At 43.5% G+C, this 60,948-nt stretch overlaps 2 protein-coding genes across 4 annotated transcripts in view; one reads left to right on the forward strand and one right to left on the reverse strand.

The window, feature by feature from the left end:
* LOC139394182 (regulator of G-protein signaling 11-like) overlaps positions 1-13,017 on the reverse strand; it is a 77,217-nt gene extending 64,200 nt beyond the window's left edge. For 2 of the 3 annotated variants that reach the window (XM_071142224.1, XM_071142226.1), the window contains exons 1-2: positions 12,628-13,017; positions 4,652-4,748 (exon numbers count right to left, since the gene is read on the reverse strand). In XM_071142224.1, coding sequence (XP_070998325.1) covers positions 4,652-4,748; positions 12,628-12,690 — 160 coding nt within the window. In that variant the 5' untranslated portion in view covers positions 12,691-13,017. Of the gene's footprint in view, positions 1-1,840; positions 1,866-4,651; positions 4,749-12,627 lie in introns of those variants that run through there. The other variant, XM_071142225.1, reaches the window with a different exon arrangement.
* An 8,942-nt stretch (positions 13,018-21,959) lies between these two features.
* On the forward strand, positions 21,960-41,436 carry LOC139394183 (integrator complex subunit 15-like). The gene is made up of 10 exons (XM_071142228.1): positions 21,960-22,039; positions 23,585-23,651; positions 23,804-23,911; positions 24,233-24,347; positions 25,343-25,449; positions 29,622-29,790; positions 31,802-32,079; positions 35,031-35,256; positions 35,339-35,378; positions 40,576-41,436. The coding sequence occupies exons 2-10, from the start codon at positions 23,592-23,594 to the stop codon at positions 40,766-40,768; spliced, it is 1,296 nt and encodes a 431-aa protein (XP_070998329.1). The 5' UTR covers positions 21,960-22,039; positions 23,585-23,591; the 3' UTR covers positions 40,769-41,436.
* The last annotated feature ends 19,512 nt before the right edge of the window (positions 41,437-60,948 follow it).

Here is a 60,948-nt window from a genome sequence, read left to right on the forward strand (position 1 = left end):
GAGTAGATGCACTGGACTGTGTTTACAGCATGAGCGGTCGTGAGTAGATGCACTGGACTGTGTTTACAGCATGAGCGGTCGTGAGTAGATGCACTGGACTGTGTTTACAGCATGAGCGGTCGTGAGTAGATGCACTGGACTGTGTTTACAGCATGAGCGGTCGTGAGTAGATGCACTGGACTGTGTTTACAGCATGAGCGGTCGTGAGTAGATGAACTGGACTGTGTTTAAAGCATGAGCGGTCGTGAGTAGATGCACTGGACTGTGTTTACAGCATGAGTGGTCGTGAGTAGATGCACTTGTTTTGAGATCAAAGCGAGAGCTGCATGTAGCCATGTGTGTACATTGTTCATATCCTGAACTAGTTAGTGAGTTATTAGCCCAGTTATAGATCATTTGTAGTCAGCAATGGGGGATTGATTGCTTCCTACAAGAGCACAAAACATTTACATTTCTAGACCTCTAGTGAGTCAGGTAAAGAGCTTGTTTAAGTCTTAAAGGGGCAGTGTTGTATTTTGTGACAGGCTTGAAAAAGCTAAGTAGCCAATAGGCAGAGGGTAGTATAATTTGTCTGATTCTCCGTAATAATGGTATGACAATAATAATGCATTTTATTTTGTAAAGTGGTTTCTTGCTACTAACTGAAGGACAAGTGGATAAACAGGTATAACAGTGATGAGGACCTAGAGGTCATGGTGGGGTGGTATAACAGTGATGAGGACCTAGAGGTCATGGTGGGGTGGTGTAACAGTGATGAGGACCTAGAGGTCATGGTGGGGTGGAATAACAGTGATGAGGACCTAGAGGTCATGGTGGGGTGGTATAACAGTGATGGGGACCTAGAGGTCATGGTGGGGTGGTATAACAGTGATGAGGACCTAGAGGTCATGGTGGGGTGGTATAACAGTGATGAGGACCTAGAGGTCATGGTAGGGTGGTATAACAGTGATGAGGACCTAGAGGTCATGGTGGGGTGGAATAACAGTGATGAGGACCTAGAGGTCATGGTGGGGTGGTATAACAGTGATGAGGACCTAGAGGTCATGGTGGGGTGGTATAACAGTGATGAGGACCTAGAGGTCATGGTGGTGTGGAATAACAGTGATGAGGACCTAGAGGTCATGGTGGGGTGGAATAACAGTGATGAGGACCTAGAGGTCATGGTGGGGTGGAATAACAGTGATGAGGACCTAGAGGTCATGGTGGGGTGGTATAACAGTGATGAGGACCTAGAGGTCATGGCGTGTTTTATGACGGTGATGAGGACCTAGAGGTCATGGTGTGGTAACCTAGGTAATATACCAGTCATGGCGTGTATTATATCGGTGGGGTATAACAGTGATGAGGACCTAGAGGTCATGGTGGGGTGGTATAACAGTGATGAGGACCTAGAGGTCATGGTAGGTGGTATAACAGTGATGAGGACCTAGAGGTCATTGTGGGGTGGTATAACAGTGATGAGGACCTAGAGGTCATGGTGGGGTGGTATAACAGTGATGAGGACCTAGAGGTCATGGTGGGGTGGTATAACAGTGATGAGGACCTAGAGGTCATGGTAGGGTGGTATAACAGTGATGAGGACCAAGAGGTCATGGTGAGGTAACCTAGGTAATATACCAGTCATGGCATGTATTACAACAGTGATGAGGACCTAGAGGTCATGGTGGGGTGGTATAAAAGTGATGAGGACCTAGAGGTCATGGTGGGTGGTATAACAGTGATGAGGACCTAGAGGTCATGGTGGGTGGTATAACGGTGATGAGGACCTAGAGGTCATGGTGGGGTGGTATAACGGTGATGAGGTCCTAGAGGTCATGGTATTGCAACCTTGGTAACCTACCGGTCATGGCGTGTGGTATAACGGTGATGAGGTCCTAGAGGTCATGGTTTTGTAACCTTGGTAACCTACCGGTCATGGCATGTGGTATAACGGTGATGAGGTCCTAGAGGTCATGGTGGGGTGGTATAACGGTGATGAGGTCCTAGAGGTCATGGTATTGCAACCTTGGTAACCTACCGGTCATGGCCTGTGGTATAACAGTGATGAGGACATAGAGGTCATGGTGGGGTGGTATAACGTTGATGAGGTCCTAGAGGTCATGGTATTGCAACCTTGGTAACCTACTGGTCATGGCTTGTGGTATAACGGTGATGAGGTCCTAGAGGTCATGGTATTGCAACCTTGGTAACCTACCGGACATGGCCTGTGGTATAACAGTGATGAGGACCTAGAGGTCATGGTGGGGTGGTATAACGGTGATGAGGTCCTAGAGGTCATGGTATTGCAACCTTGGTAACCTACCGGTCATGGCGTGTGGTATAACGGTGATGAGGTCCTAGAGGTCATGGTTTTGTAACCTTGGTAACCTACCGGTCATGGCATGTGGTATAACGGTGATGAGGTCCTAGAGGTCATGGTGGGGTGGTATAACGGTGATGAGGTCCTAGAGGTCATGGTATTGCAACCTTGGTAACCTACCGGTCATGGCCTGTGGTATAACAGTGATGAGGACATAGAGGTCATGGTGGGGTGGTATAACGGTGATGAGGTCCTAGAGGTCATGGTATTGCAACCTTGGTAACCTACTGGTCATGGCTTGTGGTATAACGGTGATGAGGTCCTAGAGGTCATGGTATTGCAACCTTGGTAACCTACCGGACATGGCCTGTGGTATAACAGTGATGAGGACCTAGAGGTCATGGTGGGGTGGTATAACGGTGATGAGGTCCTAGAGGTCATGGTATTGCAACCTTGGTAACCTACCGGTCAGGGCACGTGGTATAACGGTGATGAGGTCCTAGAGGTCATGTTATTGCAACCTTGGTAACCTACCGGTCATGGTGGGGTGGTGTAACAGTGATGAGGACCTAGAGGTCATGGTGGGGTGGTATAACGGTGATGAGGTCCTAGAGGTCATGGTGGGGTGGTATAACGGTGATGAGGTCCTAGAGGTCATGGTGGGGTGGTATAATGGTGATGAGGTCCCAGAGGTCAGGGTTTTGCAACCTTGGTAACCTACCGGTCATGGTGGGGTGGTATAACGGTGATGAGGTCCTAGAGGTCATGGTGGGTGGTATAACGGTGATGAGGTCCTAGAGGTCATGGTGGGGTGGTATAATGGTGATGAGGTCCCAGAGGTCAGTGTTTTGCAACCTTGGTAACCTACCGGTCATGGTGGGGTGGTATAACAGTGATGAGGTCCTAGAGTTCATGGTATTGCAACCTTGGTAACCTACCGGTCATGGCGTGTGGTATAACGGTGATGAGGTCCTAGAGGTCATGGTGGGTGGTATAACGGTGATGGGGTCCTAGAGGTCATGGTGAGTGGTATAACGGTGATGAGGACCTAGAGGTCATGGTGGGGTGGTATAACATTTATGAGGACCTAGAGGTCATGGTGGGGTGGTATAACGGTGATGAGGACCTAGAGGTCATGGTGGGGTGGTATAACGGTGATGAGGTCCCAGAGGTCATGGCATGTGGTATAACGGTGATGAGGTCCCAGAGGTCATGGTATTGCAACCTTGCTAACCTACCGGTCATGGTGGGGTGGTATAACGGTGATGAGGACCTAGAGGTCATGGTAGGGTGGTATAACAGTGATGAGGACCTAGAGGTCATGGTGGGGTGGAATAACAGTGATAAGGACCTAGAGGTCATGGTAGGGTGGTATAACAGTGATGAGGACCTAGAGGTCATGGTGGGGTGGAATAACAGTGATGAGGACCTAGAGGTCATGGTGGGGTGGTATAACAGTGATGAGGACCTAGAGGTCATGGTGGGGTGGTATAACAGTGATGAGGACCTAGAGGTCATGGTGGTGTGGAATAACAGTGATGAGGACCTAGAGGTCATGGTGGGTGGAATAACAGTGATGAGGACCTAGAGGTCATGGTGGGGTGGAATAACAGTGATGAGGACCTAGAGGTCATGGTGGGGTGGAATAACATTGAAGAGGACCTAGAGGTCATGGTGGGGTGGTATAACAGTGATGAGGACCTAGAGGTCATGGCGTGTTTTATGACGGTGATGAGGACCTAGAGGTCATGGAGTGGTAACCTAGGTAATATACCAGTCATGGCGTGTATTATATCGGTGGGGTATAACAGTGATGAGGACCTAGAGGTCATGGTGGGGTGGTATAACAGTGATGAGGACCTAGAGGTCATGGTAGGTGGTATAACAGTGATGAGGACCTAGAGGTCATTGTGGGGTGGTATAACAGTGATGAGGACCTAGAGGTCATGGTGGGGTGGTATAACAGTGATGAGGACCTAGAGGTCATGGTGGGGTGGTATAACAGTGATGAGGACCTAGAGGTCATGGTAGGGTGGTATAACAGTGATGAGGACCAAGAGGTCATGGTGAGGTAACCTAGGTAATATACCAGTCATGGCATGTATTATAACAGTGATGAGGACCTAGAGGTCATGGTGGGGTGGTATAAAAGTGATGAGGACCTAGAGGTCATGGTGGGTGGTATAACAGTGATGAGGACCTAGAGGTCATGGTGGGGTGGTATAATGGTGATGAGGTCCTAGAGGTCATGGTGGGGTGGTATAATGGTGATGAGGTCCTAGAGGTCATGGTGGGGTGGTATAACGGTGATGAGGTCCTAGAGGTCATGGTATTGCAACCTTGGTAACCTACCGGTCATGGCGTGTGGTATAACGGTGATGAGGAGTCTCTGGTTTCTCATCTTCACCCCCATGTCAGGATCTTGCATTGCTACGATCACTCTCTCCATCTACACACACACACACACACACACACACACACACACACACACACACACACACACACACACACACACACACACACACACACACACACACACACACACACATAGGGGTTAGGGAGACACACACTCAGAAACTTTGAGCTCTAGGGAGTAGGGAGTAGGGGATAGGGAGTGGGGGTTAGGGAGTAGGGGTTAGGGGTTAGGGGATAGGGGTTAAGGGTTAGGGAGTAGGGGTTAGGGGATAGGGGTTAGAGAGTAGGGAGTAGGGTTTAGGGTTAGGGAGTAGGGGTTGGGGAGAAGGGGTTAGGGTTTAGGGGTTAGGGTTACAGAGTAGGGAGTAGGGGTTAGGAAGTAGGGGTTAGGGAGTAGGGTTTATGGTTTAGGGGATAGTGAGTAGGGGTTAGGGTTACAGAGTAGGGAGTAGGGGTTAGGGAGTAGGGTTTAGGGGTTAGGGTTTAGGGGATAGTGAGTAGGGGTTAGGGTTACAGAGTAGGGAGTAGGGGTTAGGGTTACAGAGTAGGGAGTAGGGGTTAGGGAGTAGGGGTTAGGGGTTAGGGAGTAGGGGTTAGGGTTACATAGTAGGGAGTAGGGGTTAGGGAGTAGGGGTTAGGAATAGGGTTTAGGGATATGGATTAGGGGTTAGGGTTTAGGGGTTAGGGAGTAGGGGTTATGGAGTAGGGGTTAGGGTTTAGGGATTGGATTTATGGGATAGGGTTAGGGAGTAGGGGTTAGGAATAGGGTTTAGGGATAGGGATTAGGGGTTAGGGAGTAGGGTTACATAGTAGGGAGTAGGGGTTAGGGAGTAGGGGTTAGGAATAGGGTTTAGGGATAGGGATTAGGGGTTAGGGTTTAGGGGTTAGGGAGTAGGGGTTATGGAGTAGGGGTTAGGGTTTAGGGATTGGATTTATGGGATAGGGTTAGGGAGTAGGGGTTAGGGTTATTGAGTAGGGGTTAGGGGTTAGGGTTTAGGGGTTAGGGTTATGGAGTAGGGGTTAGGGTGTAGGGAGCAGGGTTAGTAGGAGTTAGGGTTTACGCCCCTGTCCCGAAGCTAGCACCATTTAGCCGCGAGCCAGGCGCATCTCCTGGTTAGCAAACGAAATTACTACAACTACAATACCTCTGCTGTACAACATTAAAACCTATTCAGTCTGTCTACAAACAGGCTCTCAAAGTGCTTGATAGGAAGCCCAATAGCCATCATTATTGTCACATCCTTAGAAAGCATGAGCTCCTGAGTTGGGAAAATCTTGTGCAATACACCGACGCATGTCTTGTATTCAAGATCCTTAATGGCCTGGCTCCCCCTCCACTCAATATTTTTGTTAAACAGAAAACCCAGACATATGGCAGCAGATCCACAAGGTCTGCCATGAGAGGTGACTGTATAGTTCCCCTAAGGAAAAGCACCTTTAGTAAATCTGCATTCTCTGTGAGAGCTTCCCATGTCTGGAATACACTGCCATAAGACACACATAACTGCACCACATATCACACTTTCACAAAATGCTTGAAGACATGGCTAAAGGTCAATCAGATTTGTGAACATGGTCCCTAGCTGTGTGTTGCCGCTTTCCGTGTTGTCTGTTGTCTGTAGCTTGTGAGGTGTGGAAACACTTTGTTGCTTTTATGAATTTTGTCTTGCTGCTTTTTGTTTTATGTTGCTCTGTCTGTATGCTACGTCTTGCTTGTCCTATACTGCTCTGTCTGTATGCTATGTCTTGCTTGTCCTATGTTGCTATGTCTTGCTTGTTCTATGCTGCTATTGTCTATATTGTAATTGTTTTTAATAACCTGCCCAGGGACTGCGGTTGAAAATTAGCCGGCTGGCTAAAACCGGCACTTTTACTGAAACGTTGATTAATGTGCACTGTCCCTGTAAAAATAAAAAAATAAACTCAAACTCATACTCTTCCGCCAAGTAGGGGTTAGGGTTATGGAGTAGGGGTTAGGGTGTAGGGAGTAGGGTTAGTAGGAGTTAGGGTTTACGCCCCTGTCCCGAAGCTAGCACCACTTAGCCGCGAGCCAGGCGCATCTCCTGGTTAGCAAACGAAATTACTACAACTACAATACCTCTTCCGCCAACTGGCCTGGTCCCTTTGTCGACACGATGCCCCGCCGTACCACCACGACTGGTCCGCCAACGTAACTCCATCCGCTGTGCCCTCAACCGGCCGTCGGAGCAGACGCTTCTACTAGCCCCGGCCTGCTAACTTTAAACGGTGTGTCTCCCGCTTGCTAGCGTAGTAACGACTACCCCGGCTTCCCTGTTTCATCTATTGCTGTTCACTGGACCCAATGTTCACTTGGCTACATAGCTGATGCCTGATGTTCATTCATCCCGGTACTCCATTTAGTTTATTTAGTGTATTTTCTTTGTCTATCTGTCGGCCACTTTGTTTACCTTTGTCTATCTGTCGGCCACTTTGTTTACCTTTGTTTATCTGTCGGCCACTTTGTTTACCTTTGTCTATCTGTCGGCCACTTTGTTTACCTTTGTTTATCTGTCGGCCACTTTGTTTACCTTTGTTTATCTGTCGGCCACTTTGTTTACCTTTGTTTATCTGTCGGCCACTTTGTTTACCTTTGTCTATCTGTCGGCCACTTTGTTTACCTTTGTTTATCTGTCGGCCACTTTGTTTACCTTTGTTTATCTGTCGGCCACTTTGTTTACCTTTGTCTATCTGTCGGCCACTTTGTTTACCTTTGTTTATCTGTCGGCCACTTTGTTTACCTTTGTTTATCTGTCGGCCACTTTGTTTACCTTTGTTTATCTGTCGGCCACTTTGTTTACCTTTGTCTATCTGTCGGCCACAATGTTTACCTTTGTTTATCTGTCGGCCACTTTGTTTACCTTTGTTTATCTGTCGGCCACTTTGTTTACCTTTGTTTATCTGTCGGCCACTTTGTTTACCTTTGTCTATCTGTCGGCCACTTTGTTTACCTTTGTTTATCTGTCGGCCACTTTGTTTACCTTTGTTTATCTGTCGGCCACTTTGTTTACCTTTGTTTATCTGTCGGCCACTTTGTTTACCTTTGTCTATCTGTCGGCCACTTTGTTTACCTTTGTTTATCTGTCGGCCACTTTGTTTACCTTTGTTTATCTGTCGGCCACTTTGTTTACCTTTGTTTATCTGTCGGCCACTTTGTTTACCTTTGTCTATCTGTCGGCCACTTTGTTTACCTTTGTTTATCTGTCGGCCACTTTGTTTACCTTTGTTTATCTGTCGGCCACTTTGTTTACCTTTGTTTATCTGTCGGCCACTTTGTTTACCTTTGTTTATCTGTCGGCCTCAGCCACGAACTCAGGCCCTGTGTGTAGTTAACCGACACTCTCTGCCCATTCATCGCCATTTTACCTGTTGTTGTTGTCTTAGATGATTAGCTGTTGTTGTCTTACCTGTTGTTGTCTTAGCTATCTCTCCCAATCTACACATGTGAAGCATCGCTTTATGTCTCTCTCAAATGTCAATATGCCATAGCTACTGTTGTTTAGGATAGTTGTCATTGTTTTAGTTCACTGCGTAGCCCCTAGTCCCACTCAACATGCCTCATATGCCTCTTTTGTCCCACCTCCCACACATGCGGTGACCTCACCCAGCATAACTAGCGTGTCCAAAGATGCAACCTCACTTATCATCACTCAATGCCTAAGTTTACCTCCATTGTACCCGCAGCCCACCATACCCCTGTCTGTACATTACGTCCTAAATCTATTGTACCAGGCCCAGAAATCTGCTTCTTTTATTCTCTGTCCCCAACGCACTAGACGACCAGTTTTGATAGCCTTTAGCCGTAACCTCATCCTACTCCTCCTCTGTTCCTCGGGTGATGTGAGGGTTAACCCCGGCCCTGTGTGTCCCCAGGCACTCTCATGTGTTGACTTCTGTAACCGAAAAAGCCTTGGTTTCTTGCATGTTAACATCAGAAGCCTCCTCCCTAAGTTTGTTTTACTCACTGCTTTAGCACACTCCGCCAACCCTGATGTTCTTGCAGTGCCCGAATCCTGGCTTAGGAAGGCCACCAAAGAGTTCTGAGATTTCCATCCCCAACTACAACATTTTCCGTCAAGATAGAACTGCCAAAAGAGGAGGAGTTGCAATCTACTGCAGAGATAGCCTACAAAGTTCTGTCATACTTTCCAGGTCTATGCCCAGACAGTTCTAGCTTCTAATTTAAAAAATGAATCTCTCCAGAAATAAGTCTGTCACTGTTGACACCTGTTTTTTATTTTTATTTTTTTTATTTTATTTCACCTTTATAAGATAAAGCATAGCAGTGTGAACAGACAACACAGAGTTACACATGGAGTAAACAATTAACAAGTCAATAACACAGTAGAAAAAAAAGAGAGTCTATATACATTGTGTGCAAAAGGCATGAGGAGGTAAGCGAATAATTACAATTTTGCAGATTAACACTGGAGTGATAAATGATCAGATGGTCATGTACAGGTAGAGATATTGGTGTGCAAAAGAGCAGAAAATAAAATAAATAAAAACAGTATGGGGATGAGCAGAACATTAAATAAAAACAATAGGGGGATGAGGTAGGTAGATTGGATGGGCTATTTACAGATGCGCTATGTACAGCTGCAGCGATCGGTTAGCTGCTCAGATATATGATGTTTAAAGTTAGTGAGGGAAATAGAAGTCTCCAGCTTCAGATTTTTGCAATTTGTTCCAGTCACAGGTAGCAGAGAACTGAAACGAAAGACGGCCAAATGAGGTGTTGGCTTTAGGGATGATCAGTGAGATACACCTGCTGGAGCGCGTGCTACGGGTTGGTGTTGCCATCGTGACCAGTGAACTGAGATAAGGCAGAGCTTTACCTAGCATGGACTTGTAGATGACCTGGAGCCAGTGGGTCTGGCGACGAATATGTAGCGAGGGCCAGCCGACTAGAGCATACAGGTCGCAGTGGTGGGTGGTATAAGGTGCTTTAGTGACAAAACGGATGGCACTGTGATAAACTGCATCCAGTTTGCTGAGTAGAGTGTTGGAAGCAATTTTGTAGATGACATCGCCGAAGTCGAGGATCGGTAGGATAGTCAGTTTTACTAGGGTAAGTTTGGCGGCGTGAGTGAGGGAGGCTTTGTTGAGGAATAGAAAGCCGACTCTAGATTTGATTTTCGATTGGAGATGTTTGATATGAGTCTGGAAGGAGAGTTTACAGTCTAGCCAGACACCTAGGTACTTATAGATGTCCACATATTCAAGGTCGGAACCATCCAGGGTGGTGATGCTAGTCAGGCGTGTGGGTGCAGGCAGCGAACGGTTGAAAAGCATGCATTTGGTTTTATTAGCATTTAAGAGCAGTTGGAGGCCACGGAAGGAGTGTTGTATGGCATTGAAGCTCGTTTGGAGGTTAGATAGCACAGTGTCCAAGGACGGGCCGGAAGTATATAGAATGGTGTCGTCTGCGTAGATTTGGATCAGGGAATCGCCCGCAGCAAGAGCAACATCATTGATATATACAGAGAAAAGAGTCGGCCCGAGAATTGAACCCTGTGGTACCCCCATAGAGGCTGCCAGAGGACCGGACAGCATGCCCTCCGATTTGGCACACTGAACTCTGTCTGCAAAGTAGTTGGTGAACCAGGCAAGGCAGTCATCAGAAAAACCATAATAGACCCCCCTCAGCTCCCAGCTGTGTCCTGGACACCATATGTGAATTGATTGCACCCCATCTATCTTCAGAGTTTGTTCTGTTAGGTGATTTAAACTGGGATATGCTTAACGCCCCGGCAGTCCTAAAATCTAAGATAGATTCCCTCAATCTCACACAAATTATCAACGAACCCACCAGGTACAACCCTAAATCCTTAAACATGGGCACCCACATAGATGTTATCCTGACCAACTAGCCCTCCAAATACACATCTGCTGTTTTCAATCAGGATCTCAGATCAATCAGGATCTCAGATAAATACCCCATTCAAAATAAGCATGCCCCATTCAAAAAATGTAGAACTAAGAACAGATATAGCCAGACCTGACTGCCCTTGACCAACACAAAACATCCTGTGGCGGACTGCAATAGCATCGAATAGTCCCTGAGATGTGTAACTTTTCAGGGAATTCAGGAACCAATACACGCAGTCAATCAGGAACGCAAAGGCAAGAAATTTCTGACACAAATTTGCATCCTGTAGCTCTAATTCCAAAAAATGTTGGGACACTGTAAAGTCCATGGAGAATAAGACCACCTCCTCCCAGCTGCCCACTGCACTAAGGCTAACACTGTCACCACCGATAAATCCACCATAATCGAGTATTTCAATAAACATTTCTCTACGGCTGCCCATGCTTTCCTCCTGGCTACCCAAACCCCGGCCAACAGCTCCGCACCCCCCGCAGCTACTTGCCCAAGCCTCCCCAGCTTCTCCTTCACTCAAATGCAACCACTATTACTAGTCTGTTCAACCTCTCTTTTGTATCATCTGAGATCTCCAAAGATTGGAAAGCTGCCACGGTTATCCTCCTCTTAAAAGGGGGTGACACTCTAGACCCAAACTATTATAGACCTATATCCATCATGCCCTGCCTTTCTAAAGTCTTCAAAAGCAAAGTTAATAAACAGATCACTGACCATTTCGAATCCCACCGTACGTTCTCCTCTGTGCAATCCGGTTTTCCGAGCTGGTCACGGGTGAACCTCAGCCACGCTCAAGGTACTAAATGACATCATAATAGCCATCAATAAACGACAGTACTGTGCAGCTGTCTTCATCGACCTGGCCAAGGCTTTCGAATGTGTCAATCAACGTATTCTTATCGGCAGACTCAACAGCCTTGGTTTCTCAAATGACTGCCTCGCCTGTTTCACCAACTACTTCTCAGACAGAGTTAGTCTATGCTAGCTAAAGCTCCGCCTTATCTCAGCTCACTGGTCACGATAAAAACACCCACCCGTAGCACGCACTCCAGCAGGCATATCTCACTGGTCATCCCCAAAGCCAACACCTCCTTTAGCCGCCTTTCCTTCCAGTTCTCTGCTGCCAACGACTGGAACAAATTGCAAAAATCGCTGAAGCTGGAGACTTCTATTTCCCTCACTAACTTTAAACATCATATATCTGAGCAGCTAACCGATCGCTGCAGCTGTACATAGCGCATCTGTAAATAGCCCATCCAATCTACCTACCTCATCCCCCTATTGTTTTTATTTAATTTTCTGCTCATTTGCACACCAGTATTTCTACTTGCACATCACCATCTGCTTATCTATCACTCCAGTGTTAATCTGCTAAATTGTAATTACTTCGCTACTATGGCCGATTTACTGCCTTACCACCTCACGCCATTTGCGTACGGTATATAGACTTTCTTCTTTTTCTATTGTGTTATTGACTGTACTCTTGTTTATTCCATGTATAACTCCGTGTTGTTGTTTGTGTCGCACTGCTTCGCAGTTGTAAATGAGAACTTGTTCTCAACTAGCTTACCTGGTTAAATAAAAAAATAGAGAGTAGGGGTTAGGGAGTAGGGGTTAAGGACAGGGTTTAGGGGTAAGGGAGTGGGGGTTAGGGAGCAGGGGTTAGGGGTAAGGGAGTGGGGGTTAGGGAGCAGGGGTTAGGGACAAGGTTTAGGGGTTAGGGTTAGCGAGTAGGGTTTAGGGAGTAGGGGTTAGGGACAGTGTTTAGGGGTAAGGGAGTGGGGGTTAGGGTTTAGGAAGCAGGGGTTAGGGACAGGGTTTAGGGGTTAGGATTAGCGAGTAGTGTTTAGGGAGTAGGGGTTAGGGGCAGGGTTTAGGGGATGGGGTTAGGGTTTAGGGGATGGTGTTAGGGTTTAGGGTGTAGGGGTTAGGGGCAGTGTTCAGGGTTAGTAGTAAGGTTTAGGGGTTATGGTGTAGGAGTAGTGAGTAGGGTTTAGTGTAGTTACGGTACCTTTCTGAGGCAATACATCTGCTCCCTCTGAGCTCCTCCTTTTGTCAGCGTGTTGATGGTCATCTTCTCTCTCTCCGTCTCTCTCCCTCTCTCTCTATCTCTCTATCCCCTCTCTATATATCTCTCTTTCTCTCTTTAGCTCTCTCTCTCTTTATATATACCTGTCTCTCTCCGTCTCTCTCTCTCCGTCTCTCTATATATCTCTCTCTCTCCGTCTCTCTCTCTCTATCCCTCACTCTCTATATCTCTTTTTCTCTCTTTAGCTCTCTCCTTCTCTATCTCTCTTTCAGTAGAAGTGCTGTCTAGATGTCTCTGTCTCTTTTCAGTAATCGGAGGTAGCAGGCAGCAGCAGGACAGTAAAGTGCAGAAATGAACCGAGCTGCACGAGAGCATCCAGCACCCTCCCTCCCTCTCTTTCTCCATCCACCTTTTATCTCTCTCACTCCATCCCCTCCCCCTTCTATCTCTCTCTTTCCATCCAACCTCTCACTCTCTCATCCCCTCCCCCTTCTATCTCTCAGACTGGTGATGCTGCCATTCTGCGGATTAATGAGGATTATATTATACTGCATATTTATTAATTCATTTATGTTCACCGTGGAAACATTTATGATATGGGAATGTTAAAAGACATCATCATAAGTAGTAATACTTTATTAATATATTAATATATTTAGTAGATACATTTATGTTAGTAATACTTTATTAAAATATTTAGTAGAGACATTTATGTTAGTAATACTTTATTAATATATTTAGTAGGTATATTTGTGTTAGTAATATTTTATTAATATATTTAGTAGGTATATTTATGTTAGTAATACTTTATTAATACATTTAGTAGGTATTGTTATGTTAGTAATACTTTATTAATATATTTAGTAGGTGTATTTATGTTAGTAATACTTTATTAATATATTTAGTAGGTATATTTATATTAGGAATACTTTCTTAATATATTTAGTAGATACATTTATGTTAGAAATACTTTATTAATACATTTAGTTGGTATATTTATGTTAGTAATACTTTGTTAATATATGAATATATTTAGTAGATATATTTATGTTAGTAATACTTTATTAATAATACATTTAGTAGGTATATTTATGTTAGTAATACTTTATTAATATATGAATATATTTAGTATGTATATTTATGTTAGTAATAATTCATTAATACATTTAGTAGGTATATTTATGTTAGTAATACTTTATTAATATATTTAGTAGGTATATTCATGTTAGGAATACTTTCGTAATATATTTATTAGGTATATTCATGTTAGGAATACTTTATTAATATATGAATATATTTAGTAGATACATTTATGTTAGTAATACTTTATTAATACATTTTGTGGGGGTGTATTTATGTTAGGAATACTTTATTAATGCATTTAGTAGGTATATTTATGTTAGTAATACTTTATTAATATATTTAGTAGATATATTTATGTTAGGAATACTTTATTAATACATTTAGTGGGTATGTATTTATGTTAGTAATACTTTATTAATATATTTAGTAGATATATTTATGTTAGGAATACTTTATTAATATATGAATATATTTAGTCGATACATTTATGTTAGTAATACTTTAATAATATATTTAGTAGATACATTTATGTTAGTAATACTTTATTAATATATTTAGTAGGTATATTTATGTTAGAAATACTTGTAATGTGTTTAGTAGATATATTTATGTTAGGAATACTTTATTAATACATTTAGTATTTTCTAAGGCTCATCATCCAGGCAGCAGTGTTAGGGTAACCTAGGCAGCAGCCTTACCACACCACAGAGTAGTTGCAAACAAGAAAGTAGTCCCAGGGCGCTAGGAGAGAGAGAGTAATCCCCGAGCAGCCGCCTCGCCCCCATGTCTTCTTCCACTGATACTTCTAACCCTGTTCCTAGGATACAAGTTCCACTGCTGTCAGACCTAAGAAACTAGTTTCACACACATCAGGTGCATCTATATGGGCTCCCTAGTGGCACAGTGGTCTAAGGCACTGCATCTCAGTGCAAGAGGTGTCACTACAGTCCCTGGTTCAAATCCAGGCTGTATCACATCCATTTTGATTGGGAGTCCCATAGGGCGGTGCACAATTGGCCCAGCGTTGCTGGGGTAGGCCGTCATTGTAAATACGAATTTTTCTTACCTGACTTGCCTAGTTAAAAAATATATTTTAAACCTTTTTAAAGACATGCTTGGGAACAACTACTATGTATTATCTAATCCTCTTTAGTCATACATGCTGAATCTATTAGCAGAATTACTGTCTTGGGTTAGCTATGAAATCACTATCTTGAAAGCGACTGTTTTTCTGGAAGCTGTGCTGTGCCATTTCCCCCTACATTTTCCCCCACGTGGGCCAGCACCCCTAGCAATTTGAGTTCTAGCCAATGAGCTTCAGCCCCTCGCCTTTTGCGCCTTTCGCACATGAGGCGGAGCGAGACCAATGAAGTCGTGCACATATCTGCACATATGTGATGTTGTACTCAATTTTCAGCAAACCACTTTGGGCTCGTGGGCACTACTTTAAGAACTACTGGTAAGTATAGAAAAGTACCGGAGAATCTCTTTAACATTAAAGGGTCTTCTTCTTGTCTTATTTCCTTATTCCTCTCCTTGTTACATTTACATTTTAGTAATTTAGCAGACACTCTTATCCAGAGTGACTTACAGTTAATGCATTCATCTTAAGACCTTTTTATTTAACCCTTATTTTACCAGGTAAGTTGAGTGAGAACACATTCTCATTTACAGCAATGACCTGGGGAATAGTTACAGGGGAGAGGAGGGGGGATGAATGAGCCAATTGGAAGCCTGATGGTAGCTAGGTGGGACAACCACATATAAGAGTCATAGTAAGTCCATTTTTCTTCAATAAATAACTATCAGCAAAGTCAGAGCTGGTAAGGAGGAAGAAAGTCAAGTGCAAGTGTTAGTTCACGAAATACATATGATCTTTTATTGTTATTATATATTTTGGGGGTGTTAGTTCACAAAAGGCATATTATTTGTATTGTTATTATTAATTTGTTTAAACATTGGGGGGGTCTGGATGAGGAGGAGGTGCAAGGGGGATGCTGTGAGATTATTTAAGATATTCTTTGAAGCGGTTTCACATGTTTCCGGAAGATGGGCAAGGACTCTGCTGTCCTAGCTTCAGGGAAAGGGGTGGGAGGGCCTAGAGACCAGAGGTGGGCATAGCCTGAAGGTAGGGAGGGGGACTCTGCTGTCTTAGCTTCAGGGAAAGGGGTGGGAGGGCCTAGAGACCAGAGGTGGGCATAGCCTGAAGGTAGGGAGGGGGACTCTGCTGTCTTAGCTTCAGGGAAAGGGGTGGGAGGGCCTAGAGACCAGAGATGGGCATAGCCTGAAGGCAGGGAGGGGAGTTCCTCTTGCTGCTCTGTAGGCAGTACCATGGTTTTGTAGCGAGCTTCAACAGGAAGCCAGTGGAGGCACGGAGAAGTGGTGTGACATGCGAGAACTTGGGAAGGTTGAACATGGGAGAACTTGCCTCCATTCCTTGTTCATTTGCTTGTCTCCTCTCCTCATTCCTATCCTTGTCTTCTCCGTATCACTCTCCTTGTCTAATATTAAAGAAGTCTCGAGGTATTGTTCGCCTGAGGAAGAATACCTTATGGTAAGCTGTAGAACACACTATCTACCAAGAAAGTTCTCATCTGTGTTATTCGTAGCCGTCAATTTACCACCACAGACCAATGCTGGCACAAAGACAGCACTCAAACAACTCTATAAGGCCATAAGCAAACAAGAAATTGCTCACCCAGAAGCGGTGCTCCTAGTGGCTGGGGACTTTAATGCAGGCAAACGTAAATCAGTTTAACCAAATTTTTACCAGCATGTCACATGTGCAACCAGAGGAAAAAAAACTCTAGACCACCTTTACATCACACACAGAGATGCATACAAAGCTTTCCCCCGCCCTCCATTTGGCAAAACATACCATAATTATATCCTCCTGATTCCTGCTTACAAGCAAAAACTAAAGAAGGAAGTACTAGTGACTGGTTCAATACGGAAGTGGTCAGATAACGCAGATGCTAAACTACAGGACTGTTTTGCAGCACAGACTGGAATATATTCCTGGATTCATCCAATGGCACTGAGGAGTATCCCACATCAGTCACCAGCTTAATCAATAAATGCATCGATGACGTCGTCCCCACAGTGACCGTACGTACATTTCCCAACCAGAAGCTATGGATTACAGGTAACATCCACACGAGCTAAAGGCTAGAGCTGCCGCTTTCAAGGAGCGGGATACTAATCTGGATGCCTAAGAAAGAAATCCCGCTATGCCCTCAGACGAACCATCAAACAAGCAAAGCATCAATACGGACAACAAAGGGAAATCCAGACACGAGCTGTCCAGTGATGGGAGCCTACCAGATGAGCGAAATGCCTTTTATGCTCGCTTCGAGGCTAAAAACACTGAAGCATGCACAAGAGCACCAGCTGTTCTGGTTGACTATGTGATAACGCTCTCTGTAGCCGATGTGAGCAAGACCTTTAAACAGGTCAACATTTACAAGGCCGCAGGGCCAGATGGATTACCAGGACTGGTACTCAAAGCGTGCGCTGACCAACTGGCAAGTGTCTTCCCTGACATTTTCATCCTCTCCCTGACTGAGTCTCTAATACCTACATGTTTCAAGCAGACCACCATAGTCCCTGTGCCCAAGGAAGCGAAGGTAACCTGCCTAAATGATTACCGTCCCGTGGCACTTACGTCGGTAGCCACGAAGTGCTTTGAAAGGCTGGTCATGGCTCACATCAACAGTATCCTCCGGATACCCTAGACCCACCCCAATTCGCATACAGCCACAACAGATCCACAGATGACGCAATCTCAATCGCACTCCACACTGCCCCTCAGGGGTGTGTACTTAGTCCCCTTCTGTACTCCATGTTCACACACGACTGAGTGGCCGAACACGACTCCAACACCATCATTAAGTTTGCTGACGACACAACAGTGGTAGGCCTGATCACCGACAACGATGAGACAGCCTTTAGGGAGGAGGTCAGAGAACTGGCAATGTGGTGCCAGGACAACAACCTCTCCCTCAATGTGATCAAGACAAAGAAGCTGATCGTGGACTACAGGAAAAGGAGGGCCGAACAGGCCCCCATTAACATCGATGGAGATGTAGCGGAGCGGGTCGAGAGTTTCAAGTTCCTTGGTGTCCACATCACTAACAAACTATCGTGGTCCAAACACACCAAGAAAGTCGTGAAGGGGCACTACAAAACGTTTTCCCCTTCAGGAAACTGAAAAGATTTGGCATGGGTCCCCAAATCCTCAAAAACTTCAACAGCTGCACCATCGAGAGCAGCCGCCGCCTGGAATGGCAACTGCTCGGCATCTGACTGTAAGGCACTACAGAGGGTAGAGCGCACGGCCCAGTACATCACAGGGACCAAGTTTCCTGCATTCCAGGACCTATATAATAGGCGGTGTCAGAGGAAAATCCATAAAATTGTCAGAGACTCAAGTCATCAATGTCATAGTCTGTTTTCTCTGCTACCGCACGACAAGAGGTACCGGAGCGCCAATTCTAGGACCAAAAGGCTCCTTAACAGCTTCTATCCCCAAGCCATAAGACTGCTGAACAATTAATCAAATGGCCACCGGACTATTGACATTGACCCCCCTCCATTTGTTTTGTACACCGCTGCTACTCTCTGTTTATTATTTATGCATAGTCACTTCACCCCTACCTACATGTACAAATTTCTCGACTAACCTGTCGCCCTGCACATCAACTTGGAACCAGTACCCCCTGTATATAACCTCCACACTGACAACGGTACTGGTACCCCCTGTACATTGCCTCCACACTGACTCGGTACCGGTACCCCCTGTATATAGCCTCCACATTGACTCTGTACCCCCTGTATATAGCCTCCACACTGACTCGGTACCGGTACCCCCTGTATATAGCCTCCACATTGACTAAGTACCGGTACCCCCTGTATATAGCCTCCACACTGACTCGATACCAGTACCCATGGTATATAGCCTCCACATTGACTCTGTACTGGTACCCCCTGTATATAGCCTCCACATTGACTGTACTGGTACCCCCTGTATATAGCCTCCACATTCACTCTGTACCGGTACCCCCGGTATATAGCCTCCACATTGACTCTGTACTGGTACCCCCTGTATATAGCCTCCACATTGACTCTGTACCGGTACCCCTGTATATAGCCTCCACATTGACTCTGTACCGGTACCCCTGTATATAGCCTCCACACTGACTCTGTACCAGTACCCCCTGTATATAGCCTCCACACTGACTCTGTACCGGTACACCCTGTATATAGCCTCCACACTGACTCGATACCGGTACCCCCGGTATATAGCCTCCACACTGACTCGATACCGGTACCCCCTGTATATAGCCTCCACACTGACTCGATACCGGTACCCCCTGTATATAGCCTCCACACTGACTCGGTACCCCCTATATTTAGCCTCCACATTGACTCGGTACCAGTACCCCTGTATATATCCTCCACACGGACTCGATACCAGTACCCCCTGTATATAGCCTCCACACTGACTCGATACCGGTACCCCCTGTATATAGCCTCCACACTGACTCGGTACCAGTACCCCTGTATATAGCCTCCACACTGACTCGGTACCAGTACTCCCTGTATATAGCCTCCACACTGACTCGGTACCAGTACTCCCTGTATATAGCCTCCACACGGACTCGGTACCAGTACTCCCTGTATATAGCCTCCACACTGACTCGATACCGGTACCCCCTGTATACAGCCTCCACACTGACTCGATACCGGTACCCCCTGTATATAGCCTCCACACTGACTCAATACCGGTACCCCCTGTATATAGCCTCCACACTGACTCGATACCGGTACACCCTGTATATAGCCTCCACACTGACTCGATACCGGTACCCCCTGTATATAGCCTCCACACTGACTCGATACCGGTACCCCCTGTATATAGCCTCCACACTGACTCGATACCGGTACCCCCTGTATATAGCCTCCACATTGACTCTGTACCGGTACCCCTGTATATAGCCTCCACATTGACTCGATACCGGTACCCCCTGTATATAGCCTCCACACTGACTCGATACCGGTACCCCCTGTATATAGCCTCCACACTGACTCGATACCGGTACCCCCTGTATATAGCCTCCACACTGACTCGATACCGGTACCCCCTGTATATAGCCTCCACACTGACTCGGTACCAGTACCCCCTGTATATAGCCTCCACACTGACTCGGTACCAGTACCCCCTGTATATAGCCTCCACACTGACTCGGTACCAGTACCCCCTGTATATAGCCTCCACACTGACTCTGTACCAGTACTCCCTGTATATAGCCTCCACACTGACTCGGTACCAGTACCCCTGTATATAGCCTCCACACTGACTCGGTACCAGTACTCCCTGTATATAGCCTCCACACTGACTCGGTACCAGTACTCCCTGTATATAGCCTCCACACGGACTCGGTACCAGTACTCCCTGTATACAGCCTCCACACTGACTCGATACCGGTACCCCCTGTATATAGCCTCCACACTGACTCGATACCGGTACCCCCTGTATATAGCCTCCACACTGACTCGATACCGGTACACCCTGTATATAGCCTCCACACTGACTCGATACCGGTACCCCCTGTATATAGCCTCCACACTGACTCGATACCGGTACCCCCTGTATATAGCCTCCACACTGACTCGATACCGGTACCCCCTGTATATAGCCTCCACACTGACTCGATACCGGTACACCCTGTATATAGCCTCCACACTGACTCGATACCGGTACCCCCTGTATATAGCCTCCATACTGACTCGGTACCAGTACCCCCTGTATATAGCCTCCACACTGACTCGGTACCAGTACCCCCTGTATATAGCCTCCACACTGACTCGGTACCAGTACCCCCTGTATATAGCCTCCACACTGACTCGATACCGGTACCCCCTGTATATAGCCTCCACACTGACTCGGTACCAGTACCCCCTGTATATAGCCTCCACACTGACTCGATACCGGTACCCCGTGTATATAGCCTCCACACTGACTCGGTACCAGTACCCCCTGTATATAGCCTCCACACTGACTCGGTACCAGTACTCCCTGTATATAGCCTCCACACTGACTCGGTACCAGTACTCCCTGTATATAGCCTCCATACTGACTAGGTACCAGTACCCCTGTATATAGCCTCCACACTGACTCGATACCGGTACCCCCTGTATATAGCCTCCACACTGACTCGGTACCAGTACCCCCTGTATATAGCCTCCACACTGACTCGATACCGGTACCCCCTGTATATAGCCTCCACACTGACTCGGTACCAGTACTCCCTGTATATAGCCTCCACACTGACTCGGTACCAGTACTCCCTGTATATAGTCTCCACACTGAATCGGTACCAGTACTCCCTGTATATAGCCTCCATACTGACTAGGTACCAGTACCCCTGTATATAGCCTCCACACTGACTCAGTACTGGTACCCCCTGTATATAGCCTCCACACTGACTCGGTACCAGTACCCCCTGTATAAAGCCTCCACACTGACTCGGTACCAGTACCCCCTGTATATATCCTCCACACTGACTCGGTACCAGTACCCCCTGTATAAAGCCTCGTTATTGTTAGTTTATTGTGTTACTTTTTATTATTTTTTACTTTAGTTTATTTTGTAGATATTTTCTTAACTCTTCTTGAACTGCACTGTTGGTTAAGGGCTTGTAAGTAAGCATTTCACGGTAAAGTCTACACTTGCTGTATTCGGCGCATGTGACAAATAAAGTTGAATTTGATTTATCTCCTTATTCCCCTCGTCTCCTCTCCTTATTCCTCTCAACTGAGAGATAATTCCAAGCAAACAATACTCTCACCTAGGAGAGGAGATGAACAGAGAGGTGGAGAGAAATGTTCTCAAACTATTTGTGTGTATTGTTGTGAATTGTTAGATATTACACAACATCTGCTAAATATGTGTATGGACCAATACAATTTGAATAGATTTTAGATAAACCTATATATCCATTTGGTTAAGCAGCCAGCAGCCCATTAGTTTCCACTCGAGGTACAGTCAGTTAAATGTAGAACTATCTGTCATCATACTCAGTGTGTTTTCTGGTTCAGTACCAACTAACATAATCAAACGTTGAATGCTGATGAACCCCATCAGAACAGAACTAAACGTTGGATGCTGATAAACCCCATCAGAACAGAACCAAACGCGTTGTGACGGACGGGGCAGTTGTCCTCTGTTTGTACTTCATGGGTTTCCGTAGTTGAAAGTGTAAACAGTGGCGCATGCACCCTGTCGCTTTAAAATATCTTCTCTTTCAAGGTAAGAAAACGTTTCTATATTAACTGCGTAACTCGTGTAGTTACACAAACTCGTTGTAATAGAGCAAACAACAGCAACCATAGCTAGTTAGTTTCTAGGATACAAACAAACCGACTATAACTCGCCTCTCCGTGGTTTGCTTGTTAAGCAGAGAGTATTGTAGTTTTGGGACACAACATGGGGAGTCTGTATATTGGTTGGGATGCCTTTTTGGCCGTTTTGGGATGGCAGTAATGACTAGTTGTTTAGCGTACCTCCGTTATTTGGTGGTATGAGCCTTACCAAACATCTTCACATTATTCAGCTTGAATAGCTGGTCCAAGTTGAATGGCGGCTTCCTGGGCATTAAGAAGGATCTGCATGTTCAACTTCTCCTGTACGGACAGATTCTGGTTCACTATACTGGATAGCTCCCCTGAGTGATGACTGGCAGATACACTAGCTAGCTAGATAGTTCCCCTGACTGATGGCTGGCAGATACACTAGCTAGTTCCCCTGAGTGATGGCTGGCAGATACACTAGCTAGCTAGATAGCTCCCCTGAGTGATGGCTGGCAGATAGCTCCCCTGAGTGATGGCTGGCAGATACACTAGCTAGCTAGATAGCTCCCCTGAGTGATGGCTGGCAGATAGCTCCCCTGAGTGATGGCTGGCAGATACACTAGCTAGCTAGATAGCTCCCCTGAGTGATGGCTGGCAGATAGCTCCCCTTAGTGATGGCTGGCAGATACACTAGCTAGCTAGATAGCTCCCCTGAGTGATGGCTGGCAGATAGCTCCCCTGAGTGATGGCTGGCAGATACACTAGCTAGCTAGCTAGCTCCCCTGAGTGATGGCTGGCAGATACACTAGCTAGCTAGCTAGCTCCCCTGAGTGATGGCTGGCAGATACACTAGCTAGCTAGATAGCTCCCCTGAGTGATGGCTGGCAGATAGCTCCCCTGAGTGATGGCTGGCAGATACACTAGCTAGCTAGCTAGCTCCCCTGAGTGATGGCTGGCAGATACACTAGCTAGCTAGATAGCTCCCCTGAGTGATGGCTGGCAGATAGCTCCCCTGAGTGATGGCTGGCAGATACACTAGCTAGCTAGCTAGCTCCCCTGAGTGATGGCTGGCAGATACACTAGCTAGCTAGATAGCTCCCCTGAGTGATGGCTGGCAGATAGCTCCCCTGAGTGATGGCTGGCAGATACACTAGCTAGCTAGCTAGCTCCCCTGAGTGATGGCTGGCAGATACACTAGCTAGCTAGCTAGCTCCCCTGAGTGATGGCTGGCAGATACGCTAGCTAGCTAAGTGCAGCAAGTGAAGTTTTAAAACACTGTTCCATCGAGTTTATCAATGCTTTGCTATGTAAGATCATTCTATCTTGTTTAATGGAGCTGCTGTTGAGTGTGTTACTGTGTGTTCTGATGTTTCAGGGACCTTATGATGAGTGTGTTACTGTGTGTTCTGATGTTTCAGGGACCTGATGATGAGTGTGTTACTGTGTGTTCTGATGTTTCAGGGACCTGATGATGAGTGTGTTACTGTGTGTTCTGATGTTTCAGGGACCTGATGATGAGTGATATGCGTCAGTCGTTGCTACGTCGAGATGCGCTGAGCGCCGCTAAAGAGGTTCTGACCATGTCTGGATATTTATCAGTCTGCTAATGTGTTGTAATGATTCTGGGTTAGTTGGAGGAAGCCCAGTTAGTGGTTATTAATGTGTTGTAATGATTGTAGGTTAGCTGCAGGAAGCCCCGTTAGTGGTTGTTAATGTGTTTCAGGTGCTGTACCATCTGGATATCTACCTGTCTGGCCAGGTTCAGAATAACCCCTCCCCCTCGGTGGACACGCCCACTCTGGAGCTAGTGGAAGAGTTTATCCTGCACAGGGTACCACACACCACACACACACACACACACACACACACACACACACACACACACACACACACACACACACACACACCACACACTGAAACTGGTGGAGGAGTTTATACTGCACAGGGTACCACACACACACACACACACACACACTGAAACTGGTGGAGGAGTTTATACTACACAGGGTACCACACACACACACACACACACACTCTCTCTCAATGTTGCCTCTTTAGGTTGCCTTTATGTCCTGTCTCCATGGTTTCACAAGTGTGTGTGTGTGTGTGTGTGTGTGTGTGTGTGTGTGTGTGTGTGTGTGTGTGTGTGTAGAGGATGAGTGCCTTACAGGAGCTGCAGCTGTTGGAGATCATGTGCAGCTGTTTCCAGGAACAGAGTCGAGACGCTGTGAGACAACTCATCTTCTCTGCCCTGTTCACTCTACAAGGTGATCTTTAACCCTGACCCTAACTCATCTTCTCTGTTCACTCTACAAGGTGATCTTTAACCCTGACCCTAACTCATCTTCTCTGTTCACTCTACAAGGTGATCTTTAACCCTGACCCTTACTCATCTTCTCTGTTCACTCTACAAGGTGATCTTTAACCCTGACCCTTACTCATCTTCTCTGTTCACTCTACAAGGTGATCTTTAACCCTGACCCTAACTCATCTTCTCTGTTCACTCTACAAGGTGATCTTTAACCCTGACCCTAACTCATCTTCTCTGTTCACTCTACAAGGTGATCTTTAACCCTGACCCTAACTCATCTTCACTCATCTGTGCGTAATTTGTCCCATTTTAAATTTGATTTCCTTTTACATATTTTTTATACAGAATGTTTTCAGATCTTCAACCAAAACTTCATATTAGATCAGAGGAACTTGAGTGAACATATAACACAACAATTACATACTTATTTCATTTATTATATAAACAACTTTATGCAACACCCAGTGCCCCTGTGTGAAAAGTAGGTTGTGCAATCTTTAGCTGCAATGACTCCAACCAAACACTTCCTGTAGTTGTTGATCAGGCCACCTTTAGCTGCAATGACTCCAACCAAACACTTCCTGTAGTTGTTGATCAGGCCACCTTTAGCTGCAATGACTCCAACCAAACACTTCCCGTAGTTGTTGAGACCATCTCGTCCAGTTAACCCCAGCTTGTCAAAAAGCACCTGGATGATCATCAAGAGTTAAGGGCTGGTCAGTCAGCATTTCACTGTGAGGTCTACACCTGCTGGTTAAGGGCTGGTCAGTCAGCATTTTACTGTGAGGTCTACACCTGCTGGTTAAGGGCTGGTCAGTCAGCATTTTACTGTGAGGTCCACACCTGTTGGTTAAGGGCTGGTCAGTCAGCATTTCACTGTGTGTGTGTCTTCAGTGTGTTTGTGTTCAAGTTGTATTGAATCTGTGTTTTACTTTTCCTTCTGTCGCCAAGGTAACCAGGCTGACGAGAGTCGCATGGCGTTGCTAGGCAAGCTAGTCTCCATGGCGATCGCTGTGGGCAGGGTCCCCATCCTGGAGTGTGCTGCTACCTGGTTACAGGTTAGAACACAATAACACACACCTTCACTTACCGTGGACAGGACAGGTCTATGGAGTGATTTAGGTGTAGGTTATCAATAACACACACCTTCACTTACCGTGGACAGGACAAGTCTATGGAGTGATTTAGGTATAGGTTATCAAGAACACACACCTTCACTTATCGTGGACAGGACAGGTCTATGGAGTGATTTAGGTATAGGTTATCAAGAACACACACCTTCACTTATCGTGGACAGGACAGGTCTATGGAGTGATTTAGGTATAGGTTATCAATAGCACACACCTTCACTTACCGTGGACAGGACAGGTCTATGGAGTGATTTAGGTGTAGGTTATCAATAACAGAGTTTTGGCCTGCCTGGTGATAAATTAGATAATAGACCAATAAGAAAGAGCTTTCCCAACCTTTCTGCCAATAACGACTAGTTTTCTGTTTTCCCCTCCCACTCAGACCACTCCCAGACAGTCAGTTTTCCCCTCCCACTCAGACCACTCCCAGACAGTCTGTTTTCCCCTCCCCCTCAGACCACTCCCAGACAGTCAGTTTTCCCCTCCCACTCAGACCACTCCCAGACAGTCTGTTTTCCCCTCCCCCTCAGACCACTCCCAGACAGTCAGTTTCCCCCTCCCTACTCAGACCACTCCCAGACAGTCTGTTTTCCCCTCCCACTCAGACCACTCCCAGACAGTCAGTTTTCCCCTCCCACTCAGACCACTCCCAGACAGTCAGTTTTCCCCTCCCACTCAGACCACTCCCAGACATTCAGTTTTCCCCTCCCACTCAGACCACTCCCAGACAGTCAGTTTTCCCCTCCCACTCAGACCACTCCCAGACAGTCTGTTTTCCCCTCCCCACTCAGACCACTCCCAGACAGTCAGTTTCTCCCCACTCAGACCACTCCCAGACAGTCTGTTTTCCCCTCCCACTCAGACCACTCCCAGACAGTCTGTTTTCCCCTCCCACTCAGACCCCTCCCAGACAGTCAGTTTTCCCCTGACAGTCAGTTTTCCCCTCCCACTCAGACCACTCCCAGACAGTCTGTTTTCCCCTCCCCCTCAGACCACTCCCAGACAGTCTGTTTTCCCCTCCCACTCAGACCACTCCCAGACAGTCTGTTTTCCCCTCCCACTCAGACCACTCCCAGACAGTCTGTTTTCCCCTCCCACTCAGACCACTCCCAGACAGTCAGTTTTCCCCTCCCACTCAGACCACTCCCAGACAGTCTGTTTTCCCCTCCCTACTCAGACCACTCCCAGACAGTCAGTTTTCCCCTCCCTACTCAGACCACTCCCAGACAGTCAGTTTTCCCCTCCCTACTCAGACCACTCCCAGACAGTCAGTTTTCCCCTCCCACTCAGACCACTCCCAGACAGTCTGTTTTCCCCTCCCACTCAGACCCCTCCCAGACAGTCTGTTTCCCCCTCCCCACTCAGACCCCTCCCAGACAGTCTGTTTCCCCCTCCCCACTCAGACCCCTCCCAGACAGTCTGTTTCCCCCTCCCCACTCAGACCCCTCCCAGACAGTCTGTTTCCCCCTCCCCACTCAGACCACTCCCAGACAGTCTGTTTCCCCCTCCCCACTCAGACCACTCCCAGACAGTCTGTTTCCCCCTCCCCACGCAGACCACTCCCAGACAGTCTGTTTCCCCCTCCCCACTCAGACCACTCACAGACAGTCTGTTTTCCCCTCCCACTCAGACCACTCCCAGACAGTCTGTTTCCCCCTCCCCACTCAGACCACTCCCAGACAGTCTGTTTCCCCCTCCCTACTCAGACCACTCCCAGACAGTCTGTTTTCCCCTCCCACTCAGACCACTCCCAGACAGTCTGTTTTCCCCTCCCACTCAGACCACTCCCAGACAGTCTGTTTTCCCCTCCCACTCAGACCACTCCCAGACAGTCTCAGCTAAATTCTTTCTTGAGAAGTTGCTCTTTGCTAAGAAGCTATTTTTATTTCTTTTTGACCATTTTAATGTAAAACAATCACAGTGAGGTACTGAGGTACTTAACTGTTAACCAGAAATTAATTGATATTGTGTGTGTGTTCGTGTGTTCCAGTGGTCCCATCCTGTCTACTGTAGAAGTGTTAAAGGAATTTGTTTCCTATATGTTTATTAACCAATTCAATTAGAACACTCTGCCCATTCCTAAGAATTTGTAAGATACTTATTTGCATAAAATGGACAGAGGCCAGTCTCAAAATCAATCAATAGCATTTATTCTCGAGAGTACTGATCATGGTACAATTTACAACCAGTTATAAACTAAATATGACGTCATAGGTTTTAAACTGTCCTTCCTCCACTCCGATACAATGGCTGTATAGTTCACAAGTCTTCCCACGCTGTCTACCACCTGTTAAATAATCTACTGCTAGCCCAAGGTCTCTCCTCTCCCTGTGTAGAGACAGGATGTCCTGTAAGGAACACAGCATTCCAGCCAGTCTGACGATAGCTCCGTTAGTTTCTAACAAGGAACAGACAGTCCTTCTAATTCTGGACGAAAACTACACACATTACATTCAGTATTATGATTATAATAAGATTCATACATCCATACAGTAACATAGTAGTATTCTGTTTAGTCATAGTTCTGATTGAAATGCATACATAATTTGGTCATTATTCATAAAAATCCCTTAGCCAGAGTGTGTGTGTGTTCCAGCGGTCCCATCCTGTCTACTGTAAAAGACTAGCCAGAGTGTGTGTGTGTTCCAGTGGTCCCATCCTGTCTACTATAGAAGACTAGCCAGAGTGTGTGTGTGTGTGTGTTCCAGTGGTCCCATCCTGTCTACTGTAGAAGACTAGCCAGAGTGTGTGTGTGTTCCAGTGGTCCCATCCTGTCTACTGTAGAAGACTAGCCAGAGTGTGTGTGTGTTCCAGCGGTCCCATCCTGTCTACTGTAGAAGACTAGTCAGAGTGTGTGTGTGTTCCAGTGGTCCCATCCTGTCTACTGTAGAAGACTAGCCAGAGTGTGTGTGTGTTCCAGTGGTCCCATCCTGTCTACTATAGAAGACTAGCCAGAGTGTGTGTGTGTGTGTGTGTTCTAGTGGTCCCATCCTGTCTACTGTAGAAGACTAGCCAGAGTGTGTTTGTGTGTTTCAGTGGTCCCATCCTGTCTACTATAGAAGACTAGCCAGAGTGTGTGTGTGTGTGTGTGTGTTCTAGTGGTCCCATCCTGTCTACTGTAGAAGACTAGCCAGAGTGTGTGTGTGTGTGTGTGTTCCAGTGGTCCCATCCTGTCTACTGTAGAAGACTAGCCAGAGTGTGTGTGTGTGTGTGTGTTCCAGCGGTCCCATCCTGTCTACTGTAGAAGACTAGTCAGAGTGTGTGTGTGTTCCAGCGGTCCCATCCTGTCTACTGTAGAAGACTAGCCAGAGTGTGTGTGTGTGTGTGTTCCAGCGGTCCCATCCTGTCTACTGTAGAAGACTAGCCAGAGTGTGTGTGTGTGTTCGTGTGTTCCAGCGGTCCCATCCTGTCTACTGTAGAAGACTAGCCAGAGTGTGTGTGTGTTCCAGCGGTCCCATCCTGTCTACTGTAGAAGACTAGCCAGAGTGTGTGTGTGTGTGTGTTCCAGCGGTCCCATCCTGTCTATTATAGAAGACTAGCCAGAGTTTGTGTGTGTGTGTGTTCCAGCGGTCCCATCCTGTCTACTGTAGAAGACTAGCCAGAGTGTGTGTGTGTGTTCGTGTGTTCCAGCGGTCCCATCCTGTCTACTGTAGAAGACTAGCCAGAGTGTGTGTGTGTTCCAGCGGTCCCATCCTGTCTACTGTAGAAGACTAGCCAGAGTGTGTGTGTGTGTGTGTTCCAGCGGTCCCATCCTGTCTACTGTAGAAGACTAGCCAGAGTGTGTGTGTGTGTGTGTTCCAGCGGTCCCATCCTGTCTACTGTAGAAGACTAGCCAGAGTGTGTGTGTGTGTGTGTGTTCCGGCGGTCCCATCCTGTCTACTGTAGAAGACTAGCCAGAGTGTGTGTGTGTTCGTGTGTTCCAGTGGTCCCATCCTGTCTACTGTAGAAGACTAGCCAGAATGTGTTTGTGTGTTTCAGTGGTCCCATCCTGTCTACTATAGAAGACTAGCCAGAGTGTGTGTGTGTGTGTGTGTTCCAGTGGTCCCATCCTGTCTACTGTAGAAGACTAGCCAGAGTGTGTGTGTGTTCGTGTGTTCCAGCGGTCCCATCCTGTCTACTGTAGAAGACTAGCCAGAGTGTTGGTGGATGACTATTGCTCCCTACTTCCTGGTTCCATGGTTCCAACCCTCAACAACCTCAGCTGTTCCTGTCCTCCATTCTGCTGCCAGTTCATCACTGCTGTTACCACCCTGTATGACCTCTCTACAGGTACACACACTGTTGTTACCACCCTGTATGACCTCTCTACGCACCGTTAGGAAAATGTGGTGCCAGACATTTGACCGTTTTAATTGAACAGACTCATATGCATTGGGTGCGTAACCTGATTAGTAACGCTGTGCGTCCTGACTGGAATCCCACTTTAAAGATGTTAGAAGAACTGGCCACACGTACTGTTCCTCAGCCAACAAGATGAGTAACAAACAGCTAAATCACTACCCTGTCAATCTACTATCAGCCAACAAGATGAGTAACGAACAGCTAAATCACTAGCCAACAAGATGAGTAACGAACAGCTAAATCACTACCCTGTCAATAAACTATCAGCCAACAAGATGAGTAACAAACAGCTAAATCACTAGCCAACAAGATGAGTAACTAACAGCTAAATCACTACCCTGTCAATCTACTATCAGCCAACAAGATGAGTAACAAACAGCTAAATCACTACCCTGTCAATCTACTATCAGCCAACAAGATGAGTAACAAACAGCAATATCACTAGCCAACAAGATGAGTAACGAACAGCTAAATCACTAGCCTGTCAATCTACTATCAGCCAACAAGATGAGTAACGAACAGCTAAATCACTACCCTGTCAATCTACTATCAGCCAACAAGATGAGTAACGAACAGCTAAATCACTACCCTGTCAATCTACTATCAGCCAACAAGATGAGTAACGAACAGCTAAATCACTAGCCAACAAGATGAGTAACGAACAGCTAAATCACTACCCTGTCAATAAACTATCAGCCAACAAGATGAGTAACAAACAGCTAAATCACTAGCCAACAAGATGAGTAACAAACAGCTAAATCACTACCCTGTCAATAAACTATCAGCCAACAAGATGAGTAACAAACAGCTAAATCACTAGCCTGTCAATCTACTATCAGCCAACAAGATGAGTAACAAACAGCTAAATCACTAGCCAACAAGATGAGTAACTAACAGCTAAATCACTACCCTGTCAATCTACTATCAGCCAACAAGATGAGTAACAAACAGCTAAATCACTACCCTGTCAATCTACTATCAGCCAACAAGATGAGTAACAAACAGCAATATCACTAGCCAACAAGATGAGTAACGAACAGCTAAATCACTAGCCTGTCAATCTACTATCAGCCAACAAGATGAGTAACGAACAGCTAAATCACTACCCTGTCAATCTACTATCAGCCAACAAGATGAGTAACGAACAGCTAAATCACTACCCTGTCAATCTACTATCAGCCAACAAGATGAGTAACGAACAGCTAAATCACTACCCTGTCAATCTACTATCAGCCAACAAGATGAGTAACGAACAGCTAAATCACTACCCTGTCAATCTACTATCAGCCAAAAAGATGAGTAATGAACAGCTAAATCACTAGCCAACAAGATGAGTAACGAACAGCTAAATCACTACCCTGTCAATCTACTATCAGCCAACAAGGTTAGTAACGAAAAGCTACATCACTAGCCTGTCAATATACTATCAGCCAACAAGATGAGTAACGAACAGCTAAATCACTACCCTGTCAATCTACTATCAGCCAACAAGATGAGTAACGAAAAGCTACATCACTAGCCAACAAGATGAGTAACGAAAACCCTGTACAGCTGTTACTAGGCTGTGTCATGTCAACATCTCTAAATATCTATCTCTTGGTGTGTGTTCGGTGTGTATAGAGGAGTTGACTCCCCCTGTACAGCTGTTACTAGGCTGTGTCATGTCAACAACTCTAAATACCTCTTGGTGTGTATAGAGGAGTTGACTCCCCCTGTACAGCTGTTACTAGGCTATGTCATGTCAACATCTCTAAATACCTCTTGGTGTGTATAGAGGAGTTGACTCCCCCTGTACAGCTGTTACTAGGCTGTGTCATGTCAACATCTCTAAATACCTCTTGGTGTGTATAGAGGAGTTGACTCCCCCTGTACAGCTGTTACTAGGCTATGTCATGTCAACATCTCTAAATACCTCTTGGTGTGTTTTCGGTGTGTATAGAGGAGTTGACTCCCCCTGTACAGCTGCTACAGATGGTGGTGTCCTGGATCCAAGACCAGCCTCGATTGGTCCTCATCACTCTGCTGAACACACCCCCCTCCTCCAGCCAGCCAATCGGCTCCCTGGACCTCACACCGCTGGCTGGGCTGGTGCGCTGGTGTGTCAAAGCCCCATTGGCTTACAGAAGAGACGGGAAGCAGGACTTGGCCAATGGGACGACAGAGACTGAGCTGGAGGCAGGGCCTCTCTTCTCTGAGCTACATCTCAGTGTCCTGCAGGTTTGTCCAGTATCAATGTCCAGTATCAATGTCCAGTATCAATGTCCAGTATCAATGTCCAGTCTCAATGTCCAGTCTCAATGTCCAGTATCAATGTCCAGTCTCAATGTCCAGTCTCAATGTCCAGTATCAATGTACAGTCTCAAACCTGACTTTTGGGACATTTGTGTAACTGAGGTCGTCAGGACGTACATGAGGGTCGGGTTTGGATTACAAACCTTCATACAGTGAGACAGACCATCATAGCAGAAGAACCTCCAGACAGACCATCAGAGCAGCAGAACCTCCAGACAGTGAGACAGACCTGTCCATTACTCAGCACCTCAGACTTGTTTACATGCGACAACACTTTGCCAATATTATGAGAGAACACTTGGCCCTAATGGAGTGGCTACTTTCTGTATTTGATAGAGATCACTCCAGTCTGCCACTAACCAGGTTTCCATCCAATCTTACTGTATTTGATAGAGATCACTCCAGTCTGCCACTAACCAGGTTTCCATCCAATCTTACTGTATTTGATAGAGATCACTACAGTCTGCCACTAACCAGGTTTCCATCCAATCTTACTGTATTTGACAGAGATCACTACAGTCTGCCACTAACCAGGTTTCCATCCAATCTTACTGTATTTGATAGAGATCACTACAGTCTGCCACTAACCAGGTTTCCATCCAATCTTACTGTATTTGATAGAGATCACTACAGTCTGCCACTAACCAGGTTTCCATCCAATCTTACTGTATTTGATAGAGATCACTACAGTCTGCAACTAACCAGGTTTCCATCCAATCTTACTGTATTTGATAGAGATCACTACAGTCTGCCACTAACCAGGTTTCCATCCAATCTTACTGTATTTGACAGAGATCACTACAGTCTGCCACTAACCAGGTTTCCATCCAATCTTACTGTATTTGATAGAGATCACTCCAGTCTGCCACTAACCAGGTTTCCATCCAATCTTACTGTATTTGACAGAGATCACTACAGTCTGCCACTAACCAGGTTTCCATCCAATCTTACTGTATTTGACAGAGATCACTACAGTCTGCCACTAACCAGGTTTCCATCCAATCTTACTGTATTTGATAGAGATCACTCCAGTCTGCCACTAACCAGGTTTCCATCCAATCTTACTGTATTTGACAGAGATCACTACAGTCTGCCACTAACCAGGTTTCCATCCAATCTTACTGTATTTGATAGAGATCACTACAGTCTGCCACTAACCAGGTTTCCATCCAATCTTACTGTATTTGACAGAGATCACTACAGTCTGCCACTAACCAGGTTTCCATCCAATCTTACTGTATTTGATAGAGATCACTACAGTCTGCCACTAACCAGGTTTCCATCCAATCTTACTGTATTTGATAGAGATCACTACAGTCTGCCACTAACCAGGTTTCCATCCAATCTTACTGTATTTGATAGAGATCACTCCAGTCTGTGTCAATTTGAAGGAATCACATCTCTGTTTTTATGTGGATTTTAGAATATTGGCACGAAAATCTGTCTCCAACTGGATGGAAGCTTAGCTACTGTTTTGGGCCAAATCTGTCTCCAACTAGATGGAAGCTTAGCTACTGTTTTGGGCCAAATCTGTCTCCAACTAGATGGAAGCTTAGCTACTGTTTTGGGCCAAATCTGTCTCCAACTAGATGGAAGCTTAGCTACTGTTTTGGGCCAAATCTGTCTCCAACTGGATGGAAGCTTAGCTACTGTTTTGGGCCAAATCTGTCTCCAACTAGATGGAAGCTTAGCTACTGTTTTGGGCCAATGAGAATTAAGATGATGTGCACTTGCATCCCACTTGTCAAGATTCCAGAATTCTAAACCCATTGGCGAGTGTGTCCCGCTGCCAGCTGTTTATTTTCTTTTAAACAATTTAAATGTAACCTTTATTTCACTAGGCAATGTTATTTACAATGACAGCCCACACCGGCCAAACCTGGACCACTTGTATGCCGCCCTATGGGACTCCCAATCACGGTCGGTTGTGATACAGCCTGGATTCAAACCAAGGTGTCTGTAGTGACGCCTCTAGCACTGGGATGCAGTGCCTTAGACCCCTGCACCACTCAAGAGCCCAGTAATATGATTCCCTATGAAACACTGCCAGACAGATGCACACTGGTAATCGATTGAGAGAAAGTAAAAACCAAACGTCACCACATGCCAGTGACTTGATAAGCTGATTTAGCTAACGTGACCTGCTCATGGTGCCTGCTATTTACTAGCTTCATTGACAAGCAGAGATGGAACTTAGCGAACTAGTGATTTGGGGTTCTGATATATGGCTTGTAGCAGCTTTATTTAGGATCGTTTGACAGCTGGCTGATGAAGAACTTGTAGACATGTTCTCAGAAATCAGTCCTGAGCGCAGCCAGCAGCAACGGACTCCATACTGTCTACTGATTCTTTCATGCTCATGTTTTTATTTAAGAAATACTGTATTAAACACCTTAGCTGCTTGACGTAAGCACTGGCAGAAACGTCAACATGAGTTACAGGTTAACAACAACAACTGCCAATAAAGCAAACATAAAGCACCCCCGTGGAACCGCACCCCTGTGGTACCGCACCCCTGTGGACCCGCACCCCCGTGGAACTGCACTGGCAGAAACGTCAACATGAGTTACAGGTTAACAACAACAACTGCCAATAAAGCAAACATAAAGCACCCCCGTGGAACCGCACTCCTGTGGAACCGCACCCCTGTGGACCCGCACCCCTGTGGAACCGCACCCCCGTGGAACCGCACCCCCGTGGAACCGCACCCCCGTGGTACCGCACCCCCGTGGAACCGCACCCCCGTGGTACCGCACCCCCGTGGTACCGCACCCCCGTGTTTAGAGGTCATCGACTCTTCCTCCCGGGAGTCCTGGGTCAGGGCCAGGTCATGTTTAGAGGTCAGAGGTGATGAACTCAACACTTATCTGTTCCAGGTGTTGCTGCTTCTCCCGGGCGTTCTGAGAGAGAAGGGGCTTCTGGGTCGTCTGGCGTTGCTGCAGCCCGACCAGCTGACTTCTCTGATCTCTGACCTCTCTGGTCTTCTGGAGGAGCTGAACCCTCTCCACTCCGATACACAAACACACATCCAGCTCACTCTGGATAGGCTGGCCCAGGCCCTGCAGGTGTCCATGGCAGCAGGGGCGCTGCTCTGCTCTAGAGGTAGGGATGTCATATCCTGTGTCTTCTACAGTTGTGATGTCCTGTGTCTTCTACAGTCTTATCCTGTGTATTCTCTCCACAGAGGACCTGAGAGCTCTCTGTTCCCGCCTCCCACACAACAAGTAAGAACCAGTCACAGTGTACCCCTAGCCCTCCCCACAACCAATCACAATGTACCCCTAGCCCTCCCCACAACCAATCACAATGCACCCCTAAACCTTCCCCACAACCAGTCACAATGTTCCCCTAGCCCTCCCCCACAACCAATCACAATGCAACCCTCCTCCTGTCAAGATCTGTTCTTACCCTCCCCCTGTTCAGACCTGTTCTGTCCTGTTTCCAGCCTAAGAGGTGTGTGTGTGTGTGTGTGATCTTCCCAAGTAGTGCATGATGTCATAGATCCTCATAGTTCCAGAATGTTATGATAATGGCAGCCATTTTGGCGAAGGAGAAATCCATACCCTCAATGCACATTCTACATTTGAACGTTCCAAGCCCTCTTCATATCGGGGGAGTCGTTTCCTGTGCGTTGTCAGGCATTGCCAACAGGGAGAAGATCTCGTTAAATATGGTTTAAATTAGTTAAAATTAGTAAATTACATTGAGGATTTAGAAGCTACAGCAATGCGCTTGTGAGAAAAATTTAAGAAAATTTGAAAACGAGTGTTTCAACATAGTAAAACCACTACATAGCTGATGCTAGCTAGCCTCTTACATAAACCTGACTGGTTAGCTAGCTAGAATCAGAGCCATCAGGATAATATCATAGACAGACTGGATCTAATGTTGTTTTACAGAGAAATAGGTCTATGTACTTGTCATGTTAGTTGCATCTAACATTAGTTTACAAAAGGATTGTTTGCTAAGGTGTAATCTAGGGCTCCCGAGTGGCGCAGCAGTCTAAGGCACTGCATCTCAGTGCTTGAGGCGTCACTACAGACACCCTGGTTCGATTCCAGGCTGTACATTTTTTTTATTGGTCACATACACGTGGTTAGCAGATGTTATTGTGAGTGTAGCGAAATTCTTGTGTTTCTAGTAACGACAGTGCAGTAATATCTAACAAGTAATATCTAACAATTCCACAACATCTCCCTAATACACACAAATCTAAGGAAAGGAATAAGAATGTATAAATATATGGATGAGCAATGTCAGAGCGGGATAGGCTAAGATGCAAAAGATAGTAAAGAATAGAGTTGAAGTCGGAAGTTTACATACTTAGGTTAGAGTCATTAAAACTAGTTTTTCTACACATTTTCTACACATTTCTACACATTTCTTGTGAACAAACTATAGTTTTGGCAAGTTGGTTAGGACATCTACTTTGTGCATGGCACAAATCATTTTTCCAACAATTGTTTACAGAGATTATTTCACTTATAATTCACTATCACAATTCCAGTGGGTCAGAAGTTTACATACACTAAGTTGACTGTACTTTTAAACAGCTTGGAAAATTCCAGAAAATTATGTCATGGCTTTAGAAGCTTCTGATAGGCTAATTGACATTTGAGTCAATTGGAGGTGTACCTGTGGATCTATTTCAAGGCCTACCTTCAAACTCAGTGCCTCTTTGCTTGACATCATGGAAAAATCAAAAGAAATCAGTCAAGACCTCAGAAAACAATTGTAGACCTCCACAAGTTTGGTTTATCCTTGGGAGCAATTTCCAAATGCCTGAAGGTACCACGTTCATCTGTACAAACAATAGTACGCAAGTATAAACACCATGGGACCACGCAGCCGTCATACCGCTCAGGAAGGAGACGCGTTCTGTCTCAGAGATTAACGTACTTTTGTGCGAACAATGCAAATCAATCCCAGAACAGCAGCAAAGGACCTTCTGAAGATGCTGGAGGAAACGGGTACAAAAGTATCTATGTTCACAGTAAAACGAGTCCTATATCAACATAACCTGAATGGCCGCTCAGCAAGAAAGGACACTGCTCCAAAACCGCCATAAAAACTACAGATTACGGTTTGCAACTGTACATGGGGACAAAGATTGCACTTTTTTGAGAAATGTCCTCTGGTCGGATGAAACAAAAATATAACTGTTTGGGTATAATGAACATCGTTATGTTTGGAGGAAAAAGGGGGAGGCTTGCAAGCCGAAGAACACCATCCCAACCGTGAGGTACGGGGGTGGCAGCATCATGTTGTTTGGGTGCTTTGCTGCAGGAGGGACTGGTGCACTTCACAAATAGATGGCATCATGAGGAAGTAAATTTTGTGGATATATTAAAGCAACATCTCAAGACATCAGTCAGGAAGTTAAAGCTTGGTCGCAAATTTTGTGGCAAAATAGCTTAAGGACAACAAGTCAAGGTATTGGCGTGGCCATCACAAAGCCCTGATCTCAATGGGAATGTGATGAAAGAAATAAAAGCTGAAATGAATCATTCTCTCTACTATTATTCTGACATTTCACATTCTTAAAATAAAGTGGTGATCCTAACTGACCTAAGACAGGGCATTTCTACTAGGATTAAATGTCAGGAATTGTGAAAAACAGAGTTTAAATGTATTTGGCAAAGGTGTATGTAAACTTCTGACTTCAACTGTACATATGAGATGAGTAATGCAAGATATGTGAACACTGTTAAAGTGGTATTATTAAAGTGATTCGTGTTCCATTTTATTAAAGTGGCCAATGACTTCAAGCCTGTATATAGCCTCTCTGTGCTAGTGATGGCTGTTTAACAGTCTAATGACCTTGAGATAGAAGCTGTTTTTCAGTCTCTCGGTCCCAGCTTTGATGCACCTGTACTGACCTCGCCTTCTGGATGATAGCTGGGAGTACAGGCAGTGACTCGGGTGTTTTTTTTGTCCTTGATGATCGGGATGCGTTGTGCAAACCGCACCACCCACTTGAGAGCCCTGCAGTTGTGGGCGGTGCAATTGCTGTACCAGGCGGTGATACAGCCCGACAGGATGCTCTCAATGGTGCATCTGTAAAAGTTTGTGAGGGTTTTAGGTGACAAGCCACATTTCTTCAGCCTCCTTAGGTTGAAGAGGCGCTGTTGCGCCTTCTTCACCACACTGTCTGTGTGGGTGGAGCATTTCAATTTGTCAGTGATATGTACTCAGAGGAACTTAACTTTGCACCCTCTTCATTGCTGTCCTGTCGATGTGGATAGGGGGTGCTCCCTCTGCTGTTTCCTTAAGTCCAGGATCATCTCCTTTGTTTTGTTGATGTTGAGGGAGAGGTTATTTTCCTGACACCACACTCCGAAGCCCTCACCTACTCCCTGTAGATTGTCTTGTCGTTGTTGGTAGTCATGTCTACTACTGTTGTGCCATCTGCAAACTTGATGATTGAGTTGGAGGCGTTCATGGCCACGCAGTGAACAGGGAGTACAGGTGAGGGCTCAGAACACATCCTTGTGGGGCCCCAGTGTTGAGGATTAGTGAAGTGGAGATGTTGTTACCTACCTTCACCACCTGGGGGTGGCCCGTCAGGAAGTCCAGGACCCAATTGCACAGGGCGGGGTTGAAACCCAGGGCCTCAAGCTTAATGATGAGCTTGGAAGGTACTATGGTGTTGAATGCTGAGCTGTAGCCGATGAACAGCATTCTTACATAGGTATTCCTCTTGTCCAGGTGGGATAAGGCAGTATGCAGTGTGATGGCTCTTGCGTCGTCTGTAGACCGAATGGGGCAGTAAGCAAATTGAAATGAGTTTAGCCGTAGCAACTAATGACAATAAACAATAATAAATGAGACATCAGCTGATGTCACAAAGTACAGAAACCCAGCCTAAAACCCCAAGCAGCAAGCATTGCAGGTGTAGAAGCACGGTGGCTGGGAAAAACTCCCTAGAAAGGACAGAACCTAGGAAGAAACCTAGAGAGGAACCAGGCTATGAGGGGTGGGCCAGTCCTCTTCTGGCTGTGCCGGGTGGAGATTATAACAGAACAACCTACTACCCTGAGACAAGGCTGTGTATAGCCCCCACACCACTAGAGGGATATCTACCACCCTACTACCCTGAGACCAGGCTGAGTATAGCCCCCACACCACTAGAGGGATATCTACCACCCTACTACCCTGAGACAAGGCTGAGTATAGCCCCCACACCACTAGAGGGATATCTACCAACCTACTACCCTGAGACAAGGCTGAGTATAGCCCCCACACCACTAGAGGGATATCTACCACCCTACTACCCTGAGACAAGGCTGAGTATAGCCCCCACACCACTAGAGGGATATCTACCAACCTACTACCCTGAGACAAGGCTGAGCATAGCCAGCATATAGCAGATGTTAATGTGAGTGTACACACAAGTATAAAGGAATTAATAAGAATATGTACATAAAAATATATGAATGAGCGATGGCCGAACGGCTTAGGCAAGATGCAGTAGATGGTATAGAGTACAGTATATACAGTGGGGCAAAAAAGTATTTAGTCAGCCACCAATTGTGCAAGTTCTCCCACTTAAAAAGACGAGAGAGGCCTGTAATTTTCATCATAGGTACACTTCAACTATGACAGACAAAATGAGAAAAAAAATCCAGAAAATCACATTGTAGGATTTTTAATGATTTTATTTACAAATTATGGTGGAAAATAAATGTCTTCCATTTTCTCACTCTGGCCTTGTTGGCCTTACTAATTCTATGAATGGAATTTAGCCTTTTCAATACATTTCATCCATATTTAGCGACATCTCCCTCCCTAAGTTAGGGTTAGGGTGGGGGGTAGGGTTAGGGTGGGGGGTAGGGTTAGGGTGGGGGGTAGGGTTAGCGACATCTCCTCCCTCCCTAAGTTAGGGTTAGGGTGGGGGGTAGGGTTAGCGACATCTCCTCCCTCCCTAAGTTAGGGTTAGGGTGGGGGGTAGGGTTAGCGACATCTCCCTCCCTAAGTTAGGGTTAGGGTGGGGGGTAGGGTTAGCGACATCTCCTCCCTCCCTAAGTTAGGGTTAGGGTGGGGGGTAGGGTTAGCGACATCTCCTCCCTAAGTTAGGGTTAGGGTGGGGGGTAGGGTTAGCGACATCTCCTCCCTCCCTAAGTTAGGGTTAGGGTGGGGGGTAGGGTTAGCGACATCCCCCTCCCTAAGTTAGGGTTAGGGTGGGGGGTAGGGTTAGCGACATCTCCTCCCTCCCTAAGTTAGCGAAACATTGCGACAGGACGGAATTCAAACCGAAGTCAAGCGGTAATGAAACCAGGCTATGAAGAAGAATGGAAGGTGCTTAGAATGCATTGACGGAACTGGAATGAATAGCAGTAGAGGCTATAGGTGATGCATTCCCTGCTGTTACAGATGCAGGACAAAGTGTGTTGTAATTCCTAATTCTATGGTGTCTCTCAGTTTGCTCCAGCTGGTGATGTCTGGTCCAGTGCAGCAGAGTGGATTCTACCCCCACATCCACACCCCTCCTCTGGGGTACAGCCCCCGGCCCAGCCCCTTAGGACCTCACCCCTCCTCTCACTCTCCCCATCCCTCCTTCCCTTCTCAACCTTTCCTTCCAAGCATGGCCTTTCCCTTCCGCCCCAGCCACTAAAGAGATGTGTGGACACATGGAAGACAACAACATTGGTGTATACTGAGTATTTGGACTGTTTGTCAAATCAATCTGTTTTACCATGTTTCATTAATAAATTGTACACCCTTTCACCCATGTTTTGTATAATAAATTGACCACAGCCTGTATGTCCTCCCACCTATCTGTTCATTAATAAATTGACCACAGCCTGTATGTCCTCCCACCTATTTGTTCATTAATAAATTGACCACAGCCTGTACGCCCTCCCACCTATCTGTTCATTAATAAATTGACCACAGCCTGTATGTCCTCCCACCTATCTGTTCATTAATAAATTGACCACAGCCTGTACGCCCTCCCACCTATCTGTTCATTAATAAATTGACCACAGCCTCTATGTCCTCCCACCTATCTGTTCATTAATAAATTGACCACAGCCTGTACGTCCTCCCACCTATCTGTTCATTAATAAATTGACCACAGCCTCTATGTTCTCCCACCTATCTGTTCATTAATAAATTGACCACAGCCTGTACGCCCTCCCACCTATATTTCATGAATTGTATATATTTATTTAACCTTTATTTTGACAGGGAAGACATATTGAGACGTATTTCTCTTTTCCAAATGCGCCCTGTATAGTACAATATAAATATACACATTAAATACTACATATATAATTTAAAGTATTGATGGGGGAATTATTTGTGGGTGAATGTAACTGTTTTTTCTGGGTGATGTGACATTTTATTTGTGCTTACCGTGACTGTGTTTTGGACACACCTTCTCATTCAGGGTTTTTCTTAATTTTTTATTTCACCTTTATTTAACCAGGGAGGCCAGTTGAGAACACCTTTATTTAACCAGGTAGGCCAGTTGAGAACACCTTTATTTAACCAGGGAGGCCAGTTGAGAACAAGTTCTCATTTACAACTGGGACCTGGCCAAGATAAAGCAAAGCAGTGCAACACAAACAACAACACAGAGTTACACATGGAGTAAACAACCGTACAGTCAATAACACAATAGAAAATATATATACAGTGTGTGTAAATGTAGTGTGTAAATGTAAGATTAGGGAGGTAAGGCAATAAATAGGCAATAGCGTTGAAATAATTACAATTTAGCATTAACACTGGAGTGATAGATTTGCAGAAGATGAATGTGCAAGTAGAGATACTGGGGTGCAAAGGAGCAAAAAAATAACAATATGGGGATGAGGTAGTTTGGTGGGCTATTTACAGATGGTCTATTTACAGGTGCAGTGAGCTGCTCTGACAGCTGATGCTTAAAGTTAGTGAGGGCGATGTAAGTCTCCAGCTTCAGTGATTTTTGCAATTCGTTCCAGTCATTGGCAGCAGAGAACTGGAAGGAAAGGCGGCCAAAGGAGGAGTTGGCTTTGGGGATTTTCTACATTGTAGAATAATAGTGAAGACATCAAAACTAGGAAATAACACATTTGCAATCATGTAGTAACCAAAAAAGTGTTGAACAGATCAAAATATATTTTATATTTGAGATTCATCAAAGTAGCCACCCTTTGCCTTGAAGAGAGCTTTGCACACTTGGCATTCTCTCAACCAGCTTCATGAGGTAGTCACCTGGAATGCATTTCAATTAACAGGTGTGCTTTGTTAAAAGTTCATTTGTGGAATTTCTTTCCTTCTTAATGTGTTTGAGCCAATCTGTCTGTCCTTTGGTCTGATGAGTCCGAATTCGCTATTTTTGGTTCCAACCGCTGTGTCTTTGTGAGATGCGGCGTAGGTGAATTGGTAATCTATGCATGTGTGGTTCCCACCGTGAAGCATGGAGGAGGAGGTGTGGGGGTGCTTGCTGGTGACACTGTCTGTGAATTATTTAGAATTCAAGGCACACTTAACCAGCATGGCTACCACAGCATTCTGCAGCGATACGCCATCCCGTCTGGATTGGGCTTAGTGGGACTATCATTTGTTTTTCAACAGGACAATGACCAAACACACCTCCAGGCTGTGTAAGGGCTACTTGACCAATAAGAGTGATGGAGTGCTGCATCAAATGACCTGGCTTCCACAATCACCCGACCTCAACCCAATTGAGATGGCTTGGGATGAGTTGGACCGCAGAGTGAAGGAAAAGCAGCCAACAAGTGCTCAGCATATGTGGGAATTCCTTCAAGACGGTTAGAAAAACATTCCAGGTGAAGCTGGTTGAGAGAATGCCAAGAGTGTGCAAAGCTGTCATCAAGTCACAGGGTTGACACCTGTAGTAAATTCAATTGATAGCACATGATTTGGAAATGCACACACCTTCTACCTCCAAGCCATAAGGCTGCTGAACAATTCATCAAATGGCCACCAGACTATTTACATTGACCCCCCCCATTTGTTTTTTACACTGCCGCTCCTCACTGTTTATCTTCTATGCATAGTCACTTCACCCCTACCTACATTTACAAATTACCCCGACTAACCTGTACCTCCACACATTGACACTATACTGGTACCCCCTGTATATATCCTCCATATTGACTCTGTACCGGTACCCCCTGTATATAGCCTCCACATTGACTCTGTACCGGTACCCCCTGTATATAGCCTCCACATTGACTCTGTACCAGTACCCCCTGTATATAGCCTCCACATTGACTCTGTACCAGTACCGCCTGTATATAGCCTCCACATTGACTCTGTACCAGTACCCCCTGTATATAGCCTCCACATTGACTCTGTACCGGTACCCCCTGTATATAGCCTCCACATTGACTCGGTACCGGTACCACCTGTATATAGCCTCCACATTGACTCTGTACCCCCTGTATATAGCCTCCACATTGACTCTGTACCGGTACCCCCTGTATATAGCCTCCACATTGACTCTGTACCCCCTGTATATAGCCTCCACATTGACTCTGTACCAGTACCCCCTGTATATAGCCTCCACATTGACTCTGTACCGGTACCCCCTGTATATAGCCTCCACATTGACTCTGTACCCCCTGTATATAGCCTCCACATTGACTCTGTACCAGTACCCCCTGTATATAGCCTCCACATTGACTCTGTACCAGTACCCCCTGTATATAGCCTCCACATTGACTCTGTACCGGTACCCCCTGTATATAGCCTCCACATTGACTCTGTACCCCCTGTATATAGCCTCCACATTGACTCTGTACCGGTACCCCCCCTGTATATAGCCTCCACATTGACTCTGTACCCCCTGTATATAGCCTCCACATTGACTCTGTACCAGTACCCCCTGTATATAGCCTCCACATTGACTCTGTACCGGTACCCCCTGTATATAGCCTCCACATTGACTCTGTACCCCCTGTATATAGCCTCCACATTGACTCTGTACCAGTACCCCCTGTATATAGCCTCCACATTGACTCTGTACCAGTACCCCCTGTATATAGCCTCCACATTGACTCTGTACCGGTACCCCCTGTATATAGCCTCCACATTGACTCTGTACCCCCTGTATATAGCCTCCACATTGACTCGGTACCGGTACCCCCTGTATATAGCCTCCACATTGACTCTGTACCCCCTGTATATAGCCTCCACATTGACTCTGTACCAGTACCCCCTGTATATAGCCTCCACATTGACTCTGTACCGGTACCCCCTGTATATAGCCTCCACATTGACTCTGTACCCCCTGTATATAGCCTCCACATTGACTCTGTACCAGTACCCCCTGTATATAGCCTCCACATTGACTCTGTACCAGTACCCCCTGTATATAGCCTCCACATTGACTCTGTACCGGTACCCCCTGTATATAGCCTCCACATTGACTCTGTACCCCCTGTATATAGCCTCCACATTGACTCTGTACCGGTACCCCCCCTGTATATAGCCTCCACATTGACTCTGTACCCCCTGTATATAGCCTCCACATTGACTCTGTACCAGTACCCCCTGTATATAGCCTCCACATTGACTCTGTACCGGTACCCCCTGTATATAGCCTCCACATTGACTCTGTACCCCCTGTATATAGCCTCCACATTGACTCTGTACCAGTACCCCCTGTATATAGCCTCCACATTGACTCTGTACCGGTACCCCCTGTATATAGCCTCCACATTGACTCTGTACCCCCTGTATATAGCCTCCACATTGACTCTGTACCGGTACCCCCCCCTGTATATAGCCTCCACATTGACTCGGTACCGTAATGGAAGCCACTCCTCAGTAAAAGGCACATGACAGCCTGCTTGGAGTTTGCCAAAAGATGCCTAAAGGACTCTGACCATGAGAAACCAGATTCTCTTGTCTGATGAAACCAAGATTGAAAATCTTTGTCCTGAATACCAAGTGTCACGTCTGGAGAAAACCTGGCACCATCCCTACGGTGTTGGTGGCAGCATCATGCTGTGGGGATGTTTTTCAGCGGCAGGGACTGGGAGACTAGTCAGGATCGAGGAGCACTCAGGACCTCACACTGGGGCGAAGGTTCACCTTCCTACAGGACAACGACCCTAAGCACACAGCCAAGACAACGCAGACCTGAAAATAGCTGTGCAGCAAAGCTCCCCATCCAACCTGACAGAGCTTGAGAGGATCTGCAGAGAAGAATAGGAGAAACTCCCCAAATACAGGTGTGCCAAGCTTGTAGCGTCATACCCATTACCCTGTAATCGCTGCCAAAGGTGCATCAACAAAGTACTGAGTAAATGGGGCTAGATTGATGAGAGGGGAAAACGATGTAATTCATTATAGAATTAGGTGTGTGTATATACACACACACATCTTTCTATAATAGTGAGGAACTTCAAGTGAAAACCATAATTTCTGATAGAATTGGGAACAAACAGACACCTCATTCCAGCACTTGGTGGTCCCACAAACACAGATATCACTTAGATCGAAACCTGAAAAAAACTCTAATGAAATAATAGACATGCAGAGCACCAGTCTAGTGAGGAACAATGGTTGCTAGGCAGTTTCTGCATCACCGGTTCTAGAACAGTTTCTAACCCTAAACTGTTTCCGCTTCTGGATCACAGGTGTCATGAATGTCCTGATCAGGTCAGGTTACAGGAGACCACAACCCTACAGATTATCTCTCAACCCCAACAGAGGAGGAGAGATCTAGGGGTCTGAAGGTGTGTTGGTTTTATGACTCCTCACGCACCTGGTAAATCTTAGGCCACAGACAACATTCCTATGTCCTGTCACTATGGAGAACCAGCCTCAGAACATTAAACATGAAATAAAGGGACTTTGGAACAATGGTTTCCGTCAGCCACAATGGTGGTCATGACGATAGATGGAATATGAAAATGTATGTCATTTTGGTTTTGGTATTACAGGTAAATAGGTGAAGTTATTAGGAAAAATTGTAACGTTAAGAGTTTTCCTACTGATCTACTGTCTCTATTATATTATGACAGACCAGCTAGATCTACTGTCTCTATGTCTCTATTATATTATGACAGACCAGCTAGATCTACTGTCTCTATTATATTATGACAGACCAGCTAAATCTACTGTCTCTATTATATTATGACAGACCAGCTAGATCTACTGTCTCTATTATTGTAACGGTTTTCTTTAGGTGAAGGAGAGGCGGACCAAAATGCAACGTGGTTGTTATTCATGGTTTTTTAATGAAGAAAAACTATACATAAACGTGTGAAAACCTAAACAGCCTATCTGGTGACAACAAACACAAAGACAGGAACAATCACCCACGAAACACTCAAAGAATATGGCTGTCTAAATATGGTTCCCAATCAGAGACAACGATAAACACCTGCCTCTGATTGAGAACCACTCCAGACAGCCATAGACTTACCTAGAAAACCCCACTAAGCCACAAACCAAATACCTAACAAAACCCCAGAACAAAACACACCACATACAAAAACCCATGTCACACCCTGGCCTGACCAAAATAATAAAGAAAACACAAAATACTAAGACCAGGGCGTGACAATTATATTATGACAGACCAGCTAGATCTACTGTCTCTATTATATTATGACAGACCAGCTAGATCTACTGTCTCTATTATATTATGACAGACCAGCTAGGTCTACTCTCTATTATATTATGACAGACCAGCTAGACCTACTGTTTCTATTATATTATGACAGACCAGCTAGATCTACTGCCTCTATTATATTATGACAGACCAGCTAGATCTACTGTCTCTATTATATTATGACAGACCAGCTAGGTCTACTCTCTATTATATTATGACAGACCAGCTAGACCTACTGTTTCTATTATATTATGACAGACCAGCTAGATCTACTGTCTCTATTATAACATGACAGACAAGCTAGATCTACTGCCTCGATGTCTCTATTATATTATGACAGCCCAGCTAGATCTACATTCTCTATTATATTATGACAGACCAGCTAGATCTACTGCCTCTATTATATTATGACAGACCAGCTAGATCTACTGTCTCTATTATATTATGACAGACCAGCTAGACCTACTGTTTCTATTATATTATGACAGACCAGCTAGATCTACTGCCTCTATTATATTATGACAGACCAGCTAGATCTACTGCCTCTATTATATTATGACAGACCAGCTAGATCTACTGCCTCTATTATATTATGACAGACCAGCTAGGTCTACTCTCTATTATATTATGACAGACCAGCTAGACCTACTGTTTCTATTATATTATGACAGACCAGCTAGATCTACTGTCTCTATTATAACATGACAGACCAGCTAGATCTACTGCCTCGATGTCTCTATTATATTATGACAGCCCAGCTAGATCTACTGCCTCTATTATATTATGACAGACCAGCTAGATCTACTGTCTCTATTATATTATGACAGACCAGCTAGGTCTACTCTCTATTATATTATGACAGACCAGCTAGACCTACTGTTTCTATTATATTATGACAGACCAGCTAGATCTACTGTCTCTATTATAACATGACAGACAAGCTAGATCTACTGCCTCGATGTCTCTATTATATTATGACAGCCCAGCTAGATCTACATTCTCTATTATATTCTGACAGACCAGCTAGATCTACTGCCTCTATTATATTATGACAGACCAGCTAGATCTACTGTCTCTATTATATTATGACAGACCAGCTAGACCTACTGTTTCTATTATATTATGACAGACCAGCTAGATCTACTGCCTCTATTATATTATGACAGACCAGCTAAATCTACTGCCTCTATTATATTATGACAGACCAGCTAGGTCTACTCTCTATTATATTATGACAGACCAGCTAGACCTACTGTTTCTATTATATTATGACAGACCAGCTAGATCTACTGTCTCTATTATAACATGACAGACCAGCTAGATCTACTGCCTCGATGTCTCTATTATATTATGACAGCCCAGCTAGATCTACTGCCTCTATTATATTATGACAGACCAGCTAGATCTACTGTCTCTATTATATTATGACAGACCAGCTAGGTCTACTCTCTATTATATTATGACAGACCAGCTAGACCTACTGTTTCTATTATATTATGACAGACCAGCTAGATCTACTGTCTCTATTATAACATGACAGACAAGCTAGATCTACTGCCTCGATGTCTCTATTATATTATGACAGCCCAGCTAGATCTACATTCTCTATTATATTCTGACAGACCAGCTAGATCTACTGCCTCTATTATATTATGACAGACCAGCTAGATCTACTGTCTCTATTATATTATGACAGACCAGCTAGACCTACTGTTTCTATTATATTATGACAGACCAGCTAGATCTACTGTCTCTATTATATTATGACAGACCAGCTAGATCTACTGCCTCTATTATATTATGACAGACCAGCTAGGTCTACTCTCTATTATATTATGACAGACCAGCTAGACCCACTGTTTCTATTATATTATGACAGACCAGCTAGATCTACTGTCTCTATTATAACATGACAGACCAGCTAGATCTACTGCCTCGATGTCTCTATTATATTATGACAGCCCAGCTAGATCTACATTCTCTATTATATTATGACAGACCAGCTAGATCTACTGTCTCTATTATATTATGACAGACCAGCTAGACCTACTGTCTCTATTATATTATGACAGACCAGCTAGATCTACTGTCTCTATTATATTATGACAGACCAGCTAGATCTACTGTCTCTATTATATTATGACAGACCAGCTAGATCTACTGTCTCTATCATATTATGACAGACCAGCTAGATCTACTGTCTCTATTATATTATGACAGACCAGCTAGATCTACTGTCTCTATTATATTATGACAGACACTGTCACGACTTCTGCCGAAGTCGTTGCCTCTCCTTGTTCGGGCGGTGCTCGGCGTTCGACGTCACCGGTCTTCTAGCCATCATTGATCTATTTTTCATTTTCCATTCGTTTTGTCTTGTCTTCCCACACACCTGTTTTCAATCCCATTCATTAACTGTTGTGTATTTAACGCTCTGTTTCCCCTCATGTCTTTGTCAGAGATTGTTTTATTGTCAGAGTTGTTTATTTGTTGTATTGGTGCGCGACGGGTCCTCGTACCCATGTTTTTTCATGTCTGTACTATTTAGTGTTATGGAGCATGTTCTGTGGACAGTTATTAAAAGACTCCATTTACACTCTATTTCGACTCTCCTGCGCCTGACTTCCTTGCCACCTATACACACGGCGCTGACAGACACGCTAGATCTACAGCCTCTATTATATTATGACAGACCAGCTAAATCTACTGTCTCTATTATATTATGACAGACCAGCTAAATCTACTGTCTCTATTATATTATGACAGACCAGCTAGATCTACTGTCTCTATTATATTATGACAGACCAGCTAGATCTACTGTCTCTATTATATTATGACAGACCAGCTGGGATCTACTGTCACTATTATAATATGACAGACCAGCTAGATCTACTGTCTCTATTATACTATGACAGACCAGCTAGATCTACTGTCTCTATTATATTATGACAGACCAGCTAGGTCTACTGTCTCTATTATATTATGACAGACCAGCTAAATCTACTGTCTCTATTATATTATGACAGACCAGCTAGATCTACTGTCTCTATTATATTATGACAGACCAGCTAAATCTACTGTCTCTATTAAATTATGACAGACCAGCTAAATCTACTGTATCTATTATATTATGACAGACCAGCTAGATCTACTGTTTCTATTTTATTATGACAGACCAGCTAGATCTACTGTCTCTATTATAATATGACAGACCAGCTAGATCTACTGTCTCTATTATATTATGACAGACCAGCTAGATCTACTGTCTCTATTATATTATGACAGACCAGCTAGATCTACTGTCTCTATTATATTATGACAGACCAGCTAAATCTACTGTCTCTATTATATTATGACAGACCAGCTAGATCTGCTGTCTCTATTATATTATGACAGACACGCTTGATCTACTGCCTCTATTATATTATGACAGACCAGCTAGATCTAATCTCTATTATTTTATGACAGACCAGCTAGATCTACTGTCTCTATTATGTTATGACAGACCAGCTAGATCTATTCTCTCTATTATATTATGACAGACCAGCTAGATCTACATTATCTATTATATTATGACAGACCAGCTAGATCTACTGTCTCTATTATAAAATGACAGACCAGCTAAATCAACTGTCTCTACTGTCTCTATTATATTATGACAGACCAGCTAAATCTATTATCTCTATTATATTATGACAGACCAGCTAAATCTACTGTCTCTATTATATTATGACACACCAGCTAGATCTACTGTCTCTATTATGTTATGACAGACCCGCCTGATCTAATGACACTGTTATATTGTGACAGACCAGCTAGATCTACTGTCTCTATTATATTATGACAGACCAGCTAGATCTAATGTCTCTATTATATTATGACAGATCACCTAGATCTACTGTCTCTATTATATTGTGACAGATCAGCTAGATCTATTCTCTCTTATATTATTACAGACCAGCTAGATCTACTGTCCCTATTAAATTATGACAGACCAGCTCGATCTACTGTCTCTATTATATTATGACAGACCAGCTAGATCTAATGTCTCTATTATTTTATGACAGACACGCTAGGTCTACTGCCTCTATTATATTATGATAGACCAGCTAGATCTAATCTCTATTATTTTATGACAGACCAGCTAGATCTACTGTCTCTATTATGTTATGACAGACCACCTAGATCTATTCTCTCTATTATATTATGACAGACCAGCTAGATCTACATTCTCTATTATATTATGACAGACCAGCTAGATCTACTGTCTCTATAATAATATGACAGACCAGCTAGATCAACTGTCTCTACTGTCTCTATTATATTATGACAGACCAGCTAAATCTACTGTCTCTATTATATTATGACATACCAGCTAATTCTACTGTCTCTATTATATTATGACAGACCAGCTAGATCTACTGTCTCTATTATATTATGACAGACACGCTAGATCTACTGCCTCTATTATATTATGACAGACCAGCTAGATCTACTGTCTCTATTATATTATGACAGACCAGCTAAATCTACTGTCTCTATTATATTATGACAGAACAGCTAGATCTACTGTCTCTATTATATTATGACAGACACACTAGATCTACTGCCTCTATTTTATTATGACATACCAGCTAGATCTACTGTCTCTATTATGTTATGACAGACCCGCCTGATCTAATGACACTGTTATATTGTGACAGACCAGCTAGATCTACTGTCTCTATTATATTATGACAGACCAGCTAAATCTAATGTCTCTATTATGTTATGACAGATCACCTAGATCTACTGTCTCTATTATATTATGACAGACCAGCTAGATCTACTATCTCTATTATTTTATGACAGACACGCTAGGTCTACTGTCTCTATTATGTTATGACAGACCCGCCTGATCTAATGACACTGTTATATTGTGACAGACCAGCTAGATCTACTGTCTCTATTATATTATGACAGACCAGCTAGATCTAATGTCTCTATTATGTTATGACAGATCACCTAGATCTACTGTCTCTATTATATTGTGACAAATCAGCTAGATCTATTCTCTATATTATATTATGACAGACCAGCTAGATCTACTGTCTCTATTATTTTATGACAGACCAGCTAGATCTACTATCTCTATTATTTTATGACAGACACGCTAGGTCTACTGTCTCTATTATGTTATGACAGACCCGCCTGATCTAATGACACTGTTATATTGTGACAGACCAGCTAGATCTACTGTCTCTATTATGTTATGACAGACCCGCCTGATCTAATGACACTGTTATATTGTGACAGACCAGCTAGATCTACTGTCTCTATTATATTATGACAGACCAGCTAGATCTAATGTCTCTATTATATTATGACAGATCACCTAGATCTACTGTCTCTATTATATTGTGACAGATCAGCTAGATCTATTCTCTCTATTATATTATTACAGACCAGCTAGATCTACTGTCCCTATTAAATTATGACAGACCAGCTTGATCTACTGTCTCTACTATATTATGACAGACCAGCTAGATCTAATGTCTCTATTATTTTATGACAGACACGCTAGGTCTACTGCCTCTATTATATTATGATAGACCAGCTAGATCTAATCTCTATTATTTTATGACAGACCAGCTAGATCTACTGTCTCTATTATGTTATGACAGACCAGCTAGATCTACATTCTCTATTATATTATGACAGACCAGCTAGATCTACTGTCTCTATAATAATATGACAGATCAGCTAGATCAACTGTCTCTACTGTCTCTATTATATTATGACAGACCAGCTAAATCTACTGTCTCTATTATATTATGACATACCAGCTAATTCTACTGTCTCTATTATATTATGACAGACCAGCTAGATCTACTGTCTCTATTATATTATGACAGACACGCTAGATCTACTGCCTCTATTATATTATGACAGACCAGCTAGATCTACTGTCTCTATTATATTATGACAGACCAGCTAAATCTACTGTCTCTATTATATTATGACAGAACAGCTAGATCTACTGTCTCTATTATATTATGACAGACACACTAGATCTACTGCCTCTATTAAATTATGACATGACAGCTAGATCTACTGTCTCTATTATGTTATGACAGACCCGCCTGATCTAATGACACTGTTATATTGTGACAGACCAGCTAGATCTACTGTCTCTATTATATTATGACAGACCAGCTAGATCTAATGTCTCGATTATGTTATGACAGATCACCTAGATCTACTGTCTCTATTATATTGTGACAAATCAGCTAGATCTATTCTCTCTATTATATTATGACAGACCAGCTAGATCTACTGTCTCTATTATATTATGACAGACCAGCTAGATCTAATGTCTCTATTATGTTATGACAGATCACCTAGATCTACTGTCTCTATTATATTGTGACAAATCAGCTAGATCTATTCTCTCTATTATATTATGACAGACCAGCTAGATCTACTGTCTCTATTATATTATGACAGACCAGCTAGATCTACTATCTCTATTATTTTATGACAGACACGCTAGGTCTACTGTCTCTATTATGTTATGACAGACCCGCCTGATCTAATGACACTGTTATATTGTGACAGACCAGCTAGATCTACTGTCTCTATTATGTTATGACAGACCCGCCTGATCTAATGACACTGTTATATTGTGACAGACGAGCTAGATCTACTGTCTCTATTATATTATGACAGACCAGCTAGATCTAATGTCTCTATTATATTATGACAGATCACCTAGATCTACTGTCTCTATTATATTGTGACAGATCAGCTAGATCTATTCTCTCTATTATATTATTACAGACCAGCTAGATATACTGTCCCTATTCAATTATGACAGACCAGCTCGATCTACTGTCTCTATTATATTATGACAGACCAGCTAGATCTAATGTCTCTATTATTTTATGACAGACACGCTAGGTCTACTGCCTCTATTATATTATGATAGACCAGCTAGATCTAATCTCTATTATTTTATGACAGACCAGCTAGATCTACTGTCTCTATTATGTTATGACAGACCACCTAGATCTATTCTCTCTATTATATTATGACAGACCAGCTCGATCTACTGTCTCTATTATATTATGACAGACCAGCTAGATCTACATTCTCTATTATTTTATGACAGACCAGCTAGATCTATATTCTCTATTATATTATGACAGACCAGCTAGATCTACTGTCTCTATAATAATATGACAGACCAGCTAGATCAACTGTCTCTACTGCCTCTATTATATTATGACAGACCAGCTAAATCTACTGTCTCTATTATATTATGACATACCAGCTAATTCTACTGTCTCTATTATATTATGACAGAACAGCTAGATCTACTGTCTCTATTATATTATGACAGACACGCTAGATCTACTGCCTCTATTATATTATGACAGACCAGCTAGATCTACTGTCTCTATTATATTATGACAGACCAGCTAAATCTACTGTCTCTATTATATTATGACAGAACAGCTAGATCTACTGTCTCTATTATATTATGACAGACACACTAGATCTACTGCCTCTATTATATTATGACATACCAGCTAGATCTACTGTCTCTATTATGTTATGACAGACCCGCCTGATCTAATGACACTGTTATATTGTGACAGACCAGCTAGATCTATTCTCTCTATTATATTATTACAGACCAGCTAGATCTACTGTCCCTATTCAATTATGACAGACCAGCTCGATCTACTGTCTCTATTATATTATGACAGACCAGCTAGATCTAATGTCTCTATTATTTTATGACAGACACGCTAGGTCTACTGCCTCTATTATATTATGATAGACCAGCTAGATCTAATCTCTATTATTTTATGACAGACCAGCTAGATCTACTGTCTCTATTATGTTATGACAGACCACCTAGATCTATTCTCTCTATTATATTATGACAGACCAGCTAGATCTACATTCTCTATTATATTATGACAGACCAGCTAGATCTACTGTCTCTATAATAATATGACAGACCAGCTAGATCAACTGTCTCTACTGTCTCTATTATATTATGACAGACCAGCTAAATCTACTGTCTCTATTATATTATGACATACCAGCTAATTCTACTGTCTCTATTATATTATGACAGACCAGCTAGATCTACTGTCTCTATTATATTATGACAGACACGCTAGATCTACTGCCTCTATTATATTATGACAGACCAGCTAGATCTACTGTCTCTATTATATTATGACAGACCAGCTAAATCTACTGTCTCTATTATATTATGACAGAACAGCTAGATCTACTGTCTCTATTATATTATGACAGACACACTAGATCTACTGCCTCTATTTTATTATGACATACCAGCTAGATCTACTGTCTCTATTATGTTATGACAGACCCGCCTGATCTAATGACACTGTTATATTGTGACAGACCAGCTAGATCTACTGTCTCTATTATATTATGACAGACCAGCTAAATCTAATGTCTCTATTATGTTATGACAGATCACCTAGATCTACTGTCTCTATTATATTATGACAGACCAGCTAGATCTACTATCTCTATTATTTTATGACAGACACGCTAGGTCTACTGTCTCTATTATGTTATGACAGACCCGCCTGATCTAATGACACTGTTATATTGTGACAGACCAGCTAGATCTACTGTCTCTATTATATTATGACAGACCAGCTAGATCTAATGTCTCTATTATGTTATGACAGATCACCTAGATCTACTGTCTCTATTATATTGTGACAAATCAGCTAGATCTATTCTCTATATTATATTATGACAGACCAGCTAGATCTACTGTCTCTATTATTTTATGACAGACCAGCTAGATCTACTATCTCTATTATTTTATGACAGACACGCTAGGTCTACTGTCTCTATTATGTTATGACAGACCCGCCTGATCTAATGACACTGTTATATTGTGACAGACCAGCTAGATCTACTGTCTCTATTATGTTATGACAGACCCGCCTGATCTAATGACACTGTTATATTGTGACAGACCAGCTAGATCTACTGTCTCTATTATATTATGACAGACCAGCTAGATCTAATGTCTCTATTATATTATGACAGATCACCTAGATCTACTGTCTCTATTATATTGTGACAGATCAGCTAGATCTATTCTCTCTATTATATTATTACAGACCAGCTAGATCTACTGTCCCTATTAAATTATGACAGACCAGCTTGATCTACTGTCTCTACTATATTATGACAGACCAGCTAGATCTAATGTCTCTATTATTTTATGACAGACACGCTAGGTCTACTGCCTCTATTATATTATGATAGACCAGCTAGATCTAATCTCTATTATTTTATGACAGACCAGCTAGATCTACTGTCTCTATTATGTTATGACAGACCAGCTAGATCTACATTCTCTATTATATTATGACAGACCAGCTAGATCTACTGTCTCTATAATAATATGACAGATCAGCTAGATCAACTGTCTCTACTGTCTCTATTATATTATGACAGACCAGCTAAATCTACTGTCTCTATTATATTATGACATACCAGCTAATTCTACTGTCTCTATTATATTATGACAGACACGCTAGATCTACTGCCTCTATTATATTATGACAGACCAGCTAGATCTACTGTCTCTATTATATTATGACAGACCAGCTAAATCTACTGTCTCTATTATATTATGACAGAACAGCTAGATCTACTGTCTCTATTATATTATGACAGACACACTAGATCTACTGCCTCTATTATATTATGACATGACAGCTAGATCTACTGTCTCTATTATGTTATGACAGACCCGCCTGATCTAATGACACTGTTATATTGTGACAGACCAGCTAGATCTACTGTCTCTATTATATTATGACAGACCAGCTAGATCTAATGTCTCGATTATGTTATGACAGATCACCTAGATCTACTGTCTCTATTATATTGTGACAAATCAGCTAGATCTATTCTCTCTATTATATTATGACAGACCAGCTAGATCTACTGTCTCTATTATATTATGACAGACCAGCTAGATCTAATGTCTCTATTATGTTATGACAGATCACCTAGATCTACTGTCTCTATTATATTGTGACAAATCAGCTAGATCTATTCTCTCTATTATATTATGACAGACCAGCTAGATCTACTGTCTCTATTATATTATGACAGACCAGCTAGATCTACTATCTCTATTATTTTATGACAGACACGCTAGGTCTACTGTCTCTATTATGTTATGACAGACCCGCCTGATCTAATGACACTGTTATATTGTGACAGACCAGCTAGATCTACTGTCTCTATTATGTTATGACAGACCCGCCTGATCTAATGACACTGTTATATTGTGACAGACGAGCTAGATCTACTGTCTCTATTATATTATGACAGACCAGCTAGATCTAATGTCTCTATTATATTATGACAGATCACCTAGATCTACTGTCTCTATTATATTGTGACAGATCAGCTAGATCTATTCTCTCTATTATATTATTACAGACCAGCTAGATATACTGTCCCTATTCAATTATGACAGACCAGCTCGATCTACTGTCTCTATTATATTATGACAGACCAGCTAGATCTAATGTCTCTATTATTTTATGACAGACACGCTAGGTCTACTGCCTCTATTATATTATGATAGACCAGCTAGATCTAATCTCTATTATTTTATGACAGACCAGCTAGATCTACTGTCTCTATTATGTTATGACAGACCACCTAGATCTATTCTCTCTATTATATTATGACAGACCAGCTCGATCTACTGTCTCTATTATATTATGACAGACCAGCTAGATCTACATTCTCTATTATTTTATGACAGACCAGCTAGATCTATATTCTCTATTATATTATGACAGACCAGCTAGATCTACTGTCTCTATAATAATATGACAGACCAGCTAGATCAACTGTCTCTACTGCCTCTATTATATTATGACAGACCAGCTAAATCTACTGTCTCTATTATATTATGACATACCAGCTAATTCTACTCTCTCTATTATATTATGACAGAACAGCTAGATCTACTGTCTCTATTATATTATGACAGACACGCTAGATCTACTGCCTCTATTATATTATGACAGACCAGCTAGATCTACTGTCTCTATTATATTATGACAGACCAGCTCGATCTACTGTCTCTATTATATTATGACAGACCAGCTAGATCTAATGTCTCTATTATTTTATGACAGACACGCTAGGTCTACTGCCTCTATTATATTATGATAGACCTGCTAGATCTAATCTCTATTATTTTATGACAGACCAGCTAGATCTACTGTCTCTATTATGTTATGACAGACCACCTAGATCTATTCTCTCTATTATATTATGACAGACCAGCTAGATCTACATTCTCTATTATATTATGACAGACCAGCTAGATCTACTGTCTCTATAATAATATGACAGACCTGCTAGATCAACTGTCTCTACTGTCTCTATTATATTATGACAGACCAGCTAAATCTACTGTCTCTATTATATTATGACATACCAGCTAATTCTACTGTCTCTATTATATTATGACAGACCAGCTAGATCTACTGTCTCTATTATATTATGACAGACACACTAGATCTACTGCCTCTATTATATTATGACAGACCAGCTAGATCTACTGTCTCTATTATATTATGACAGACCAGCTAAATCTACTGTCTCTATTATATTATGACAGACACACTAGATCTACTGCCTCTATTATATTATGACATACCAGCTAGATCTACTGTCTCTATTATGTTATGACAGACCCGCCTGATCTAATGACACTGTTATATTGTGACAGACCAGCTAGATCTACTGTCTCTATTATATTATGACAGACCAGCTAGATCTATTCTCTCTATTATATTATGACAGACCAGCTAGATCTACTGTCTCTATTATATTATGACAGACCAGCTAGATCTACTATCTCTATTATTTTATGACAGACACGCTAGGTCTACTGTCTCTATTATGTTATGACAGACCCGCCTGATCTAATGACACTGTTATATTGTGACAGACCAGCTAGATCTACTGTCTCTATTATGTTACGACAGACCCGCCTGATCTAATGACACTGTTATATTGTGACAGACGAGCTAGATCTACTGTCTCTATTATATTATGACAGACCAGCTAGATCTAATGTCTCTATTATATTATGACAGATCACCTAGATCTACTGTCTCTATTATATTGTGACAGATCAGCTAGATCTATTCTCTCTATTATATTATTACAGACCAGCTAGATATACTGTCCCTATTCAATTATGACAGACCAGCTCGATCTACTGTCTCTATTATATTATGACAGACCAGCTAGATCTAATGTCTCTATTATTTTATGACAGACACGCTAGGTCTACTGCCTCTATTATATTATGATAGACCAGCTAGATCTAATCTCTATTATTTTATGACAGACCAGCTAGATCTACTGTCTCTATTATGTTATGACAGACCACCTAGATCTATTCTCTCTATTATATTATGACAGACCAGCTAGATCTACTATCTCTATTATATTATGACAAATCAGCTAGATCTATTCTCTCTATTATATTATGACAGACCAGCTCGATCTACTGTCTCTATTATATTATGACAGACCAGCTAGATCTACATTCTCTATTATTTTATGACAGACCAGCTAGATCTATATTCTCTATTATATTATGACAGACCAGCTAGATCTACTGTCTCTATTATAATATGACAGACCAGCTAGATCAACTGTCTCTACTGTCTCTATTATATTATGACAGACCAGCTAGATCTACTGTCGCTATTATATTATGACAGACCAGCTAGATCTACTGTCTCTATTATATTATGACAGACACGCTAGATCTACTGCCTCTATTATATTATGACAGACCAGCTAGATCTACTGTCTCTATTATATTATGACAGACCAGCTAAATCTACTGTCTCTATTATACTATGACAGACCAGCTAGATCTACTGTCTCTTTTATATTATGACAGACACGCTAGATCTACTGCCTCTATTATATTATGACAGACCAGCTAGATCTACTGTCTCTATTATATTATGACAGACCCGCCTGATCTAAGGACACTGTTATATTGTGATAGACCAGCTAGATCTAATGTCTCTATTATGTTATGACAGACCAGCTAGATCTAATGTCTCTATTATATTATGACAGATCACCTAGATCTACTGTCTCTATTATATTGTGACAGATCAGCTAGATCTATTCTCTCTATTATATTATGACAGACCAGCTAGATCTACTGTCTCTATTATATTATGACAGACCCACTAGATCTACTATCTCTATTATATTATGACAGACCAGCTAGATCTACTGTCTCTATTATATTATGACAGACCAGCTAGATCTACTGTCTCTATTATATTGTGACAGATCAGCTAGATCTATTCTCTCTATTATATTATTACAGACCAGTTAGATCTACTGTCCCTATTAAATTATGACAGACCAGCTCGATCTACTGTCTCTATTATTTTATGACAGACCAGCTAGATCTAATGTCTCTATTATTTTATGACAGACACGCTAGGTCTACTGCCTCTATTATATTATGATAGACCAGCTAGATCTAATCTCTATTATTTTATGACAGACCAGCTAGATCTACTGTCTCTATTATGTTATGACAGACCACCTAGATCTATTCTCTCTATTATATTATGACAGACCAGCTAGATCTACATTCTCTATTATATTATGACAGACCAGCTAGATCTACTGTCTCTATTATAATATGACAGACCAGCTAGATCAACTGTCTCTACTGTCTCTATTATATTATGACAGACCAGCTAAATCTACTGTCTCTATTATATTATGACATACCAGCTAATTCTACTGTCTCTATTATATTATGACAGACCAGCTAGATCTACTGTCTCTATTATATTATGACAGACACGCTAGATCTACTGCCTCTATTATATTATGACAGACCAGCTAGATCTACTGTCTCTATTATATTATGACAGACCTGCTAAATCTACTGTCTCTATTATATTATGACAGAACAGCTAGATCTACTGTCTCTATTATATTATGACAGACACACTAGATCTACTGCCTCTATTATATTATGACATACCAGCTAGATCTACTGTCTCTATTATGTTATGACAGACCCGCCTGATCTAATGACACTGTTATATTGTGACAGACCAGCTAGATCTACTATCTCTATT

This window comes from Oncorhynchus clarkii, unplaced genomic scaffold (genome assembly GCF_045791955.1).
Source record: "Oncorhynchus clarkii lewisi isolate Uvic-CL-2024 unplaced genomic scaffold, UVic_Ocla_1.0 unplaced_contig_11233_pilon_pilon, whole genome shotgun sequence".
Classification (NCBI taxonomy): domain Eukaryota; kingdom Metazoa; phylum Chordata; class Actinopteri; order Salmoniformes; family Salmonidae; genus Oncorhynchus; species Oncorhynchus clarkii.

Excerpts from the sequence above, each read along its gene's own strand:
- LOC139394183 (XM_071142228.1), top strand. The coding sequence starts at position 23,592 with ATGATGAGTGATATGCGTCAGTCGTTGCTACGTCGAGATGCGCTGAGC. Across the intron at positions 23,912-24,232 it reads AAGAGTTTATCCTGCACAGG|AGGATGAGTGCCTTACAGGA; the intron begins GTACCACACACC and ends GTGTGTGTGTAG. Across the intron at positions 24,348-25,342 it reads TGCCCTGTTCACTCTACAAG|GTAACCAGGCTGACGAGAGT; the intron begins GTGATCTTTAAC and ends TCTGTCGCCAAG.